The 72,089-nt window shown below is 42.5% G+C and overlaps 2 protein-coding genes across 3 annotated transcripts; one reads left to right on the plus strand and one right to left on the minus strand.

Moving 5' to 3' along the window:
• The first annotated feature begins 250 nt into the window (after window positions 1-250).
• On the plus strand, window positions 251-9,510 carry PIN4 (peptidylprolyl cis/trans isomerase, NIMA-interacting 4). Its single transcript, XM_027533563.1, has 4 exons — window positions 251-368; window positions 3,030-3,103; window positions 8,596-8,715; window positions 9,335-9,510. Exons 1-4 carry the CDS (start codon window positions 326-328, stop codon window positions 9,491-9,493), a joined length of 396 nt encoding a protein of 131 aa, XP_027389364.1. The 5' UTR covers window positions 251-325; the 3' UTR covers window positions 9,494-9,510.
• A 5,542-nt stretch (window positions 9,511-15,052) lies between these two features.
• ERCC6L (ERCC excision repair 6 like, spindle assembly checkpoint helicase) lies at window positions 15,053-44,631 on the minus strand. Of its 2 annotated transcripts, XM_027533558.1 has the most exons (3): window positions 44,517-44,604; window positions 31,735-31,834; window positions 15,053-19,158 (listed from the first exon to the last, which is right to left on the minus strand). In XM_027533558.1, exon 3 carries the CDS (start codon window positions 19,056-19,058, stop codon window positions 15,498-15,500), a length of 3,561 nt encoding a protein of 1,186 aa, XP_027389359.1. In that variant the 5' UTR covers window positions 19,059-19,158; window positions 31,735-31,834; window positions 44,517-44,604; the 3' UTR covers window positions 15,053-15,497. The 2 variants fall into 2 exon arrangements, with proteins under 2 accessions (XP_027389359.1, XP_027389358.1); XM_027533557.1 differs by lacking the exon at window positions 31,735-31,834 and having other exon boundaries at window positions 44,517-44,631.
• Window positions 44,632-72,089: the final 27,458 nt, after the last annotated feature.

The raw sequence follows: 72,089 nt of genomic DNA on the forward strand, positions 1-72,089 counted from the left end.
CACGCGTGGAGGAAGTGCGTAGGGCAGTTGGGGAAAGGGCGCAAAAGAAGGACGTGTGAAAGAAGCCACAAAAAGCACAGAGGCGTGGCTTCCTGCCCCCGCCCAGCCTTTGGCTCCGCCCCTCTACCCCGTCCGAGCTTCAGCCCCATTGGCCCAAGAGTCAAAGGACCGGGCCTGCCCCAAGATATGCCTGCTTCCGGAGCCACGGTAAGGATGGCCAATTGTGATGCAGCTTTCTGGCCTATGTTTAGGACACACCAGTGGGGCCTGAAGGGGCTTTGTGCGGCAACCTAAGCAGTTGAGAGTTCAACGGCAGACTTTGGAAATGCCCCCGAAAGGAAAAAGCGGTTCTGGAAAAGGGGGAAAAGGTAGAGCAGCCAGAGAAACCAAGAAGAAATGGGGTTGGGTGAGAAGCAAGGCGGAGGGAGCAGACCGCCGGGGTCCGGGGCGGAGGCAGCGGGTTGGACTGACCAGGAAGTGATAAGTTAGAAACAGTCAATACGGACTTCAGTTTTGATTTAAAAGCATGGGGATTAGATGGTGGATAGAAGAGGAGAAAGGATTACAAGAAAGTTTGATTTTGTTAGTTTCTTCCGAATGGGCAAAAGTTGGGAGTGAGGCTGTCATGAAGGATCCATTAGTTAGGTAAAGCTACAGGGTAATGAAATTTGGGAGAAAAGAGGTAGAGCAGTTGACTTTGAGTAGGAGAAGGGACATCTTAAGCTTGACGTCACAGAGATGAAGATAGATGTGGTAAAAAGTGGAAGGCAAGGGTAGTTTTTAAAACAGCAAGACAAGTACTGAGTAGGGGTCTTGAGGAGAGTGGTAAGCATTTGGAATAGTCATTGGGGTGGTGAGAGGGGATGAAACACTTAAAAAAGGATTGCCCTTAGGGCTGAGAGCTTAAAATTGAAGGCCTTGAATTTGTAGAGGACACAGTCTGCTCAGTCATGATTTACCTAGTACCATATAACTGGCTTCCCTGGTGGCTCAGAGGTTAAAGCATCTGCCTCCAATGCGGGAAACCCGGGTTCAGTCCCTGGGTTGGGAAGATCCCCTGGAGAAGGAAATGGCAACCCACTCCAGTACTCTTGCCTGGAGAATCCCATGGACAGAGGAGCCTGGTAGGCTACATTCCGCGGGGTCGCAGAGTCGGACACGACTGAGCGAATTCACTTCACTTCACTTCTTCATATAACTGGCACAATACAAGATTGAGAAGAGCTAAGTATAACCTGTAGCCAACGTTGAGGTTTTGTTGGACAATGATAGTAGAAGGAAAGCAACCCAAGGGAATTAAGAGTGCCACTGGGGACACAGTTAAGATGATCAAGCATGGGATCCAGACTGGGAAGGGAAGGAGAAGTTTGATAGCATAGGAGAACATAGGAGGATAAAGGAACTGAATGGGGGGAGGGAGGAGGTGGTTCTGTGACATTAAAGAACTTGTGTTGTGGGAATGAGGCATGAGACGGCTGGAAGAACAGAAAGATGTAGCTAGAGATTGAATTAGTTGTGAGTGGCACAGTTTCATCACGTGCCTCTGGGAACAGGTGGCCTGGAGTAAAAGGCATGGGTATTTGGGAGGGAGGTCTAGAAGTGTGAGGTTAGGCTGTTGGATGATTCCTCTGAATAGATGGTGAAGTCATGCAAGATTAGGGCAGTAGTGAGGGTGGAAAGGAAGCCTGAAGTTGCTGCCAGAGTCCTCAGTCAGAGGGAGTAAAGGGGCATTCAGAAGATGATATCATCCATTGGGGCAGAGGGTGGGATGACTGGAAGGCATCATTGTTCTAGAGAAAATAAGAGTTTAGTGTAATAAAACTCCTTTGGCAGTAACATTTTCTTAGGCATTTGGTGGTTGGCATTTTGGATTTTCAGTTTTGTGGAACATTTATTGAACAACTTTTGGGTGCTTGGCATTGGGGTTCCTAAGACAGGATGGAGTCTCCCGAATAAAATTTCAATGGGTCCCCGTTACTTCTAGGATAAATTCCAAGTTCCTTAATGGAGCCCAAAGGCCTTCATGCCCTAACCCTCAGCCACCTCCCCTGGGTTCATCTCACAGCACTCCCACTTCAGATTTGGCTTCGTCCGTAGTTTCCTCCACATACTACACTGTTCCCCTACCCTGGAATTCTCCTCACCTTTGTCCTGTCTTTGCCTGTTCAGCTCCTACTCATCCAGGAAACCTTCTCTAACTGGCTAAAATGTACCTCTGTGCTTCCACAGCCCCCTATTTATAGAGCATAGCTCATTCTCCTGAAATGATCTTTTACATAACGATCTTCCCCAGTAGTATATGAGCCCCCTGAAGGAAGGTATTATGCCATGGCTTGTTCATCTTTGTATCTCCAGTGCCTGGAACTTAGTTACTTAGGAAATGTTTATGAACTGAACACTTAAACCAACAGTAGTTCTTAGGAACATCAACCTCTAACAGTAAATATGCTGCCATTAACACAGAAATTGGCATAGTAGCAAAATGACACAGTAATAAAAAGTAAAATACTGCCCGTTGTGTTAATCTGAATATTGATAACTTCTTAGGAAGGTTATCAGTAGGCAATGTCATTGACTCCGGGAGTTTGGACATGAATGTATTCTTTAGCCAAATATGGGTGGTAGGAAATTTGATCTTTATTTAAAATATATTCTTGGACATTTTACCTACTATAATTGTGAGTATCCAAGTACATAGCTGCAGTGCTTATTAGAAATCTCACAAGAGCTCCAAGGTTTGCTCTTGGAAGGCAGGATTTCAAACTGGGTCTAGAGAATCCAGGCCAGGTTTTTGGTGCTCCCATTCAACTATTAGCACACTCACTTGTGTATCCATTTTCCTTGAAGGGTTTTTGTAGGGCACAAATTTGTTTTAAGAGGTGAGTTACAGGTTAATTTAGCTTGATGTAAAGTGTCTGCAGAGTTCCCTTTTAAAGCTTGGTGCTGTGATGGAAGTATCAACTCCTGTTGTGTTGAGTAATAAGGTGAAAGTGTAGTTTAAATGAGTACTTGTCATCTCTTCTCTAAAGGAAAAGCAGCCTCTGGGAGTGAGAGTTCTGAGAAGAAGGCTCAGGGTCCCAAAGGTGGTGGCAATGCAGTAAAGGTGAGCTACTCGTTCCTTTTTTTTTTTTTTTTTTCATTTAAAATATAAATAACATATACATCTGTTATTTTGGTACACATAAAAGGAAAAGAAAGCGTGCTTAACTCATCCTAAGGCTAGCCTAATACTGATAGAAGATCAAGATAACACAAAAGTGGAAAATAATAGATCACTCGCTTACGAAAAGTAATTCCTTTTAAATATTTCTTAAATGTTTTCTCAGACATCCAGAAATTCTTCATACTCTAGTATTTTTCCTTAAAATGTATTAAGTCTTTCCAAGTAAGTGAATGAGTTATTTCTCAGAATGAAATACTACTTGACAAAACCAAGAGCTGAGATGAGCAGGCAAAGGCATGGGTCTCATTAGACAGCTTCCCCACTGGTGAGCTACAAGCCAGAGCCCTGACCATGAAAATTAAGGTGGGAGACAATTGCAAATAATTAATTGAAGTTCCTGACATAGTGCCAGAGGTATGTCTGCCCTGGGATAATATAATCTGAAATAGAATTATACTGTTTAATGCTACATAAAAAGGCGATTTCCATGTTTCAGTCAGGATGTGGGATTCCATACTTTGATTCATTCATTCCTTAAGGATTTAGTGACATCTGCTCTGTGCCAAGCAGTGTACTAAATTCTGGGTATTAAAAAAAAAAAAAACAGGTAAGAGATGCTCCGTGTTATTACAGTCTAGTTGGGAGCAGTTAGGTAAAGAAAGAAATTTTATTGCTATATGAGAAGAGTTACAGTGGAGTTGTAGCATATAAATGCACCTATACGTATGCAGCCAAAAAAAGAGCAAATGTAAATAGAGAGGGCCATTCTGCCCACTTTTCTACTCAGTGAACCCATAGAAAGATAGAGAGACGGGAGACATGAATTTGCTTTTCATGTATAGTTGACCTTCATTCTCAGATGAACATCCCACCATGTGAAGTGGGATTCTGGTATCCAAAGATAATTTTCATAAAACATGGTGCCTAAATGCAAGCCAGCTACTTTGTCCAGGCATCCAACTGAAGAAGTGGCTTTAAAGAGGCATCTTGCCCTTTCTGGAAACAAAAATAAGTTCAGTGTGGCTATATTTGAGGTATATGGAAAGGTGGTTGTTGTTCAGTCGCTCAGTTCTGTCTGACTCTTTGTGACCCCATGGACTGCAGCATGCCAGGCTTCCCTGTCCATCACCATCTCTCAGAGTTCACTCAAATTCATATCCATTGAGTCAGTGATGGTATTCAACCTCAGTCACCCCCTCCTCCTCCTGCCCTCAATCTTTCCCAGCATCAGGGTCTTTTCCAATGAGTTGGCTCTTTGCATAAGGTGGCCAAAGTATTGGAGCTTCAGCTTCAGCATCAGTCCCTCCAATGGATATTCAGGGTTGATTTCCTTGAGGATTGACTGGTTTGATCTCCTTGCTGTCCAAGGGACTCTCAAGAGTCTTCAACACCAGTTTGAAAGCATCAATTAGCTAGGAAAGTCAGTTAAGGTTAAACTCTTTTGTTAAACTTTTCCTTTTGAAATAATTTTTGACTCACATTCAGTTGTAGGATAGATGTACTTTTTATACATGTACATGTGCCTTTTGTCAGGGGCTTTCCAGATGGTGCTAGTGGTAAAGAACCCGCCTGCTAGTGCAGGAGATGTAATAGACATGGATTCAATCCCTGGGTTAGGAAGATCCCCTGGAGGAGGGCATGGCAACCCACTCCAGTATTCTTCCTGGATAATCCCATGGACAGAGGAGGCTGGCGGGCCACAGTCCATAGGGTCGCAAAGAGTCGGACACAATTGAAATGACTTAGCACTATACCTTTTATCCTGTTTTCCCAATGGTAACATCTTACAAAACCCTAGTACATTAGCACAACCAGGAGGTTGACATTGCTACAATCAAGATCCAGACATTTCCATCATCCCTCCTGTTGCCCTTTTATAGCCATACCCACTTCCCCCCTGGATCCCCTACCCCTGCCCTCCATGATCTCAGAGCAGCAGCTCATCTCTTCTCAATTTCTATAATTTTATAATTTCTATGTAAGTGGGATGATACAGTGTGTAGCCTTTCGGGGTTGGCTTTTTTCACTCACCATAAACCTCTGGAGATTTCATTCCACTTGTTGTGTGTATCCACAGTCTGTTCTTTGTATTACTGAATAGTGTTCCATGGACACATGAGAGTAGTATGTTGAACTTTTCACCTGCTAGGGGATGGCTGGTTTGTCTCCAGTGTTTGTGAAGGCCCCAGTAGCAGAGGGACCCCAAACCCTTCAGCCTTTTAGGATCTAGGCTCCTTCCACACCTGCCATTCTGCTCTAGACCGCACTCTTGAACCCAGCCCTGCCCTGTGTCACTAGAGCTGCCCAGATTCTGAAACCTACCTTCCCATCACAGCTTCCTTCCTTCATCTTGTTTCCCACCTCCCTCAGTCCTGTTCTGTTCCTCTCCACGCACAGACCTCTAGGCCCTCTAGCCTGCCCTGTGCTTCACCTTCTCCCAGGCTTTGTGTCTGTTCTCTGAGCCCTGTATGTCTTATAGGCTGGAAACTAGATGGATCATGGAGCCCTGACTCCTTTCCTTTTGGTGATCCACTACGTCTATCTGCCAGACCACAACTCAGGATCAATCCAGTGATCTCCTTTCTTTACACTCAAACCCAGAACTGCTGGAGCCCACTGGAGAGTCACACAGCCTCGGGGGTTGGGGCCACTGATTCCTGGTCTGTACCCTGGTCTGGGCCATCAGAACTGCACAGAGATCCCTTGCCATTTGCCTCAAGCCATCCACCACCCTCCTCCAGTCAATCAGCAGACAGCTTTGTCCAGTGGTTCTCAACCCTCGTATACATCAACTTCACCTGGAGAGCTTCTGAGTCTCCATGCCTAGGGATCTACCCCAGACCAGCTGCCTCACAGTCTCTAGGGGTGGGGACTAGATCTTGGTATATTTTTTAGAAGCTCTTGGGGTGACTCTGACATGTGCCAAGGTTGAGAAACACTGATTCAGTCTCACAGGGTTGGTGTGAAGATTTCATGAGATCACATATGTAAAGCACTTAGCACAGTTAGTATTAAGTACTCAATAACTGAAATATTGTTATAATTGTCACAAGAAAATGGAAACCAGACCTATAGTCAGGAACTCATTGACCAGCAAAGTTATCTTCACCACACCTCCCTCCTCATTCTTCTTACCTCTCTTCTTTTAAGGCTAACTAATTTTTCCAGCAGTGCTCTGAATGCCTAGCCTCGCTCCTTCATTTATCTCTACCCTCTTTCTTTGCTGTCTTCAACTTTTCCCTCTTTACTGCATCTTTCCCTTCATTCTGAAAATATACCCAGGGACCTTTAAAATATATTAATGTATGTGACTCTTTCCCTCTGACCAGAGCCCTTTCTCCTTTTCTAACTCAGTTAGTTGGGGGAACCCTATCCACATTGCAGCTCCCTGGTGGTTCAGCAGTAAAGAATCTGACTGCCAAGCAGGAGACGGGGGTTCGATCCCTGGGTCAGGAAAATCCCCTGGAGAAGGAAATTGCAACCCACTCCAGTATTCTTGCCTGGGAAATCCTATGGACAGATGAGCCAGGCAGGTTACAGTCCATGGGGTTGCAAAGAGTCAGACACGACTGAGCAACTAACCACCACCACCACCCTCATTACTGTCCTGCTTCCCATTATTTCCTCCGTCAGCTGCTGCACCCTGGCTTTTTCACTTACTGCTCTTCTGAAACAGCTTTTGCTAAGGATCCGGATCCTCATCATTCTGCAGCATTTAACCCTGTTGCCCATTTCCTCCTTGAAACTTTCTCTTGCCTTGATTTATGTTAACACACCTTTCTCTCTACCTGTCTGGTTCTTTTTATTATGCTTGTTGAGCTTCTTTCTTTGCTTATTGTTTAAACACCAATATTCTCCACCAATGAGTCTTGAGTGTACTTTCCTCTTCTTCTCATTCTGTGTACTTCTTCTCGTTCTGTGTAGCCTCCTTGGGTGATCCATCACCTCCCATAGCATCAGCTGCTACCTCCTTGCTCATCACTCCCACATTCTCTCTGGAGCTTGGCTCTCTTTTTTCTAATCTTTTGTCTGTACCACCAGGCATGAAGGATCTTAGTTCCCTGACCAGGGATCGAACCCAGGCCCACTGCATTGACAGCATGGAGTCTTAACCACTGCCAGGAAAGACCCTTGGCTCTCTTCTAAGATGTCAGTCTCATACAGTTGCCAGTTGGTCAGTCACACTTGCAAACCCCACAGGTACTACAGACTCATTTTGTCTAACCCGTCAAACTATGTAAAACCAGAATCCTTGCTTATCATTTATAAAGTGATAGATGGGATCCCCTTTCTGTGATCACGAATGCTGTGTGCACTTTCCCAGTCATTGAACCAGGTTTGCTTTGTGAATGTAAAAGCAGAAAGAGGGAAACAGTGGAGAAGAAGTTTTAGCCAGGCTAAGATACGGACTGAGGAACCATCCTTATCCCCCAACATGTCTCTCTCTAGTGTCCAGATTGTCCCTGTCTCCCCTAGGCAGCGCTGGACACATTCTATAGAAGTTTGCCTCACTGAGCCCTGCTTTTTGACACATTCTTTTCTTTGCTGTGTGTCTTCTGTGTAGCTCTCCAGTCCAGGATTCTGTCATCCCCAGTTTTACTAACTGAACCCTGAGGACATGGTTTGTCTGTCTCTAAATTTATAAGGGAGACATCTTTAGGCCCTATCCTAGTGTATCACCTATAATAAGAAATGAATAATGGATTCTGTTTGAATGAGAAATGGGAAATCCTACAAAACATATCTTGACAAAAGCATTTCTAAGGACATAGTGATTTTTTTAAAAACATGACTTTATATAAACATAAGTTGCATTTGAACACTTTTTTAGGGTTGAGTATTCTTAAAATTCAACATATGATTCTTTTTCTAAGTGTTAAATTGTGGAGGGGCTTTATACAATTGGCCTCTTTTGGTAAAAAGTATTTCTTTGCGGGTTTTTTTCATATCATTCTACCTCTGATAAATTAATAGGTAACCTTTATTGAGTGCTAGCTGCATTATCTCAGTCTTCACAACACAGTTACTGTTATTTCAGTGCACAAATGGGAAAACATTTAGAGATTTAAAACATGCCTAAGACCATACAGGAGAGTGGGGATTTGACTCCAGTACCCAGCTCTCAACCATTATCAAGTTTCCTCCTCCTCATGTACCATTGAGATACATGGTAAAGGATGGGAACATTCCACAGCCAGGTGCCCATTTTCCATCTAAATCTGAGTTCCAAGATACTGTCTTATACAGGAAATGGGGTTTTGCCCCATTGGGCTATTGCCCACTTGGGCAGACTTCCAGGATTTTCCATTGCCATGAGTGAATGCATTTTTTTCCCCACTAGTATGGGGGTAATCCCAATGTGACTGCTGTATTGTGAGGAAGGAAATCGTTTGGGTCTCCAGGTATTACATGAACATGTTTTTTCCTTGTAGGTCAGACACATTCTGTGTGAAAAACATGGAAAAATCTTGGAAGCCATGGAAAAGTTAAAGTCTGGAATGAAATTCAATGAAGTGGCTGCACAATATAGTGAAGATAAAGCCAGGCAAGGGGTATGGTGCACTCATCATTTAAAATGTCTCTCATGGAGGACACACAGCAGTAGGGATTATTTCTGTTTTGCCATTAGTTTTAGGCATATCTTAAAGATCTTAAAAGCAGAAATGTCCAACTTGTGAACAGTTGAATACAGGTATTCACCTGTATTCACCTGTCTAAACCTTGGCATAACCAAATTTACACAGCTAACAGATAACTAGGGCTTCCCTGGTGGCTCAGATGGTAAAAAAAATCCACCTGCAATGAGACCTGGATTTGATTGCTGGGTTGGGAAGTTCCCCTGAGGAGGGCAGCCAGCAACCCACTCCAGTATTCTTACCTGGAGAATTCCATGGACAGAGGAGCCTGGAGGGCTACAGTCCATGGGGTCACAGAGTCAGACACAACTGAGTGACTAAGTACAGAGTAGACACCCAGCAACATTGTGAGTGCTTGTGTGTGCAGCCTGGGGTTGGACCTCTTCCCCATTTTGTGCCCATTGAGTCGTCTTCTCTCCAGCCCAGAAAAATAAACCTAGGAACCTTAGCATTCATGTTGGGAAGTTTTCAAGCTACAGTAGAACTGTTCCCTCTTCGGGGCCACTTGATATCACATATCTTTTGGATTTTCCAGGGTGACTTGGGTTGGATGACCAGAGGGTCCATGGTTGGACCATTTCAAGAAGCAGCATTCGCCTTGCCTATAAGTGTGCTGGATAAGCCTGTGTTTACAGACCCTCCAGTAAAGACAAAATTTGGGTATCATATTATAATGGTTGAAGGGAGAAAATAAAATTGTATGAAAGACTACATATGTTTTATACATTATTTCTTTAAAAGGTATTGAATAAGCATTGTATTTTATGAACTCTGTCATTGTGGATTTGTGGGTACAAAATCAGGTGGGTAAAGGTTGGTGTGCACAACAGTAGGTATTTAGTTGATGGGCTTCCCTGGTGGCTCAGACGGTGAAGCATCTGCCTGCAATGTGTGAGACCCAGGTTCGATCCCTGGGTTGGGAAGATCCTCTGGAGAAGGAAATGGCAACACACTCCAGTATTCTTGCCTGGAAAATCTCATGGATGGAGCCTGGTAGGCTACAGTCCATGGGGTCACAAAGAGTCGGACACGACTGAGCAACTTCACTTCACTTCTCTAAGATAAGTCAAGCAGACTCCTTTTAAACCTGTTAGTCCCTTCCCTCCAAGAACTGCTTTATCTGATTCTCACCATATCGCATAAATTAATTTAGAAAGCTTCTCTAGAAAAGTCAAATATCAGCTCATACAATTCAGACTGAATTGGATATTGAATAGATGGATTAGCATATGAAAATCATAAAATAAGTTCCTAGACACTTGTTTTATAAGGTAGCCAACATGATCTGCCAGGACAGTTGTTATTAGCTCCAGTGTCATAACATAGCACATGGCACATTCAACATTATGGCCATTCAATAATGGCCATTCAACATTAACTCCTTTCTTTTTAAATAAACATTTGTTGGAAGAAAAAACACTCAGTTCTTCTGTCAGTTTTTTGTACTAAACAGTAGCCATTCACCAACTGCTGATTAAAGGGAAAAATGTGGGAGTTCCTGGCGATTCAGTGGTTAGGACTCTGAGCTTTCACTGCCAGTGCCTGGGTTTGATCCCTGGTCAGAGAACTAAGATCTCACAAGCCACAGGCCAAAAAAGAAAAAAAAAAAAAACAAACAGGGATGTCCGACTAAACCATTCCCTCATCCTCAAATGTATGGGTTACGTTATGACAGTCCTCTCCAGGGTCAATGTTCTGTGTATCTACATTTTTTAAATGCCACTTTTAAGACATAACAAAAAAGTATATAAATATTATAAATACTACACTACTTCAAAAATCAAAGTTTGCGAGTGCAACTGTGTGATTATTAACAGTGATTTTTTGAACACACTGTGTTCTCTCTCGGCTGCATTTGACATACCCACATTATGCCACATAGCAGCAGTTCACCTTAGAGAGTTAAGTTTCCCATTTTAGACATTTCTGACCACCTGTGCTTCCATGCAGTATTCCCCACTGAACAGACTAAAGGCTGCCCACTCCCTAGAATACATAGATATGGCAGCATCATACAGAGGGATGATCAAAATAGTAGGTATCAGATGAAACTGCTTTAAAACCACATTTAAAACACTCTCTAAATAAGGGCTATAAATTCTGAAAATCTTGAAGAAAATTTTGAAGATTGTTCATTTTAAATGAATACATAAAACTACAAAGAACATCAATTATACTGAAATTGAGTAATCAAAAAATAGTTGTTTTATATAGCTCTATTAATACATTGAGATGTAGTGGTAGGACTAAAAACCACTGTGAGGGAATTCCCTGGTGGTCCAGTGATTAGGACTCTGCACTTCCACTGCCATGGGCCTGGGTTCAACCCCTGGTCAGGGAACTAAGATCCTCCAAGCCATGTAACATGGCCAAAATTAAAAAATAAAACCCACCATGATTTTGTGGTGGTGCATATCAATGGTATTTTGAAAGAGCTGCAATAACTATGGAATCTCTGATTTCTATTATCAAGAAAGTTGTGGTACTGCTAATATTTCTGTACTTTGTTGCCAACATTCATAATGAAAGGAAACATTAAATTCCAGATAGAGTACAGTAGAGGGGGAGGAGGAGGAGATGTAAGTCTTCCCATCCAGATTCAGACATGTGAATTCTTCAGTTTAAAAATCCCTGCCTTAGATACCGTTTTAACATTTTACCATGTACATGTATTCCGTGCCCCCCCCCCCCAACTGTCATTATAGGTACTCAAGAAGCACTGTTGTTTTTCAGCGAGAAATACATCTAGGACCTTTAAGTCTTACTCTTCAGATCAAATGGACACAGGCCCTGAAAGCCTCCTGGCAGGCAAATAAATCACGTGGGGACCTTTTTTTTCATATCAAGGGAGAGAATTTATCAGCTGAATTTTCATGAACATTTGTGTTTGATGGGAGACTGAAAAACTTTAAGATATAGGACACAGCCAATGATGCACTTGCATGACGACAGTCATTCAGTTCTTGTAGGGAAACTGAAACTGGAGTTAGATGCAGACTATGAATTGCTGAATCACAGTATTAACAATGGGATTTTTTTCAATGATACATATTCAATCATATCATCCTCTCTAAAATAACAGTCGGCCCTCTCTTTCCATGGTTCTGCATTAGCAGATTCAACAACTGCAAATCAAAAATATATTTAATTTCCAGAACGTTCCAAAAAGTAAAACTTGAATTTGCCATGCACTGGCAACTATTTACATAGCAGTTATACTGTATTTACAAACTTTGCAATTTACATTTATGTTGTATAAGTAATCTAGAGATGATTTAAAATATAATACATGTGAGAATGTATGTAGGATATATGTAAATACTACATCATTTTATATGGGCAACTTGAGCATCTGTGGACTCTAGTATCTGCAGAAAATACTGCAAGCAATCCCCCTTGGATTTGAGGGACACCTGTAATAATTTCTTTTGGTAAGAGAAAAGTTTTGTACTATCAATCAGATCAGATCAGATCAGTCGCTCAGTCATGTCCGACTCTTTGAGACCCCATGAATCGCAGCACGCCAGGCCTCCCTGTCCATCACCAACTCCCGGAGTTCACTCAAGACTCATGTCCATCGAGTCAGTGATGCCATCCAGCCATCTCATCCTCTGTCGTCCCCTTCTCCTCCTGCCCCCAATCCCTCCCAGCATCAGGGTCTTTTCCAGTGAGTCAACTCTTCACATGAGGTGGCCAAAGTACTGCATTTTCAGCTTTAGCATCATTCCTTCCAAAGAAATCCCAGGGCTGATCTCCTTCAGAATGGACTGGTTGGATCTCCTTGCAGTCCAAGGGACTCTCAAGAGTCTTCTCCAACACCACAGTTCAAAAGCATCAATTCTTCGGTGCTCAGCCTTCTTCACAGTCCAACTCTCACATCCATACATGACCACTGGAAAAACCATAGCCTTGACTAGATGAACCTTTGTTGGCAAAGTAGTCTCTGCTTTTGAATATGCTATCTAGGTTGGTCATAACTTTCCTTCCAAGGAGTAAGCGACTTTTAATTTCATGGCTGCAGTCACCATCTGTAGTGATTTTGGAGCCCAGAAAAATAAAGTCTGACACTGTTTCCACATCTATTTCCCATGAAATGGTGGGACCGGATGCCATGATCTTCGTTTTCTGAATGTTGAGCTTTAAGCCAACTTTTTCACTTGCCTCTTTCACTTTCATCAAGAGGCTTTTGAGTTCCTCTTCACTTTCTGCCATAAGGGTGGTGTCATCTGCATATCTGACGTTATTGATATTTCTCCCGGCAATCTTGATTCCAGTTTGTGTTTCTTCCAGCCCAGCATTTCTCATGATGTACTCTGCATAGAAGTTAAATAAGCAGGGTGACAATATACAGCCTTGACATACTCCTTTTCCTATTTGGAACCAGTCTGTTGTTTGTTCCATGTCCAGTTCTAACTGTTGCTTCCTGACCTGCATACAAATTTCTCAAGAGGCAGATCAGGTGGTCTGGTATTCCCATCTCTTGAAGAATTTTCCAGTTTATTGTGATCCACACAGTCAAAGGCTTTGGCATAGTCAATAAAGCAGAAGATAACCTATTATTTAAGCTTCAGCTCATTTTTTTCAAGATTCTATATATTTTATAATACATATAACAGTAACGTGTATTACATGTCATTTACAAGTAGCTTTCATGTGTGTGTGTGTGTGTTAGTTGCTTAGTCATGCCCGACTCTTTGCAATCCCGTAGACCACAGCCCACCAGGCCCCTCCATCCATGGGATTCTCCAGGCAAGAACACAGGAGTGGGTTGCCATTTCCTTCTCTCCAAAAGAAACGATAGAAAGAAAGTAAATTTGCTCAGTCGTGTCCAACTCTTTGCGACCCCATGGACGGTAGCCTACCAGGCTCCTCCATCCATGGAACTTTCATGTGTGTATGTGATAAAAATATATATATATCTTTGTCCCTAGTTACTGGCAACATGGCTCCCCTGGAATCTATGTAGTGATTTGGCCTTTTTTATGTTAATGATATGATTGGTGGCTGAGGACCCCTCAATAGCTTCAGGATGGGGACTGGTCACCAGAAAGACTTAATTAGTGGCTTGGAACTCTTGGCCTCACTCCCTGGCCTCTAGGGAGAAGAGAGGTGCTAGAAATAGATATTTACCAATGGCCAGTGATTTAAATGATTTAAACAATCATACCTACACAATGGAACCTCTGTAAAAAAATTCTAAATGACAGGGTTCAGAGAGCTTCAGGTTGGTGAACACATCAAGATGCTGGAAGTGTGACCATGCCCAGAGAAGACACAGAAGCTCACACACACCTCATTCTCCATACCTTGCCCCATGCATCTTTCATTTGGCTGTTCCTGAGTTATAGTTATAAAGACCAGTAATAATAGGTTTTCCTAAGTTCTATGAGCTGTTCAAACAAATTACTGAACCTGAAGAAGCAGCCATCCTCAGGAACCCTCAATTTGTAGCCAAGCTGAAGAGAAGTGTGGATAACATGGGACCCTAATACTAGTAACTGGCATCTGACGTGAGGGCAGTCTTATGGGAGTGAGTCCTTAAACCTGTGTGCAGTTTGACTCTAATCCAGGGAGTGTCAGAATTGAGTTGAATTGTAGAATACCCAGTTGGTGTCTGCAAAGAAATGGAGAACTGCTAGGTGTGGAAAAACCCCACATTTGGTGTCAGAAATGTTGTGAGTAAAAGCAGCTCAGTTATTATACTGGCTTGTCACTAGGTAACACATGGTTAACAATCCATTTCACCCCTTACTGTGTGATCTTGGGCAGGTCACAGTCTCACCAAGCCATTTCTTCAATTAAAAAATGGAAATACTACCCTTGACCTCAAAGGATTATGGTAAGGATTAAACAAGAAACCTATGTAGAGTACCTAATACACAGATGGTACTTGATAAATTCTCCAGTGATAGAGCACAAAATGCTATGCTGCACTTTTTGTTTTTAGGAGGGAACCAAACTCCTTTTCAGTCTACAACCTGAAGATATAACGTGTTAGCATGTGTCAGAACTCAGGTGGTGGTGGTGACAGATGGCCAAATGGTCTGCAAAGGGACTCCAGGGTAGGGCACCAGTGATAAAGCAGCCCAGCACCAGGTACCTTATCCCAGTCTGCCTGTAGTAAACCAACAGCCTACATGCTAGTGTATGTTAAGTGGGTCTTCGATCTGGAATACTAATAACAGAATTCTGCCTAAATGATTTTTACATGTATTTGTCAATATCAACCATCTCACTGAAAGAAACAATGAAAAATGCTTGAGAAAAGTAACTTTAATATTATTATTATCTGGATTGTGGTATACAAAATTGACATTCTCAGAGTAAAATTTAAAATGGCCAGAGTAATGTTACAAAAACTTCTCTAGAAATAACATAGTTCTATGGTTTACAGAGTATGCCTAAAAGAAAAATATAAGAATACCTGAGCAAAGAAATATTAACCTAGTGCTCAGAATACCAAAATATATCTATGAGGGAAAGCAGGAGCAGGAAAAGCAGGAAAGCAGCAGGAAAGCAGGAAAAGAGCAGGAAAGCAGTAACACAAAATTTGCAAAAAAAAGTTAGAACAAAAACTCACTTTTTGAGTTCTTTCACCTTAAGCCTGAAGGCTTCATGCTCCCAAAGAATCCAATTATGGGAACAAATTACCTCATACTCAAGTTTTGCTCTAAAATACTATAAAACAGGTTATATTCTCAAGTTTTATTAAGTTGTTTATACAAACTTAAAGTCATGAGCATGACTTCAGGATCTGAGCTTTTTATGTCAAGTGCTTTAACCAAGCAGTCTAAGGCCTCCTGTATTTTTCCACACTCTTTCAGTTCTTTTCCATGCAAGACAAGAGTGTCATAGTCATTCACAGCCTCCATTGCCTCATCCTGGGGAGAGTCAACCAACTGTCCATCAGACAAAGGCTCAGGGTCACCTGGAGAGGTCTCCTGAGCCAGAGCACCAGGCTTAGATGTACTTAACTGACTGGATTTATTTTCTGAAGACAGTGTTTCTCTGGAAGGATCTTCTTTTGTATGCTCTGGGGCTTCGTCACCACTTTCCTCTGCTCCTTCCTCCAGATGATCTTCAACAACCTTTGCTTCACTGCTATTGTCAAGTCTTTCCTCCATATCTTCCACGTGGTCTAAAACCACATTAATAAGAGACCTCCTAGAAGCCAGGGATCTTCTAGAGTTTACAGACTTATTTATACTGTCAGATATTTTAGGTGAAAAGAACCTTTCAGGTAGACTGATGTCATTTTTGGGAGTTGAGGCATCAAACTGTTTTACAGATAAAAATGGGAAGGGAGATGTGTTGAATGGGTTTGTGCTTGAAGTATCTTTAAAAGTATGTTCATCTTCATTATCTGAATCAATTCGTCTGGCTTTTCTTCTGATTTTCACATTAACAACTTCTTCTGGCTCATCATCTTCCTCAGAAAGATCCACACTGAGACATGCTTTGCTATGCACTGACTCTGCTCTGGAATTAGCTGCAGAGCCACACAAGCTATTTTCTTTCTCCACATGCTCCAAAAACTGACTGGAAAGATTTTGTCCATTGTCTGCAGAGTCTTCCAAGAAAAGATTGAAATCACATGCATACTGTCCTGAAGAGGCTAAAGGTTCCTCTTCCAATTTGGCCTCATTCGCTTGAGCATCCTGCAGTGCACTGTGGGCTGCTGTTAAGTCATCATCAGCTATTTTAATAACAGATACATTCGATTCTGGCCTTTGATATTCCTTTGTTTTGGGATTAGCAGGCGAGGGATTGCAATGATGTAAAACCTCATCATCCTCTAGTTGATCTAGATTTGGTCCAAGATCAACTCTGGCTGACTTGCTAGGTAAATAATTAAAACTTGCCAGAGGGCTCTCTTGCTCTGACTCCTGCATAAACCCCTCTTGTGATGCCTCTTTTTGTAGCGCCATCCCTGATAAAGAGTCAGGGAAAATCTCTTCTACATCTCCACACCCTTTGGGTAAAGTAGTGACAAAGTCATCATTAAGTGTAATTACACATGGGTGCCTACCATCTTGTGGGATGGTATCATTCAGCTTTATCCTGGAGAGATCTTTCTCATCCTCTTTGGGCAGATCATCAATGATCATGCTGGCCATTAGAGAACTGATTTCTTCCTGGGTGTGATAAACAGGTAGATGAGATGAAGGCTGAGGCTGTGGTTTATTTACTTTGGGACGTTTCTTCTTTGTTTGATATACAGGTTCTCTCAGCCAGATGCCCTCATTCCCCATTTTTTGTCTTTCCATTAAGAGCTCTGTATTTTGAGACTCGGATTCAACAAGGAATTGAGCTTTCTGAACCCTTTGTTGAATATAGTGAGAGTCTTCGATCACATCAAGCTCTTCTTTAACAGACAGGTCACGCGTGTACATCAAATCATGGTCTGAGATTCCAGCTATCCTCAAAGAGTGCAGGAAGGCAATATGTTCATCTAGGTTCTTATCAGATCTCCTCTGAGCAGCATGCAAAGACTGAAGCTGCAGCTGGGTTGCAGAGTTCTGAAAATCCTCAATTGTAAAGAGCTCTCTCAATTCTTGTTTACTAAAATATCGGAAAGGGTTCTTCTTATCACCAGTAGTTTGTCTTATTAATGAGTCCTTGAAAACCTGTCTTCTGTATATTTTTTCCTCTACAGTTCCACAAGTGATAAGCCTATAAACTACAACATTTTCTTTCTGTCCAATTCGGTAAACCCTATCCACAGCTTGAGCATCAGTTGCAGGATTCCAGCTAGGGTCAAAGATGACCACTCTGCTTGCTGCAGTTAGTGTTAAGCCAACACCACCTACTTGAGTGGTAAGCAGAAAAACAGAGTAATCTTTATTTTGCTGGAATAAACTAATTCTTTTTTCTCGTTCCACAAGATGAGTAATTGTTCCATCAATTCGCAATATCTTAAAGTGCCTATTCTTTAAGAGACGTTCAATGATGTTTAGAATTCGTCTTGACTGGGAAAACACCAGAGTTTGATGCCCTTCATCTCGCAGTTTCTTAAGCAGGTCCATTAGAAATAACATCTTTCCAGATTCTTCCATCAGTGTATCATCACTTATTTGATCAATATGGTCCACATCTGAGGAATCTTCCCCTTCAATTTCATCCTGAACAGAGAATTTGGCAGCTCCTAGATTCAGCAAACCACAAGCTCGTGCAGATAGCAGCCTAGGATGATCACAGAGCTTCTTTAAGACACCCAGCTCAGCCAAAGGTGAGCGTGTCTCCATTAACAACTCCTTGATATGATCTAGAGACACAAATTTCCTGTATATTTCTTCTTGTAAAGGTACAAGACGTATCCAAATAATTAAATCATTTTTCCTGGAAAGGGAAGGCATTTCACATATGGCACCAACATCTGGACTCTTTTCACTAAGCTGGACCTCTGGGTTGCTTGACTTTTTCTTCTGTACCTCTTCTTTAGTCCTCCTGAGAAAATAGGGCTTTATGATTGCCATTAAGTTTTCAGATATTTTAAATCCCAAAGCTTTTTCCCCTGGGGTAGCATCCTTCTCTCTTGCTCTAGTAATAGGATTTTCATACTCCATTTTAAAAGTTCTTAGTGTTCCTAGCAGGGACCCTTGACAAGCAAAATCAAATAGGGACCATAGTTCTTGTAAATTATTCTGGATTGGGGTTCCTGTGAGGAGGATGCGATTACTGGCAGGGATTGCACGAGCACATATTGCTGACTTGGTAGACGAGCTTTTTATTTTATGTGCTTCATCAAGGATGACATAGTCCCACAAAAACTCTTGGCCATTCAAGCTGGAAAGCTGCTGCCAATTATTGATTAACATTTGGTATGTGGTGATAATGACACCATTCCTTTGCTGAATCCGACAGAGGTTTCTGGTACGTTCATCCTTGCTAGGACCATGAAAAGTTTTGACTCTCATTCCTGGAGTCCACTTGACAAATTCTCTTAGCCATGTGCTGATGAGACTGGTTGGCATGATCAGCAGCACATGGTTCACAAGTGAAGCATCAAACATACCAGAAAGGAAAGCAATGATTTGAACAGTCTTTCCTAACCCCATATCATCTGCCAGAATGCCACCTCTCCTTCCATCCCTATACAGGCTGTACAGGAAAGCTATACCTTCCTTCTGGTACTCATATAGTTGGTTATGCAGTTCTTGATAAAGCAGCAGGCCAGAGTTGCACACATCTATGAATTCATCATCTCCATGTTCTGCCAACTCCTCCAAGGCTTCCTGTATTTTTTGGATTCTGCTCATCACCTTTTCGTTAGGAAAAATGTCCTTTGCCAAGTTGAAAAGTTTAAGTGCTTGTTCCAGATCTCCATTCTTAGTTGCTTCTTTGGCCTCCTTCACATATCTGTAAAAATAAGGTTAAAAAAAGCTATGCATACATAGAGAGAGACTGATAGATAGAAGATTAGAAAGAAAGGAAACAAATTGAACATTCAGTCTAAGAATGCTTTAGAGTCCATTTTGGAACCCAAACCATAGTTGAGCTTTCAATATCTTCAATTCAGGATGGGAAAGATTAGCACAGAAGATACCACTTAAGAAGACACAAATATCCACCAAACCCTGCTAGCAACAACTTCAGGTACTAATTGTAGGAAATAACCAACCTATATTGTGGGAGCATGGAAACAAGAACATACATAAGCACTTCTCAGGCCTTATTTTTCTGGATCTCTGTGATACATTTCACGGTTGATCACTCTGCCCTTGCAAATCCCTCCCTCCACTGGATTCATATAGATTCCTCCTGGTTTCCTCCCCCATCACTGGCCATTTCCTCTCTGGGTCTTTCTCAGGTTCCTATTCTTCCTCCCCAAAGGCTCAGTCCTAGCCCTCTTCTCACTCCTTTTCCTTTCTCCTTATTGTCTCCTAGAGCTGCCACTCCCACCTATGTGTTCCTAACTCCCAAAACACTTTCTCCAACCCAAGGCTTGCCCTCAAGCTCTAGTCTAAACCCATATTCCAACTGCCTTCTGTACATCTCCACTTGAAAGTTTCACAGGCACCTCCAATTCAATTAATTCCAAACTAAACTTATTATTTCCCCTCTTAAGGCGTGTTTCTCCGTTTGTATGGTAATAAATGACAGTAACATCCACTCAGCCATTCAAGCTAAAAATCTAAAGATCATCCTTGACTCCAATCCAAATGAGTGACCCTTGCCTTTTCTCTCTTTCTAACCACCTCGTCCCTTAGCCAACAGTCCCCCAAGCCCTCCTAACTTTATTTCCCAAAGATAACCTGTGTCTTGCTCTCTCATCTCTACCACTACTGTGGTCCAAGTCACCATCATCTCTGGATTGGATAACTGCAACTTCCTACTCACTGGTTTCCCTATGTCCACTCTTGGCCCCTCCAACATATTCTCTGCACAGGAGTCAGAGATACTGTCTTAAAACATAGAAGAAATTGTCCGTCCTTTGCTTAAAAGTCTTCAGTGGTTTACAGTTGACAGATTTGGAAAGGGTGCCACAACAATTCACTGAGGAAAGAGTAGTCTTTTTAAGTAAATATCCATGTGCAAAAGAATGAAATTGGTCCCCCACCTCACAACATACACAAAAATTAATTCAAAATGAATCAAAGACCTAAATATAAGTGCTGAAACCACAAAACTCTTAGAAGAAAGTTAGGTGTAATAGGTGTAACTCTGTCATGACCTTGGATTTGGCAATGGTTTCTTAGATATGGTGCCAAACACATGTGCAACCAAAGTAAAAAATAAATTGGGCTTCATAAAAGCTAAAAACATTTGTGCTACAAAGGATACCATGAAGAAAGTGAAAAGACAACCCAAGGAATGAGAGAAAATACTTGCAAATCTTGTACCTGATAAAGGATTTGTACCTAGAATATATAAAGAACTCTTACAACTCAATAACTAAAAGACAAAGAGGGACTTCCCTGGTGGTCCAGTGGTTAGGATTCAACACTTTCACTGCCATGGCCCTGGGTTCAATCCTTCATCAGGGAACTAAGATCCCGCCCAAAAAAAAAAAAAAAAGACAAGTAACCCAATTAAAATGGGCAAAGTATCTGACTATTTCTCCAAGGAAGATATACAAATAGCTTACAACCACATGAAAAGATGCTCAACATTATTAGTCATTAGGGAAAATGCAAACCAAAACCACAATAACACTTCATGCCCATTAGGATGACTAGAATCAAAAAGAGAAAATACCAAGTGTTGACAGCAAAACAAAAAAGTGGAAAAACTGCAACTCTATAACACTGTTGGTAGGAATGTAAAATGGAGTCAGTGCTTCAGAAATTAGTCCATCAGTTCCTTAAAAAGTTACACATAGAGTTACCATGTAATTTAGGAATTCTACTCCCAGGTATATACCCAAGAGAAATGAAAACATTTGGTCACAGAAAATCTTGTACATGAATGTTCACAGCAGTATTATATTATTCACTAAACCAAAAGGGGAAATAACACAAATGTCCATCAAATGATGATATACCAGATAAAAAGGTGGTATACCCATACAAAATATATGCAGCCATAAAAAGGAATGAAATAATGCTACAGCATGAATGAGTCTTAAAAACATTTTGCTACATGAAATAATAAGCCAGTCACTCACTGATACAGAGGACAAATTAGTGGTTACCATTGGGGAGAGGAATGGGGGTCGTGGCGGGCAACATAGGGGTAAGGGATTAAGAGGTACTAACTATCAGGTATAAAATAAGTTACAAGGGTATATTGTACAACACAGGAAATACAGCCAATATTTTCTAATAACTATATATGGAATATAAGCTTTAAAAATTGTGAATCACTGTATCATACACCTGTAACTTACATAATATTGTACATCAACTATACATAAAAAAGCCAGTCATAAAAGGGCATATATTTTATGATTCTGTTTATATGAAATGTCCAAGTTAGGCAAATTCACAGAGAAAGTATATTAGTGGTTGCCAGGGGCTGGTGGCTGGGGCATTCATGGACGAGAGGGTATGATGGCTGAAAGGTAAGGAATCTCTTTTAAGGGTGATGAAAATGTTCTAAAACTAACTGTGGTGATGGGGTGCACAACTCTGTGAACATACTAAAAATTATTAAACTGTACTCTTTTATAGTTTGAGAATGGAATGGTACCTCAACAAATCTGTTAACAACAACAACAACAAAATCTTCAGTGGCTTCCTATGGCCTAAGAATGAAGTTTAAGCTCTGTAGCCTGGCATTCCAGGCCCTGACTGATACAGCCAGGAACTGCTGATCTCTCTGCCTTAACTTCTGCCACTTCCTGCCTCAAACATTTTCTTTTAACCTCTTATGCCCATCATACTACTTTGTCCTCCAAAGCTTAGCCTCACACTACCTTCCTCTTCTGGGCTATACTCCTCTCCAAGCTGACCTCACTCATTCTTTAAGACACTGTTTCTCAATGTTCTGCACAATCTCCTGGCTGCTGCTGCTGCATCATTTCAGTCGTGTCCGACTCTGTGCGACCCCATAGATGGCAGCCCACCAGGCTCCCCCGTCCCTGGGATTCTCCAGGCAAGAACACTGGAGTGGGTTGCCATTTCCTTCTCCAATGCATGAAAGTGAAAAGTGAAAGTGAAGTTGCTCTGTTGTGTCCAACTCTTCACGACCCCATGGACTGCAGCCTACCAGGCTCCTCCACCCATGGGATTTTCCAGGCTAGAGTACTGGAGTGGGTTGCCATTGCCTTCTCCACAATCTCCTGGAAGGCTTGTTAAAACACAGATTGCTGGACCCCAACATCAGATTTTCTGATTCTGTAGTGAGGCCCAAGAATTTGTAGTTCTACAAAGTTCCCAGGTGATGCTAATGCTTCTGGTCCAGAACCCACATTTCAAGACACGTGTACCCCAATGTTCATCACAGCACTGTTTATAATAGCCAGGACATGGAAGCAACCTAGATGTCCATCAGCAGATGAATGGATAAGAAAGCTGTGGTACATATACACAATGGAGTATTACTCAGCCATTAAAAAGAATACATTTGAATCAGTTCTAATGAGGTGGATGAAACTGGAGCCTGTTATACAGAGTGAAGTAAGCCAGAAAAAAAAACACCAATACAGTATACTAACGCATATATATGGAATTTAGAAAGATGGTAATGATAACCCTGTATGCAAGACAGCAAAAGAGACAGATGTATAGAACAGTCTTTTGGACTCTGTGGGAGAGGGAGGTGGGGGATGATTTGGGAGAATGGCATTGAAACTTGTATAATATCATATAAGAAATGAATTGCCAGTCCAGGTTCGATGCAGGATACAGGAAGCTTGGGGCTGGTGCACTGGGATGACCCAGAGGGATGGTATGGGGAGGGAGGTGGGAGGGGGGTTCAGGATTGGGAACACGTGTACACCCGTGGCAGATTCATGGTGACGTATGGCAAAACCAATACAATATTGTAAAGTAATTAGCCTCTAATTAAAATAAATAAATTTAAGTTTAAAAAAAAGAAACCTGTTCCATTGCTTAACAGTTAACCATCTTAAATAGTCATATATTTAATAAACTAAAATAACCATGTTAAAAAAAAAATAAAATAAAATCAGGCCTCACCTGTGGTTCCTCTAGGATGCCTTTCATCCCTACCCTCCCCCATCAGTTGTTCTACCTCAATATTCCCCTATATGTTCATCTCTATCAGTACATTTAACACACTGTATTAAAATCACCATGAAACCATCTAGCTGTATTACAAATGTATGAAACAACCTCACTGAAGAGGGTGGAGGGAAAATGTGCTGACCTAAGTAACCTAGGAAATGAATCAAGTCTGTGAGAGTAAAACCAAAAGAAACATAAGCATGTACTCTAGAGGATACAGTTGTTTCCCATGGGGGTATGACGTAAAAGTTCTGATACTGAAATGCATGTATGCTAGAGTTGAAGCATTAAGTAAATGGATGGCAGATAGTGGGAGCCAGGTTTCTCACTGTTGGAATGGGAGTTTACAGACTGGTTAAGAGAAGGTTACAATGATCTAGGCGGTAATGGATCAGAATTAGAAACATCACTATAAACCCATGTTCAACATAAATACAGATCAGTTCAGTTCAGTCACTCAGGCGTGTCCAACTCTTTGTGACCCCACGGACTACAGCACGCCAGGCTTCCCTGTCCATCACCAACTCCCAAAGCTTGCTCAAACCCATGTCCAGGTCGGTGATGCCATCTAGATAGATAAACACAGATAGTTACACCTAAAAATATTTACAGACATGTGGATATACATGGGTTAGTATATACACATATTTCCTTGCTCTGTCAGCTAAGAGGGCCTAGAAGCAAGGAAACCCCAGCAGTAACAAGCACATCAAGCACCCAGATCTTTACTTCTAGTACCATTTGCGAATAAAAGGACCAGGCCTCCTTGGAAAAATGGCATTCTAGGGTTATGGCAAGAAATCTATAAGATGAGCCTGGAGCATGCTGTATTGTCAGAAAGTAAGGAAGTGGTCAAATACAAACAACATCCCACAATGAAAGGAGTGTGTCAGAGACACAAGTGCCAAATGAAAGAGCTCCCAATGGTCAAAGCCAGAACAATTTGAGCAATACAATGAAGTAGTATTGGATTATAACTCAAAGTAGAAAATAAATAGTCATGAGTCCACAGATATATTAGTCCAATATAAATGAGTGAATAAGTATAGGAAATGAAGCAAATCTCCTGTGCAGAAGAATTTCAAATAATTTATACAGATACTCGACCCTCAGGAAAATGAAGCATAATTCCTAATACTTAACTATGAAGTACACGTAGTAACATCCTTCCAAAGAGTACAGTATGGAAAAGTGCAGTGTGGAAAAAAGTACCTTTAAAGTGAAGAAACTGGGAATTTCCTGGTGGGCCAGTGGTTAGGACTCCGTGCTTCCACTGCAGGGGGCACGGGTTTGATCCCTGGTCGGAGAACTAAGATCCCACAAACCATGTGGTATGGCCAAAACCAAAACAAAATTAAAGTGAAGAACCTGGCAAACAGTACCTCACCCAGGTGATTATGGTCAACATCAACAGTGATAAGTCATGTGGATAATATGTACCCTTTTTTGGTTTCCCTGATAGCTTAGTTGGTAAAGAATCCACTTGCAATGCAGGACACCCCGGTTTGATTCCTGGGTCGGGAAGATCCGCTGGAGAAGGGATAGGCTACCCACTCCAGTACTCTTGGGCTTCCCTTGTAGCTCAGCTGGTAAAGAATCTGCCTACAATGTGGGAGACCTGGGTTCGATCCCTGGGTTGGGAAGATCCCCTGGAGAAGGAAAGGGCTACCCACTCCAGTATTCTGGCCTGGAGAATTCCATGACTGTATAGTCCAAGGGGTCGCAAAGAGTCAGACACGACTGAGTGACTTACACTTTCACTTTGACATGATTTAATGAAAAGGGTAATTTACCTCTGTAGTCTCCCTGCTCCCCCACCCCAAAACCAAAAGCTGCAGTCTAAACATAAGAAAGTACACTGACAAATCCCAACTAGGGGAACAGTATACAAACTGCCTGATCAGTACTCCTCAAAATGGTCAAGGTCATCAAAAATACTGGCAAGTCTAAGAAACTGTCAGAGGCAAGAACCTAAAGAGACAGATGACAAAACATAATGTGGTGTCCTAGACAGGATGCTGGAATACAAAAAGGATATCAGGCAAAACCGAAGGATTTAGGTTTTGCCTAAATCCAAAAACAAGTATGGATTTACTGAGTAATAATGTATCAGTACTGGTTTATTAACTGTAATTAATGTACCACACAAATGTAAGATGTTAAGAATACAGGAAACTAGGTGTCGGATATATGGGAACTCTCTGTATTATCTTTGTGATATACTTGTAAATCTAAAACTACTCTGGAATTAAAAGTTTTTTTAAAAAAAAGAAAAAAAAAGTCCATTTGTGGACTTGCCTGTTGGTGCGGTGGATAAGAATCCACCTACCAATGCAGGGTGCATGGGTTCGATCCCTCGTTCAGGAAGAGCCCATATGACATGGAGCAAATAAGCCTGAACACCACAACTACTGAAGCTGAAGCTCCAATACTTTGGTCACCTGATGCAAAGAGCTGATACATTAGAAAAGACCCTGACATGGGGAAAGATTGAGGGAGAAAGTGGAGAAGGGGACGACAGAGGATGAGATGGTTGGATGGCATCACTGACTCAATGGACATGAGTTTGAGCAAGCTGTGGGAGCTGGTGAAGGACAGGGAAGCCTGGGAGCAGAGAGGAGGTGGGGAGGGGCAGGATCGATTCATTCTCCCTAGGAGAACACAGGGAGCAATTTCCAGGCTGGGAACAACAGAGAGGGAACACATTTCCGCCCATCAACAGAATTTGGATTAAAGATTTACTGTGCATGGCCCTGCCTATCAGAACAAGACCCAGTTTCCCCCACAGTCAGTCTCTCTCATCAGGAAGATTCCATAAGCCTCTTATCCTTATCCCTCAGAGGGAAAATTGATACTGCTCAGTTGTGTCCCACTCTTTGCGACCCTGTGCACTGTAGCCTACCAGACTCCTCTGTCCATGGAATTCTCCAACAAGAATACTGGAATGGGTTGCCATTTCCTTCTCCAGGGGATCTTCCCAACCCAGGGATCGAACATGGGTCTCCCACATTGCAGGCAGACGCTTTACCCTCTGAGCCACCAGGGAAGTATCCCTCAGGGGGAAGACAGAATGAAAACCACAATCACAGAAAACTAATCAAACTGATCACATGGACCACGGCCTCGTCTAACTCAATGAAACTATGAGCCAGGCCGTGTAGGGCCACCCAAGACAGACAGGTCATGGTGGAGAGTTCTGACAAAACGTGGTCGACTGGAGAAGGGAATGGCAAAGCACTTCAGTATTCTTGCCTTCAAAACCCCATGAACAGCATGAAAAGGCAAAAAGATAGGACACTGAAAGATGAACTCCCCAGGCTGGTAGGTGCCCAATATGCTATGGAGAAGAATAGAGAAATAACTCCAGAAAGAATGAAGAGACAGAGCCAAAGTGGAAACAACACCCAGTTGTGGATGTGACTCATGATGGAAGTAAAGTCTGATGGTGTAAAGAACAATACTGCATAGGAACCTGGAATGTTAGGTCCATGAATCAAGGTAAATTGGAAGTGGTCAAACAAGAGATGGCAAGAGTGAACATCGACATTTTAGGAAACAGTGAACTAAAATGGAATGGAATGGCATTTAACTAAGATGACCATTATATCTACTACTGTAGGCAAGAATCCCTTAGGGAAATGGAATAGCCCTCATAGTCAACAAGAGTCCAAAATGCAGTACTTGGATGCACTCTCAAAAACAATGATCTCTGTTAGTTTCCAAGGCAAGCCATTCAACATCACAGTAATCCAAGTCTATACCCTGACCAGTAATGCTGAAGAAGCTGAAGTTGAATGGTTGTATGAAGAACTACAGGACCTTCTAGAACTAACACCCAAAAAGATGTCCTTTTATCATAGGGGACTAGAATGCAAAAGTAGGAAGTCAAGAGATACCTGGCTGCTGCTGCTGCTAAGTCGCTTCAGTCGTGTCCAACTCTGTGCGACCCCATAGACGGCAGCACACAAGGCTACCCCATTCCTGGGATTCTCCAGGCAAGAACACTGGAGTGGGTTGCCATTTCTTTCTCCAGTGCATGAAAGTGAAAAGTGAAAGTGAAGTCGTTCAGTCGTGTCCGACTCTTTGTGACCCCGTGGACTTCAGCTCACCAGGCTCCTCCGTCTATGGGATTTTCCAGACAAGAGTACTGGAGTGGGGTGCCATTGCCTTCTCCCAGAGATACCTGGAGTAACAGGCAAATTTGGCCTTGGAGTACAGAATGAAGCAGGGCAAAGGATAACAGAGTTTTGCCAAGAGAAAGCACTGGTCATAGCAAACACCCTCTTCCAAGAACACAGGAGAAGACTCTACACATGGACATCACCAGATGGCCAACACCGAAATCAGATTGATTATATTCTTTGTAGCCAAAGATGGAGAAGCTCTATACAGTCAACAAAAACAAGACCAGGAGCTAACTGTGGCTCCGATCATGAGCTCCTTATTGCAAAATTCAGACTTAAATTGAAGAAAGTGGGGAAAACCACTAGACCATTCAGGTATAACTTAAATCAAATCCCTTATGATTATACAGTATAAGTGATAAATAGATTCAAGGGATTAAATCTGATAGACAGAGTGCCTGAAGAACTATGGATGGAGGTTCATGACATTGTACAGGAGGCGGTGATCAAGACCATTCCCCCAAAAAAGAGATGTAAAAAGGCAAAATGGTTGTCTGAGGAGGCCTTACAAATAGCTAAGAAAAGAAGAGAAGCTAAAGGCAAAGGAGAAAAGGAAAGATATAACCATGTGAATGCAGACTTCCAAAGAATAGCAAGGAGAGATAAGAAAGCCTTCCTCCATGATCAATGCAAAGAAACAGGAAAACAACAGAATGGGAAAGACTAGAGATCTCTTCAAGAAAATTAGAGATACCAAGGGAACATTTCATGCACAGATGGGCACAATAAAGGACAGAAATAGTATGGACCTAACAGAAGCAGAAGATATTAAGAAGAGGTACCAAGAATACACAGAAGAACTATACAAAAAAGATAATGACCCAGATAACCATGATGGTGTGATCACTCACCTAGAGTCAGACATCCTGGAATGTGAAGTCAAGTGGGCCTTAGGAAGCATCACTACACACAAAGCTAGTGGAGGTGATGGAATTCCAGTTGAGCTATTTCAAATCCTGAAAGACGATGCTGTGAAAGTGCTTCACTCAACATGCCAGGAAATTTGGAAAACTCAGCAGTGGCCACAGGACTGGAAAAGGTCCAATCCCACAGAAAGGCAATGCCAAAGAATGTTCAAACTACTGCACCATTGCACTCATCTCACATGCTAGCAAAGTAATGCTCAAAATTCTCCAAGTCAGGCTTCAACAGTACATGAACCGTGAACTTTCAAATGTTCAAGCTGGATTTAGAAAAGGCAGAGGAACCAGAGATCAAATTGCCAACATCCACTGGATCACTGAAAAAGGAAGACAGTTCCAGAAAAACATCTACTTCTGCTTTACTGACTATGCCAAAGCCTTTGACTGTGTGGATCACAACAAACTGTGGAACATTCTTCAAGAGATGGGAATACCAGAATGCCTTACCTGCCTCCTGAGAAATCTGTATGCAGGTCAAGAAGCAATTACAACTGGACATGGAAACAGAGTGGTTCCAAATTGGGAAAGGAATATGTCAAGTCTATATACTGTCCCTGTTTATTTAACTTATATGCAGAGTCCATCATGCAAAATGCCAGGCTGGATGAAGCACAAGTTGGAATCAAGATTGCTGGGAGAAATCAATAACCTCAGATATGTATATGACACCACCCTTACAGCAGAAAGTGAAGAAGAACTAAAGAGCCTCTTGATGAAAGTGAAAGAGGAGAGTGAAAAAGTTGGCTTAAAACTCAACATTTAAAAAACTATGATCATGGCATCTGGTCACACTCTTCATGGCAAATAGTTGGGGAAACAATGGAAACAGTGAGAGACTTTTTCTGGGGGTCCAAAATCACTGCAGATGGTAACTGCAGCCACGAAACTAAAAATGCTTACTCTTGGAAGAAAAGCTATGACCAACCTAGACAGCATATTAAAAAGGAGAGACATTACTTTGTCAACAAAGGTCCGTCTAGTCAAAACTATGGTTTTTCCAGCAGTCATGTATGGATGTGAGAGTGGGACTATAAAGAAAGCTGAGCACCGAAGAATTGATGCTTTTGAACTGTGGTGTTGGAGAAGACTCTTGAGAGTCCCTTGGACTGCAAGGAGATCCAACCAGTCCATCCTAAAGGAGATCAGTCCTGGGTGTTCATTGGAAGGACTGATGTCGAAGCTGAAACTCCAATAGTTTGGCCACCTGATGCGAAGAACTGACTCATTTGAAAAGACCCTGATTATGGGAAAGATTGAGGGCAGCAGAAGGGGACAACAGAGGATGAGACGGTTGGATGGCATAACCAACTCGATGGACATGAGTTTGAGCAAGCTCCGGAAGTTGGTGATGGACAGGGAGGCCTGGGGTGCCGTAGTCCATGGGGTCGCAAAGAGTCAGGCATGACTGAGTGACTGAACAACCACAACTACCGGAGCCTGTGCACTCTAGGGACCGCGAGCTGCAACTACAGAGCCCGTGTGCCACAACTACTGAGCCAGCATGCCTAGAGCCTGCTGTGCTTCACATCAAGAGAAGCCAGAGCAATGAAAAGCCTGCACACATCAACAAAGAGTAGCCCCCACTGGCTGCAACCAGAGAAAGCCTGTATGTAACAAGGAAGACCCAGTGCAGCCAAAAATAAAAAAAAAAATATTTTTAAATGGTGACTGTCTACCTAGACTTCTTACCACCAGCCCAAGACTCATACTTCTGGGTTCTTGCTACCCATCCTCTGAAACATCCACATTTGTCAACCTTCTGCCTGAACCACAACTGGAGTTTACAGTATTTGTTAGACAGCACCATTTTCTGGCTGGGTCAAACCCCTGCTGTCAGCCAAATTACCTTCCCAGTCCCTGGAACACCCTAATTAGCAGATCTAATACTGTATCTCAGTTCTTCCCCTCCACCCTGTCTGCTCCAACAATAAAGTTAGACCTAGGACAGTATTCTTTCCCTATAGTGGAACTGGAGGGAAAATGAAACCTGCTTTTTATAGCACTGGTCTGGATATCTTGTTATTTACAAGACTACAGTGTTTTCTGTAATACAGTTTGGTTTAGCACTTAACCTCCAATCCTGGGCTTGGAAGGAAAACATGTCATTTTTACTACTACTGCAATCATGTGTCCATCTATAACACACTGTATCCCTAATGATCTGGAGAACTCAGCTAATAGTTTAAGGGCTCAAATATTTTTTCCAAAATTGCTCCCCTATTCTCCTTGGGCCTGGCTAGGGAGAAACCAGGACTGCTTGGGAGCCAAGAGGACAACCAATTCAGCAGAAAAAACACCTTCTCAAGCAGAACAAGGAGAAAAAGAGTGCTAGAGTGTGGGGGGAGAGTGTCAGTTTTTATTTTCATTTACCAATTTAATAATTTTCAAAAGATATTTACATATGAAGCTCTAATATGTTAAAGAACTATTCAGATGCAAAACCATCAACCCAAAAGAGATTTTAATTTCATAGCAAGGGATAATAAAACCCTTTACATTTTAATGATTATACCCCAGATTACATGCTTAGAATATGGTTCCCTTTAAGGAATGTTTTGAAGGACACATAGACTGTATGCAAACAACTGCTGGAGAAAGACACAACCATTAAACACAGCCTCTACCTGCAAAGCTACCCTTTCATTGGCAGAACTGCCCAGCTGCTAATTCCCTGGATCCTAAACCCACCTGAGTATTTTTGCCTTAAAGTAGCCACTTAAAACCATTTCTTCCCAAAAGCACTTTCTACTTCCTCAGATGCAAAAATCTGCCTCAACCACAGCCAACTAACAATCCCATCACATCTCAACAATCCCATCCCATCTTCCATCCTTCCAGTGTTTGCCTGATCCCTTGAGAAGCATTTTGTCTCCACAGAGGGAATGCCAGGCTTAGATACTGCAATGTTTTCCCACCCAGAGAAACCAATTAGCTATGGTTTCTATACCATAATTATACCCCCCCAAAGCTAAGCCCCACTAAATACAGCAGTGTTTGCAAATCAGCAGCTGAAAAGACACAAGCTTAAACTGCAGAGACAAGCACTAGGTTTTCCTTAATCTGGAGGGCCCTCTGCAACATGCCCTATGCTGTTCTTCTGGAATTGTGACAAGATAAGGAACTAAATGCAAAGACCCTGACCCAGTAAAACTTTATTGGCGTCACATGCAAAGCAACCAGAAGTTGCTCTTTTCTAACCTGACCACCAACCACAGGGTATAGAAGCCTGGTCTTGCGAATTTTGGTCCATGTGAGTAGAATTATGGCTCTCCTTCCCACAAGAACTGTTTCCTATAACCTATAATGGAAAAAAAATATAAAAAAGAACACACACACATATATATATGAATCACTTTGCTGTGATTTGCTATTTAATAACACAACATTGTAATCAACTATACTTCAATAAAAAAAAATTTTTTTAAAGAATTCAGGGACTTCCCTGGTGATTAAGTGGTTAAGAGTCCACCTGCCAATGCAAGGGACATGGGTTCAATCCCTGATCTGGATTCCACATGCCACGGAGCAACTGAGCCCATGGACCACAACTACTGAAGCCCATGCACCTAGAGCTCGAGCTCTGCAAGGAGAAGCTACTGCAGTGAGAAGCCCGCACACCATAACAACGAGTAGCTCTCTGGTCACCACACCTAGAGAAAGCCCTCGCACAGCAATGAAGACCCAGCATAGCCAAAAAAAACATCAAGAAATCAGTTCCCCTATCCTGATCCAGCCCCCTGATAAGGAGCTCCTTGACACATCTCTATATCTACAGTCCCCATGTCAAGATGCATGTGGATATATCATATACAATTGGTTAAGTCTTTTGATTCTCAGTCAGAATCAGTAAGTCATGTGTGGCTGACATAAAAATTGCAGATGACCTGAACGCCAGTACTGGAAACTGGCCCATTAAAGCCTGGATCATAGAATTAGCCTGGGAAGACGGCTGCCTTTTGGCCTTACTTCCAGGGTGATCATTTTAATCAAAGTGGAAAATAATTTATCATAATGTTAGGTAGGAAGTTAAGCAAGAGCAACAAGGGGTGACCTAGCTGAAAAGGATGCAAGCTGATCTCTAGGGCCCATTCCAGACACACCCAGAAGAGCTCAAAGATATGCTACAAAAATAAACAGACTTTTCCAACTACTGCACATGCGCCCTAGGCACACAGTGGATACAAACTAACCACAGGGGCTTCCTCAAGTAACCTTAGGCAGCTAGGAGCCCATTCACAAGTATTTACACATATATACATCTGATTATAACAGACTGAATTATGGTAAGACATGCACAACAAAGCCTATTGTTATGTAACTTGCAACTGTCAATAGGCCTTGAGCATATGCCCATTTCCATTCCCTTTCTTGACTGGTGGTGGGTATAAGCCCTATTTTGCACAGGGCACAACCAAAAGGAGGAGACCTAAAGTATAAAAACGGGGAACCCAAGAGAGATCGTTACACTGTTTACACAGGTGTAAAGTGCTGCACTCAATATGCCAGCAAATTTGGAAAATTCAGCAATGGCCACAGGACTGGAAAAGGTCAGTTTTCATTCCAATCCCAAAGAAAGGCAATGCCAAAGAATGCTCAAACTACTGCACAATTGCACTCATCTCACACGCTAGTAAAGTAATGCTCAAAATTCTCCAAGCCAGGCTTGAGCAATAGGTGAACCATGAACTTCCAGATGTTCAAGCTGATTTTAGAAAAGGCAGAGGAACCAGAGATCAAATTGCCAACATCCACTGGATCATCAAAAAAGCAAGAGAGTTCCAGAAAAACATCTATTTCTGCTTTACTGACTATGCCAAAGCCTTTGACTGTGTGGATCACAATAAACTGTGGAAAATTCTAAAAGAGATGGGAATACCAGACCACCTGAGCTGCTTCTTGAGAAATCTATATGCAGGTCAGGAAGCAACAGTTAGAACTGGACATGGAACAACAGACTGGTTCCTAATAGGAAAAGGAGAACGTCAAGGCTGTATATTGTCACCCTGCTTATTAACTTCTATGCAGAGTACATCATGAGAAATGCTGGGCTGGAAGAAGCATAAGCTGGAATCAAGATTGCCGGGAGAAATATCAATAACGTCAGATATGCAGATGACACCACCCTTATGGCAGAAAGTGAAGAGGAACTCAAAAGCCTCTTGATGAAAGTGAAAGAGGAGAGTGAAAAAGTTGGCTTAAAGCTCAACATTCAGAAAACGAAGATCATGGCATCTGGTCCCATCACTTCATGGGAAATAGATGGGGAAACAGTGGAAACAGTGTCAGACTATTTTGGGGGGCTCCAAAATCACTGCAGATGGTGACTGCAGCCATGAAATTAAAATACGCTTACTCCTTAGAAGAAAAGTTATGACCAACCTAGATAGCATATTCAAAAGCAGAGACATTACTTTGCCAACAAAGGTCCGTCTAGTCAAGGTTATGGTTTTTCCAGTGGTCATGTATGGATGTGAGAGTTGGACTGTGAAGAAAGCTGAGTGCCAAAGAATTGATGCTTTTGAACTGTGGTGTTGGAGAAGACTCTTGAGAGTTCCTTGGACTGCAAGGAGATCCAACCAGTCCATTCTGAAGGAGATCAGCCCTGGGATTTCTTTGGAAGGAAAGATGTTAAAGCTGAAACTCCAGTACTTTGGCCACCTCATGCGAAGAGCTGACTCATTGGAAAAGACTCTGATGCTGGGAGGGATTGGGGGCAGGAGGAGAAGGGGACGACAGAGGATGAGATGGCCGGATGGCATCACCGACTCAATGGTCGTGAGTTTGAGTCAACTCCGGGAGATGGTGATGGACAGGGAGGCCTGGTGTGCTGCGATTCATAGGGTCGCCAAGAGTCGGACACGACTGAGTGACTGAACTGAACTGAAGCATTTCTTGGTATGTAAATTTTACTTCAAAAGAAGAAAACCCTAAAATAAAAAAAAAAAAAGAAGAAAACCCTAAAATATTGAAATCTATTTAATGGTATAGGACTTCCCTGGTGGTCCAATGGTTAAGAATCCACATGCCAAGGCAGTGGACAGGGGTTCAATCCCCGGTTCAGAAAGATTCCACATGCTGCAGGGCAACTAAGTCCATGCACCACAATTATTGAGCCCTCGTGCCCTAGAGCCCATGCTTCACAACAGGAGAAGCCACCACAATAAGCCCACACACTGCAAACAGAGAGTAGCCCCTCCCTGCAACTCGAGAAAGACTGAGCCCAGCAACAAAGACCCAGAGCAGCCAAAAATAATACATAAATTTTTAAAAATAAAAATAATTAATGGTATTATGCTGAAGTAGGAGGACATATCCTGATGTCTACAACTTACTTTGAAATGCATCCAAAAAATAAGATGAATTGGTATAACAGATATGTGATAAAGCAAGTATAGTGAGATATTAATAATAGGATCTGGGTAGTGGGGCAAAAAAAAAGAAGGGGACCACTTTGCCCATAGACTGCTGCCTCTCAGTTCAAAGGCTCACAAAACGGAGACATAATACATGACAATGTGGCTTCTCACCTAAGCACCCTAATGCAGCTGTTTTCACCAAGGGCACCAAGAACCTCCATACTGCCAAATCAAATGGCCATTTCTTGGTCTTTCTTGACCTTTGTGCTGCATTTAAAACCACTGACCACTATCTCCTTCATTAAGTTTTCCCTTCTCCTCGGGTATAGTGGTATACAACACTTTCTCCCGGATTTCTTCCGGCTCTCTAATCATTCCTTCTCAGTCTGAGTCTTGAATTCCTTCCTCTCTGCCTATCCTCATATAGACGTTGGTATTCCCAAGGATCTTTGTGTTGTCATTGCCCTTCTGACTCTATGTACTTTCCTCCAGAAGATTTTATACACAGCAGTGGCTTCCTATTGGATCGAACAGTATCCCCCCAAATTTCATGTTGACCTGGAATGTATGAATGACCTTATTTGGGAAAATAGGGTATTGACAGATGTAATCAAGTTAATATGCAGTCATCCTGGATTAAGGTGGGTCCTAATCCAACATGACTATTATCCTTATAAGAGGTATACTGCACACAAAGAGAGAGACAAAGTGGAGAATGCCATGTGAAGACAGATGCAGAGAATGGAGTGATGCATCTACATGCCAAGGTATTCCAAGGATCATCAGCACCATCACAAGCTAAAAGCAGCACAGAACAGATTCTCTCTCACAGCCTCCAAAAAGACACTAACCCTGCTGACACCTTGATTTCAGACTTCTGGCCTCTGGAAGTCAGAGAAAGAATGAATTTCTGGAGAATTTTTTTTGTGGTGAAATCTAAGTAAGATGAAATTTGCTATTTTAACCATTCCAATTGTACTTCAATAGCATTAATTACATTCATCATGTTGTAAAACTATCACCACTATCTATTTCTAAAACTTTTGCATCATCCCAAGCAGAAACTCTGTCTCCATTCCCTCCTGCCCAGCCCCTAATAACCTCTATTCTACTTTCTGTCTCTGTGAATTTGCCTATTCTAGGTATCTTATACAAGTGGAATCACACAATATTGGTCCTTTTGTTCCTGGCTTATTTCAGCTAGCATAATGTTTTCAAGGTTCACCCATACTGTAACATGTATCACAATTTTACTCATTTTCAAGTCTGAATACTCCACTGCATGGAAACCTATTTTATCCATTTATCAGTGGACACTTGGGCTGTTTCCACCTTTCAGCTCTTATAAATACTGCTGCAATGAACACTGGTATGCAAGTATATGTTTGGGTCCCTGTTTTCAATTCTATTGGGTATACCCCTAAGAGTGGAACTGCTGGGTCACATCAAAATTCTATGTTTAACTTTTTGAGGAACTGCCATTTGTTCAAGAGGATGGGTGTAGAAAGGTGGGAAGTAGAGCAATCCGGAAGAGATACGATAATCTGGCTAAGAGAAGGAACAGAACAACTGACCCAGGCTCAGATATCCCGATTTTATAACATAAAGAATGTGAGACTCAGCATGTCGTGGTCAAATGAATTGTCTGAAGTTACCCAGCTAGCAAAGCAAGTGGCAGCCTGAATTTTAACTGAAGCCTGAAAAATCCAAAGCCACTGCTCTATCTTTCTACCTTGCCTCCATGTTATATTTTTCCCAGGCAGGGAAAAGTTCCAAAGATCTGCTTTCACTCCTCCAATTTTCACCATATTCTAGCAATCCTAAACTCCTACCCTGCCCTGAAGGGGCCATGCTTCCTCTTGCTTCTAAATCTTTACACATAAAACTGTCTAGTATGCCATGTACATCAGCTTCTTCCTCACTGCTTAATTCCCACTAATCTTTAAAAGTCAGTATTTTTTTCTTAAGAAGGCTTCTCTGACAACTTCCCCCTTCACACACACATACACACAATCTGGATTGGAGACATATCTTGTGTTTTTTTATTTATCATATGAAATTTTCCATGTCATCATAGGAAACTGGTGGCTCAGACAGTAAAGAATCCACCTGCAATGCCCGAGACCTGGGTTCAATCCCTGGGTTGGGAAGGTCCTCTGAAGAAGGGATAGGCTACCGCTCCAGTATCCTTGCCTGGAGAATTCCATGGACAGAGGAGCCTGGCAGGCTACAGTCCATGGGGTCGCAAAGAGTCAGACACAACTGAGCGACTCTCTCTCTCTCTCTCTCTCTCTCTCTCTCTCTCTCTCACACACACACACACACACACACACACACACGATTTTAAGGACATGTATGTCTTTCACCACTGCATTCTAAGCAACCAGCAGATTGAGCTGGTCCACAGGAGGCATTTGGTATATGTTCACCAAAGGTATGCAATGGTGAGATCAGGATACTCAGAAAGTTAAACAACTTTCAGATACAGTGGGCAGTCTTTTGTCTTTCCAGGAGTTTGCAACTCTCCAAAAACTTCACTAGCAGACTATAATCTGACTGACCATCTAAGACCTGGAGGTTTGAAAACCACTGCCTTCAAGACAGGATATAAAGCAGAATTCAGAGAAAGTCACTTCAACATTAACACAATTAAAATGCTTTTATAAGCAGCCTTATTTAAAAACAGCCTTGTTCAGGTAGCTGAAACCTCAGGCTACTAGAGATCTTAATGGAGGAACCTGAGCTTAGCTATAAGGTCCAGCAGAAGCTTAGATCCTGAGACATAATTGCTTCTGAATTAGCACAGATTTTTCTAGTAGACATGTATGGATGTGAGAGTTGGACTATAAAGAAAGCTGAGCATCAAAGAATTGATGCTTTTGAACCATGGTGTTGGAGAAGACTCTTGAGAGTCCCTTGGACTGCAAGGAGATCCAACCAGTCCATCCTAAAGGAAATCAGTCCTGAATATTCATTGGAAGGACTGATGCTGAAGCTAAAACTCCAATACTTTAGCCACCTTGATGTGAAGAACTGACTGACTGGAAAAGACCCTCATTGGAAAAGATTGAAGGTGGGAGGAGAAGGGGACGAAAGAGGATGCGATGATTGGATGGCATCACTGATGCGACAGACATGAGTGTGAGTAGGTTCCGGGAGTTGGTGATGGGCAGGGAAGCCTGGTGTGCTGTAGTCCATGGGATTGCAAGGGGTCAGACACGACTGAGCGCCAACTGAACTAGCACAGGTAGCACGGAGGCACCAATCCTCAGTAAGCTCTCTCTCAGAATATTCCCGTGATAATCACCCAATGTATACGGGTTCTCCACTGGTGAAATTGTAACCACTGTCATTGGAGGATATTTGACCAACCAAAGTAAGCTACGCAACATTCACTTCATCAAATTTGTATTAAGCATTTGCTGTGCTGTGCTTAGTTGCTCAGTCATGTCTGACTCTTTGCAACCCCATGGACTGTAGTCCACCAGGCTCCATGGGGTTCTCCAGGCAAGAATACTGGAGTGGGTTGCCATGTCCTCCTCCAGGGGATCTTCCCAACCAAGAGACTGAACCCAGGTCTTCTGCATTGCAGGCAGATTCTTATCACATGTCAAACATTGTGCTAAACACTGGAGATACAGGTAAGAACAAAACAGGTCTCTGCCTTCGTGCAGCTCATGGTACAGGAGACTGACATTTATCAAAGAATCACATAAGTAGCTACAAACTGTTGTAATGGCTGTGAAGGAAAAGTACAGAGGGCTATTAAAGCATGTAAGAAAGGGGCTCAGGGATGAAGTGCTGCTGCTGCTGCTGCTAAATCGCTTCAGTTGTGTCTGACTCTGTGCGACCCCATAGACGGCAGCCCACCAGGCTCCTCTGTCCCTGGGAATCTCCAGGCAAGAACACTGGAGTGGGTTGCCATTTCCTTCTCCAATGCAGGAAAGTGAAAAGTGAAAGTGAAGTCGCTCAGTCGTGTCCGACGCTTTGCGACCCCATGGACTGCAGCCCACCAGGCTCCTCTGTCTATGGGATTTTCCAGATAATACTCAAGTGGGTTGCCATTGCTTTCTCTGGGATGAAGAGCAGTGGGCCTCAAACCTTACAGAATTCTATTTTAACTCATCAGGTTTGGTCCTTGCCGAATACACCCAACGTATAGAGATCATAGAGCAAAGACCTATAGGGACAAAGCAAGTAACAGAGGTGTGAAGCTGCTATATTGAAAGCAACACTGAGGAATATGCCCCATGTAAAGGAGGCAAGCTGTAATTCATCTCTGGATGGTAATTCCAACACAGGAATAAGAGCCCAGGGTTCTCAGGGCTTGGCGGGGCAGCCCTGCCGCATGTTGGGACCGGGGTCCAATATGGAAAGCCCATCATCCTGGGACACGGGGTGCAGCTGGAAAGGTGGCCATCCCCTCGCGCATCACTTCCCCATCATTTCACCCCTGTGGAAACTGGTGTTAAACCTTTCATAGAGGACCTGCCTCCAGGTCTGGGTTTCATACACAGCAGAGCAGCTACCTCCCTGCAATCTATTGAAACTCAGCCCTCCAAGGGTTTGTAAAAATAAAACAAACCAATGAGAAACTAGTTTAAAAAGAATGTAGTAAACTAAGATTTAAAAATTAAAAATTTATTTTAAAAAAATAGGAAAAAAGTTAAAAAAAAAAAAAAAAAAAGAGTCCAGAGTTGCCAAGATCTTCTGATAGTTGAAAGACAGTTGGAAATTCTAATTTTTATGTGAATTCTGATTTTTAAATAGTAACTAATGCATACATGTTTAAAATGCTGGGTCAGACAAATAAAATTTATCTGTGAATGTGGCTCATGGACTGCCAGTTCATGACTCCTGGTTTATCTTAGAAAGAAAAAGTACCATCAACTTTGGCTGTATCCCTTCTCCAAATGCTTTCCCCCACCCCTACCCCCAAATGGTAAGCCTAGGGCTCTGAGGATAAGACCCTACACAAGCTTTTCACATTGTCCATATATGTACTCTGTTTCCCCCTATTACCTAAAACAGTGTAAGGCTTTCTGTAGTATTTATTATCTGTGTCACTGGCTTGGGAATCTAGACAAGAACTATCTGGACCAAACCAAATGGACCAAAAGAGATCCAAGGTTCTTAGTGCTCTTTCAGGTCCTCTGAACCCTGTCAGAAAGAGAATATAAGGAGGTAAGAAGAGCAAGGCCTGTTTCAAAGGCAGACAGGGATCTGCCACCTTCTTTGTAACTTAAGACCTGAAAATTTTGGTTGAACTGGACAAATACCTTCTAACAGAAAAAAACAGGAAGATAACATCTCTTACATGTTAACAACATGCCATCAGAAAGCAGCTGAATCTGCTCCTAATTACTCCAGAAAAAGCAGCTAATTAATAATTATGCCAAAACCAAAAAAAGTTTTGACATAGAGGATGTGCTTTGGCATTCAGATAGATTATACCAACTAATACTCTTCAGCAGGAAAAAGTTTCATTATTCGGGGGAGCATTTGGTGGTTAACATCCTGACTGGCCCTTTGGGATAAAGTCTAACTAAAAATGAAAAATTCTCCAGGAACAATATTAAGTTCTTTTATGGTAGAAAAGAACTTTGGTACCTCCAGCCCTCGATCTTTCAGCCCAAGGTTATCTGGTTAACTACGACACTGGAGTGCAAAACTCTGGGGCTTCAAGCAAGCAATTAACCCAAAATCTGAACAAACCCTCAAGTGTGCCTTCAGTTAACCTTCAGGCCACCTCAGTGTACAAACAGATAAGACTTTCCATTAAGACAAGAATATAAATCTAAAAACAAACCATGACCTAGGTAGTAGTTACAATGATAATTCATTACATTGAATATTTACATTTTCTTATATATGTCTTATATTTCAGAACAAGAATGTTAAAAACTATTATCTTGCCCACCCTAGTGGCCAAAGGATAAGATCACCAGAAGAGGGTGGATATGAAAGCCTGCTGAACAGATCAAAAAAAAAAAAAAAACAAACCCGAAACAAAACACTATAGCAACTATAATCCCCTACACCTAGTAAATACCTGAAGTATGGGTACTTTAGCTATTCTTGCCTGGGAAATACTATGGACAGAGGAGCCTGGCAGGTTACAGTCCATGGGGTCACAAGAGTCAGACACAACTTAGTGACTAAACGACAACAAAAAATGGGTGCTTTATGTTGTTACAGGAAAGAAGAGTCTAGACTCTTCAGTTCTATTCCATTTATCTCTATGTTTATACTTATATATGTATCCTGACTACCATAGCTTTGTAGTTAGTTTTGAAATCAGGTACAGTGAGTCCTCCAATTTTGTTATTTTTCAAGATCTGTCCTCTGCTTTTGGACAAGTTAAGTTTGGTATGTCTATTATCAAGTAGAGATACAGACTAAGTATCTGGATACAGGAGTCTAGCGTTCAGAATAGGTCAGGACTAAAGACAAAAATGTGAAAATTCACAACATAAAGACAGGATTTAGGGACTTCCCTGGTGGTCCAGTGGTTGGGAGTCCGCCTTTCAATACAGGGGACACAAGTTCAATCCCCAGTCTGGGAAGATCCCACACGCCACATAGAAACTAAGCCCATGAGCCACAACTACTGAGCCCACATGCCACAACTACTGAAATGCCCATGCTGCAGAGTCCGTGCTCCCTCAAGAGAAGAGAACAAGAGAAGCCACCACAACGAGAAGTCCATACAAGGCAATGAAGAGTAGCCCCCATCTGCCACAACTAGAGGAAGCCTGTATGTGGCAATGAAGACCCACTGCACCCAAAAATAAGTGTTTTTTTAAGATGAAATTTAAAACCAAGAACCTGAATAGGATCACCAAAGAAAGGAGTACAATTTTAAAAAATGGCATTCCAACATTAACAGAAAGAAGAATTCCAGCTAATTAATACAGAAAGAATGGTGAAATTAGAAAACCACCACTTGTAATACCTAATGAAATAACTGATTTAGGTATTGATAATAATGATATTATTGATGGTAATGATTATCAATGGATGAAAGGCTGATGGGGAAGTGGGTATTCATAGGATGCTAAAGTATCCCTGACATATTATTTATTCATCACAAGGGGGGAAATGAAGCCTTGCAAAGGAGTGATCTGCCTATGACTACCTGAACTCACTGATCAACCATAAAATTACTAAAAGTAGAAAAATCAGACAGTGTATACTTCCTGATATGTTGCAATATGAAGTACATGACCTTACCTATGAAGAATTCTTGACAAAAACACTGAACCTTAAATCTTTTTGTTTTGGCTCTAGAATAGTTTTTTTTTTTTTTAATTTTTATTGAGATATAATCAACAAACGGCATTGTATTAGTTTCAGGTGTACAACCTAATGACTTGATATTTATATGTACTGTGAAATGATCACAATAGGTCTAGTTACCATCTGTCACCACACATAATTATAGACTTTTTTGTGATGAGAACTTTTAAGAATTTTAAAGATTTACTCTCTTAGCAACTTTCAAACATGCACTATATATTATGTGTGTGTGTGTGTATATATATAGTTTCCCTAGTGGCTGGGTCGGGAAGATCCCCTGGAGAAGGGAATGGGAACCCACTCCAGTATTCTTGCCTGGAAAATCCCATGGACAGAGGAGCCTCGCGGACCCCAATCCATGAGGTCGAAAAGAGTCAGACACTCTTTGCGACCTCAAGTCAGGAGATTGAGGGGCCCCGGTGGCCAAATGGATCTAGCATTTTGTGGAGAACTGCTCTACTCTGTCAAGTACTACTGGTAGGCAAAGGAAGAGGAGGATTATGAACTGACCATTAGATTTAGCTATATGAAAGTCATTGGTGACCTTGACAAAAGCAATGGGAGTAGAATGAAACAGAAGAAATAGTAGAAATGAAATAGAAATTAAATAGCAGAAGAAAGTGGGTGACATAGAGAAAGAACAGATGGGTGACAGCAAGAGAACATAGAGGACAAGCAAGTGGGTCACAAAGAGAGAGAGTGACAGACAGTGAGTGACATGGGAGAGAGGGTGGGTCATAGATAAATAGAAGTCAGATAACTCTGTCAGTCATCATTTATCGCGTCTCAGTTCCAAATTTACCCCTCAATACCTGCTCTATGACAGAACTCCTTTAACCATCTCTCCTCTACAGCCAGCATGATGCTAAGCTTTCTCAGTAAAGGATGCCTGAGGCACACTGAAGGAGGACGGGGCTCTCCTGAAGTTGCCAGCTGCTGCTGCACAGTGGATGAGCAAAGTGACACACGGCCACTCACCCAGAACACACAGTCCTTCATCGACCTTGCAGTCTCTACCTGGCCTCGAAGTAACCTTCTTGCACCCCTCTCTCCATGGAAACAAGCCACTTCAGTGGCTGCCTGTGCCCTGAGCCCCACCCCTTCTGTGCTCCTACACCATGGGTTTTGGAGTTTGCAATTAGCAGATGCAAGCTATTATATATAGAATGGATAAACAAGGTATATAGCACAGGGAACCATATTCAATATCCTATGATAAACCATAATGGAAAAAAATATGAAAAAGTATACCTGAAACTATAGTAACATGATGTTGTAAATCAACATGACGTTGTAAATCAACAATACTTGAATTAAAAAGTTTTTAAATCCTAAAAATAAACGTGTATAAATCAATCACTTTCCTGTAAAGCAGAAATTAACATATTGTAAATCAACTATACTTTAATAAAAAATAAATTAAAAAAAATAACGGCTAAGATGTTAAATTTTATGTTCTATTTTATAACAATTTTTTAAAACATTTAAATGTTCATTTCCCCATCCTTAGCCATCTGGTGAAGGAACATTCCTTTCTTAACACGAAAGTCTCCTGTGAGCCCTTCCCTCAGCCCACTGACCCTTGTAGTTGGCCATTCCCCACACATTTATCAAGCAATATACCAATTGTGGTTTACCTATCTCTTTCCACCACTAGAGTATAAGCAATTTGGGGGCAGGACCAGTGTTTTACTCCTCTGTATCCCCTAGGCCTGGAGCTTGGTAGACTGGAAAGACCCAAGAAAAGCTTTTTTTTGTGGGGGGGGATGTTAAAATTAATGTGTATGTTTGTATATTAACGCACAACATGCACAAAAATCGTTGAAAAAATAAAAAGGGAAAATATTTTACTACATATAATGTGAATTTTATATCTTTAATATGTTACATTTCAAAAAAATTTTTTAACTATTTCCAAACAGAAAGGTGAGTGCTCAACCCTGACTGAAAACGATACATTAAATTATAAAAGTAAAATATTTAAATTTAGTAAGAACAATACCATAATGTATCACTTTTTATGTATTGAAATAAAATGGATTTCAAAATAGTAATTTTGAAAGCTGAAGACCCGAGAAAGCCTGGATCGATTGAAGTTCTGGCTCTTCAATCGAGTACATACGGGAGAGTTATTTGACCCGGCATCGGGGGCTCCCCAGGATTTAGAAATCTGCAGATATTCCCACTCCCTCTTCGGAGGACAATGGCGCGCGTCTCGCGCGCGCCCTTGTCAGCACTTTGGGCCCCTGGGGGAGTCCAAGGGACCTTCATCCCCACTCCCGGCCAGGGCCGGTGAACCAGACCCGCCCATCGTCCCAGACATACCTCAGGTAACTGGCAGCCTGCTCCGGGCTTAAGGCCCCAGCTTCCGCAAATCCTCGGGACACCTCCATGACGCCTCAGAGAGTTTCCTCTCGGCCGGGGATTGAATTTCCCTCGTTTCCGCCCTGCACATGCGCCAGGCGAATGGAGGCGGGGCCGGGTCAACCGTCGACGTCCCGGCGGCCAATCCGCTATATCATGCTCTGGCGCCACCGCCTGAGCCCCGCCCACGAAGGTCGCGCGCCTGCGTATACGCAGGCTCGGGCCGGGGAGGTGGGTTAGAGGCGGTCGCCAGCGCAGTGGCGCGGGCTGGATTGCGTCTTTTTGTTTTGCATTTCAATCCAATCCAAATCATGCTGCGGCAGATTCATGTGTGTGTGTGTGTGTGTGGGTGTGGGTGTGGGTGTGGGTGTGATATCCTTGTGAGTGGGGTAGACTGTCTCAAAGGATCTTAATCTTTTTAATGGCCCCTAGAAAGCTCCTCCACAGCGTCCCCAAATATCCTCCTTTCCCTGTTGGGCGATGTCCGACGCTGAGCGTGCTTTAAATTCAAACACCCTAGGAGGTATAGCGGAGAAGGCAATGGCACCCGACTCCAGTACTCTTGCCTGGAAAATCCCATGGACGGAGGAGCCTTGTAGGCTGCAGTCCATGGGGTCGCTAAGAGTTGGACACGACTGAGCGACTTCACTTTCACTTTTCACTTCCATGCACTGGAGAAGGAAATGGCAACCCACTCCAGTGTTCTTGCCTGGAGAATCCCAGGGACGGGGCAGCTTGGTGGGCTGCCGTCTATGGGGTCGCACAGAGTCGGACACGACAGAAGCGACTTAGCAGCAGCAGCAGGAGGCATAGACCTCGTTGTAGGGTAAGGGGGTTAGAGAAGGCGAGGTTCAGAAAAAGAAGGAGACTGGCACTTCTTACAGGAACAATCACCTTTAATGAGGAGAGAAGGGGCAGGAGTCAGATTAGCCAGCTGCTGCACTTATCCAGGAAAAGAGTAAGTATATATGGGCATGTATATGTGGAAAGTTACTGTCTTAAGGGGGCCTGTTCTCCAAGGTTGTTCGGAGTAGTTATCTCTTAAATGGCTGGGGCAAGGAATTTTGGAGATTGACCAGAGGCTGGACAGGCGAGGAGCTGGGAGTAATCAACCTTAATGTCCATTTTTTTCTTCAGGTGAGAGAGTCCTTTGTTTTGCATAGAATGGTGGGGAGGACCTGGAGGGGAGTTTTAACTCCAGGCTATTTTGAGCCATGTAACTTCCTTCACTCCTAATTTAAATTTACGGCGAAGAGGTGGCTAGACTTTTTCTAGCCAAAAGTCTCATTTAAGAAATAAGCAGTGAGACTTCTCTGGTGGTCCAGTGGCTAAGACTCTGTGCTTCCAATGCAGGAGATTCAGTTTCAAACCCTGGTCAGGGAATAAGATCCCACAAGCTGCAATTAAGACCTCATGCAGCCAAATAAATAAATTTAAAAAGAAAAGAAGTAGTGATGTGGTGTATTGTTGCTGTTAAATCACTAAGTCGTGTCCAACCCTTTGTGACCCCATGGCCTGCAGCACCCCAGCCTTCCCTGTCCTTCACCGTCCCCTGGAGTTTACTCAAACTCATGTTCACTTAGCCAGTGATGCCATCCAACTATCTCATCCTCTGTCGCACCCTTTTCCTCCTGCTGTCTATCTTTCCCAACATCAGGGTCTTTCCCAATGAGTTGGCTTACCACATCAGGTGGCCAAAGTATTGTAGCTTCAGCTTCAGCATCAGTCCTTCCAATGAAGAATATTCAGGGATTGTTTCCTTTAGGATTGATTAGTTTGAGCTCCTTGCTGTCCAAGGGACTCTCAAGAGTCTTCTCCTGCCCCACAGTTCGAAAGCATCAATTCTTTACCACTCAGTTTTCTTTATGGTCCAACTCTCACATCCATACATGACTACTGGAAAAAGCATAGCCTTGACTAGACGGACCTTTGTTGGCAAAGTAATGTCTCTGCTTTTAAATATGCTGTCTAGATTGGTCATAGCTTTGCTTCCAAGGAGCAAGCATCGTTAAATTTCATGGCTGCAGTCACCATCTGCAGTGATTTTGGAGCCCAAGAAAATAAAACCTGTCACTGTTTCCATGTTTTCCCCATCTATTAACCATGAAGTGATGGGACCAGATGCCATGATCTTTGTTTTTTGAATGTTGAGTTTTAAGCCAACTTATTCACTTGCCTCTTTCACTTTCATCAAGAGGCTCTTTGGTTCTTTGCTTTCTACCATAAGGGTCATGTCATCTGCATATCTGAGGTTATTGATATTTCTCCCAGCAATTTTGATTCCAGCTTGCGCTTCATCCAGCCCAGCATTTTGCATGATGTACTCTGCATATAAGTTAAATAAGCAGGGTGACAATATCCAGCCTTGACGTACTCCTTTTCCGATTTGGAACAAGTCTTCTGTTCCATGTCCAGTTCTAACTGTTGCTTCTTGACCTGAATACAGATTTCTTAGGAGGCAGGTCAGATGATCTGGTATTCCCATCTCTTTAAGGATGTTCCACAGTTGGTTGTGATCCACACTCAAAGGCTTTAGTGTAGTCAATAAAGCAAAAATAGATGTCTTTCTGGAACTGTCTTGCTTTTTCAATGATCCATCGGATGTTGGCAATTTGATCTCAGGTTCCTCTGCCTTTTCTAAATCCACCTTAAACATCTGGAATATCTACTGTACATGTAACATGTACTGTGCATATAAGTTAAATAAGCAGGGTGACAATATACGGCCTTGACATACTCCTTTCCCAATTTTGAACCAGTCCATTGTTCCATGTCCGGTTCTAACTGTTGCTTCTTCACCTGCATACAAGTTTCTGAGGAGACAAGTAATGTGGTCTTAGTATTACCATCTCTTAAAGAATCTTCCAGTTTGTTGTGATCCACACAGTCAAAGGCTTTAGCATAATCAATGAAGCAGATGTTTTTCTGAAATTCTCTGGCTGTTTCTATGATCCAATGGATGTTGGGAATTTGATCTCTGGTTCCTCTGACTTTCCTAAATCCAGCTTGAACATCTGGAAATTCATGGTTCATGTACTGTTGAAGCCTAGCTTGAAGAATTTTGAGCATTAACTTGCTAGCATGTGAAATGAGCACAATTGTATAATAGTTTGAACATTCTTTGACATTGTCTTTCTTTGGGATTGGAATGAAAACGGAACTTTTCCAGTCCTGTGGCCACAGCTGAGTTTTAAAAAATTGCTGGTATATTGAGTGCAGCACTTTAACAGCATCATCTTTTAGGATTTGAAATAGCTCAGCTGGCATTCCATCACCTCCACTAGCTTTGTTCATAGTGATGCTTCCTAAGGCCCACTTGACTTTGTACTCCAGTATGTCTGCCTCTAGATGAGTGACCATACCACTGTGATTATCCAGGTCATTAAGACCTTTTCTATATGGTTCTTCTGTGTATTCTTGCCATCTCTTAATCTCTTCTGCTTCTGTTAGATCCTTGCCATTTGTTACTTATGGTGCCCATCTTTTCATGAAATGTTCCTTTGGTATTTCCAAGTTTCTTGAAGAGAATCTAGTGTTTCCCATTCTATTGTTCTCCTCTGTTTCTTGGCATTGTTCACTTAAGAAGGCTTTCTTAAAAAAAAAAAAAAAAGAAGGCTTTCTTATCTCTCCTCTCTATTCTCTGGAACTCTGCATTCAGTTGGATATGTCTTTCCCTTTCTTCTTTGCCTTTTGCTTCTCTTCCATTCTCAGCTATTTTTAAGGCCTCCTCAGACAACCACTTTGCCTTCTTGCATTTCTTTTTGTTTCAGATGGTTTTGGTCACCACCTCCCATACAAGGTTATGAACCTCCGTCCATAGTTCTTCAGGCACTCTTGTCTACCAGATCTCATCTCTTGAATCTAATCGTCACCTCCACTGTATAATCATAAGGGATTCGATTTAGGTCATACTTGAATGGCTTAGTGGTTTCCCCTACTTTCTTCAATTTAAGTTTGAATTTTGCAATAAGGAGCTCATGATCTGAGCCACAGTCAGCTCCAGGTCTTGTTGTTGCAGAATGTATAGAGCTTCTCCATATGTGGCTGCAAAGAGTATAATCAATCTGATTTCAGTATTGACCATTTGGTGATGTCAACATGCAGAGTCATCTCTTGTGTTGTTGGAAGAGTGTTTGCTATGACCAGTGTGTTCTCTCAGCAAAACTTTGTTAGCCTTTCACTGATTCGTTTTGTACTCCAAGGCCAAACTTGCTTGTTAGTCCAGGTATCAGTGGTGTATGTTCACTACCATGTCTTTGGAAGCTCCAACTTAAATGCAGCATATTTTCAAAAGCAGACCTTAGGGCTTCAGGTAACGCGGTTATTGAGTTTTAAGTGGCTTCCTTGTGTGATACTAAATAGATTTGTGAGCCAACAAAAATTGTTCTTGTTCATATAGTGGTAAGAACATGACATTACGATTCCTCAAGGCACTAATTAACAGTTAGCATTTGAAAACTCACCTGTTGCCCCTGTCACATGCCTACCACATGTCCAGAGGATTTAAAACTTTTTATAAATTTCGTAGGTCATTCAGAGTTAAAAAGGGAACTGAGAGAAGATGGTCTGTTCTCCTGGTTTATATGACTTTAAATCATATATTTATATGCTTTAGGCCCTCTGTTATGAGGACTTTTCCCCATTTTTCAGATGTGAAAATTGAGGTTCAGAGAAAAAAATGACTTGGCCCAAGGTTCCAAAGTTAGGAAATGGCAGAGCCAGAATTCCATACCAGGTAAATATGGACACAAATCTGTGCTCATTCACTGTGTCACACTGCCTATTGCTGGAAAAAAGAGGGGAGTGGTGGAAAATGAGGTTGCAAGGGTAGTTAGAAGCCAGTTTGTGAAGGAGTTTGTTTAGGCTGCTGAAGTGTTTGAATCACTTCTTTTCCTGGAGCCATGTTTGTATTGGGATTGGGAGTCAGGGCGGGGCGGGTAAAGTGTATAGGTGCCCCTGGTTACCCAGAAGATGTGTGGTGAGAAGAAGGGCTGGTGGAGAGAATTCCATAGAAAAGAAAAGAGATGGGAGCACAAAAATCTTTATCTCAAGTCTGAGGAAAGCCATCTCTAGTTGTGGGAACTCAAGATGAAGCAAAGCAGAACCCTGATTGCTGCCTTAGGCAGCTGCCCCTATGTTGGCTTTAGAGAAACACTCAAAGGAATGCCCTCAGGAGCTGTACTGCTCCCTCTCTGTTTCCCAGTGACGGTGATATCTTCCCCTGATCCTTAGATGAAAGGACCAACCCTCCTGCTTGCCTGCCTTTAGGTTATTGGATTTTTTTCAGTGCCATTTTCACACAACCATGAGACTCCTCTTTAAACCCACTAAGTCCACCCAGTCCGACAGTAGCCACTTCCTTGGGGCTGTTTTCAGTGCCTTCTGGGGTCCCAGTTCCCATTCCAGAGTGCTGATAACCCAGGAAGCTGCCACCCAGGACTCCTAGTCCTCCTATCACAGGCCAAAAATAAGAGAGAGGTTGGGGAGGATTTAGAGTGGATAAATGGAGAGAATGAAAGAGGATCAAAATAAGAGTTACTACTATATTCCATTTATATGTCAGGTCCTGTTCAAAGCACTCATATTAACTCTCATGGCTGTTCCTCATTTCACATCTACCCCTAGAGCAAGGGATTGAATTCTCTCAGCTTCTCTCAAGGGATTGGAGTTTTTTAAACCTTCCCTAATTATTGTTCATTTTAAAAGTGTGATGATGGTATTGTATGTTTTAAAGCCCTTATCTGCTAGAAATACGTAATAGAGTATTCTCAGATAAAATGATATGACATCTGGGATTTACATTAAAATATTCAGTAGAGAAAAAAATGAGAGATAGATGAACATAGATTGGCAAAATGTTGATAATTGTTGAAGCTTGTTACAGAGGTTCATTATCCTCTTCTCTCTACTTGTCTGTGTGTTTGAAATTTTCCATAATAAAAAAAGACCCTTTGCTTTCTAGTCTGCAAATTACACTGAGTCACCCATACTCACAGACCGGAAATAAGATAATGAGACCATGTGGGAGAGTTCAGAATAGGTAAATGGAGAAATGGATGAGGCAGAATAAGAACAATAGCTATTACTAATGGAGCACTTGAGTGTCAGGCCCTGTTCTACGTGCTTAATACACCTATATTAAGTTTAATATAGGTGTATTTAATCCTATGTTAATCCTCACAACAACCTTGTTAGGTAGTGTATACTATTGTTAAAGTCACTTTATATTGATAGATAAGGAACCTGAGGCACAAGGAAGATTTAATAAGTTACACAAGTTTGTATAGCTTGTGAGTGGTAAAGTTGAATTCTAAACCCAAGCAGCCTGGCTTTTGACTTTTTACTCTTAAATATAATGCTAGTTAGGTGTTAAACATGATGCAAGCAGCTGATATGTGAAAAGAAGGAATCATTCATTTCTTATTCATTTATTTAATAAATATGTGTTAAGTCTTTACAAGATTGCCAGTCAAGGATCTGTTTGCTGGGGTACAGTGGTGAGCAAAACAGACAGGTTCTTATCAGGAATTTAAAGTTTGATGTGGGCCTGGGGGTAGGGGTAGGTAGACTTGAAACAGGCTTTCACAAGCCTGTGGAAAATTGCAAACTATGATGAGGTTTGTAGGCAGGAAAATTCCAGGGACTTCTGAGAGCATCTGATGAGGTACCTGACCCAGTCTGGAAGGCCTGGGAAAGGTTTCTCTGAGAAAGTAGTATTTGAGCTGAGAGCTAAGGATAAAGAGGAGTTAATTAAACAAAAGGAGGAAAGGGAAGAGCATTTCAGGCAGAGGGAAGAGCATGACTAAAAACGCAGTGACAGGAGAAAGCTTGATGCATGGGAAGAAGTGAAAAAGCTAAGGTGATTGGAGCAAAGCCAGGAACGCCAGAGTTGGAGCGGTTTCTGGAGTCCAGTGCAATGTCACAGGTGAGGGAACTGCCACTGGGAAAGAAGGAAGTGATTGTCCAAGGTTACAGCCTGAATCATTGGCAGAAACGGGATTCAAACCTAAGTTCCTTCACTCCCAGCCAAGTGGTCTTTCCAGCACAAGCCTTGGCTTCCCTGTGTATGAGGAGGAGGAAAGCCAACTGGGTGCCAGCAAAACGCTGCACTTGGGGACTGAGAATAGGAGAGGGTATTTTTAGAGATAGATATAAATAAACAAGTGAAGTTTTCTTGGGCAAGGAGGTCAAGAGTGGGCTTGGGGCAGAAAAAAAGAAGAAAGTGATTTGGAAACAGGAAGAATTTAATTTGTGATTCCCAGATGCCTAATTAGGCTTTTTGCCCCTATTTCTATCTAGGGTTCTCAAATGAGTGGAGGGTTTGTTTGTTTGCTTTTTTTTTTTTTTTTGGTGGGTGGAGAAGAGGACTGAGGTTAAGGTCTTAATTCCCTGTTTGAGGATGAGAGGGATCTTGTCCCAGTTTGGAACCAGGAGGAAGGGTGCCCTCCAGCTCTGCGCCAGGAGGTGCGTCATCTCCAGCTCTGCCAGCAGGGGGAGCCAGAAACCAAATTTCCTAAGAATGGTAGCTGGCCTGGCCCCAGGGTTGGATAAATTCTTATTGGAAACTGGTCAAGTCAGCCTAAGATGCTGTGGAAATGACAGGAACTGAGAGGAAAGAGGGAGCCAAGAGTTAGGATTATCCACAGGGTCTTTGCATTAAATTGCAAAGTGTGATAAGTGCTTTCTAAACTACCTCCTACGGTTTGAGCTGAAGCAGGCACCAAAGTGGAGGGAATCCTTTGACAGGAAGAAGGGCTGCAAAAAAACATGGCATCATCCATTCTCGGGCTACCTCATTCACTCCCCAAAAGTCAGAATTCTCCAGCCTCATCCTCCCTTCCTGAGTTTCAGACCTAGATGTCCAGATGGCTACAAGACATGTCTTCCTGGAAGATTGAACTCAACATGACACTGACTTCATTTCTCACCCTCCCCTACTACACCTGTTCCCTCAGTACTCCCATCCCCAAGAACAGCTCTACCAACCCCTCAATTGTTGAAGTCAGAAACTGAGAGGCATCTTTCCAATCTACCTATAAGTCCTGTTGACTCCATCTCCAAAATATATCTCAAATCTAAACATTTCTTTCCATTTCCACTGCCACCAATCTGGTCTCTAGTGTGGCTCACTGCAGTTGCCTCATGACTTTATTCCAGCTTTTATATTTGTGCCTGTTCCCCACCCTCTCTGCACCCAGAAATCAGAGTGATCTTGCAAAAACACCAATCTGATCATGTCCTGGGCCAGTCTAAACCCTTCAAAGCTTCCTCCTTGCACTCAAAAATCAAATCTTTCCTCCTCACCATGGCTTACAGTGCCTCCCTCAGTCTGGTACCTGACCGCTTCTCCCACCTTATGTCCCACCTTCCACTTTCATGGCCCCTACACACACACACACACACACACGCACACACATACACACCACAGTCCTCTCAAACTGAACCACCTCCACTTACTCAACTCTTGCCTCTAGGCCCCCTCACATGCTGATTCCTCTGTCCAGACTTTCCATTTTGTCTAACTATCCCCCTATCTACTCCATGACTCTCAGGTCTCCCTCCTTCCAGGGACCTTCCATGATCCTTCCCAGCAGTGGTTCTCTGTGAGGCAATATGACACACCCTGCCTTTATCTTTGGGTTTAGTCTATGGAATGTGACTGCCTGATTACCTCCCTGGCTTTCCCATGTTCACGTGAGCTCTGTGAAGGACAGATCTTTCTTTTGCACAGTTATAGTTTCACAGAGTTTAGCAAGTACCTACACATAGTAGCTGATAAGTAAATATTTGTTGATGGTGAAGGACAGGGAAGCCTGGTGTGCTGCAGTCCATGGGGTCACAAAGAATTGGACACAACTGAGTGACTGAACAACAACAAAATATTTGTTGGAGGGGTGGATGGATGAATTGTCAGTTCACTAATCCTAAAAGAGAGCAATGGGTACCATGTGGGAGAGCTCGAATGAGGCTGTGAGTGGGATTGATACATTCAAAGCAATAATGGGGACCAGGAACCAGAGAAGAGGGGAGGTCCAAGCATGCCCATCCCAACCACTCCTCTTGCCAGCATTGCTCCGTCTCCCTCCTGAACCTGCCTCAAGAGGGACCTGGAAATAGTGCAGAGGAATCTGAGTTACACCCAGGGACCGGATATTCCTTTTCTATTCCTTTCCCAAATCGTGTGCAGGGATAAAGCCATACATGCTTGGCTGTGACATGGATGGGCCAAGTGTTGGCAGATTCTCTGAGCCCTGCACTCGTTTCCCAGGTTAGGGGCATTTCTGGGAGCTCCCTGTGAGTTCCTTTTCAGCATCTTCACCCTCCTGAAGCAGCAGAGAAACCCTCCCTACATGGATGAGTGCCTCTCCCAAAAGCTAGAATCAAGGCTCCTCTCTGGTACCAGTCCAACAAGGGATTGGGGGGGGGGGGGTACCTAATCTTAACATCTTAACCACTGTGGTCCTTTTTCCTACCTCTTTGGCACTAAAAGAGACAGACAGTAAAAACTACAAGCTCTCGAGTGGGGGATGAAGGTTATGTTTTTCCCCAGTCCTTCGAAGGCCTTGGCCCCCTGCCCAGATCTGAGTCAGGAACTGTATGTCCCAGAGAACTGGCTTTCCAGCCATCTGCTCTGAGCTTAAAGAGCCTAGGGGCCCTCGTGGGATGCTCTGTTCAAATTAGCCAAGAAGGGCAGGGCGAGGACAACAGAGTAGGGGGGACCTTGGCCAGTCTAGGCCTCTGAAGGTGTGGAGAGGAGGAGCAGATACATGACACCGGGGCATGTTGAGGGCATGGCAAATCCCCAAGCAGAGAGCTCCTTTCACAGTACAGCTGCACTGCTCCTAAAGCCAAGCTTTCCCAGCTTCCCTTTCAAGGGAACTGATGGCTTTGTGTGCACCTACTTTATGCCAGGCATTTCCCCCACAACAAGCAAGAAATGACTGTTCTCCTTCATCAGCCACAGGAATCAAAACTCAGGGAGGTTAATTGCATCATGCAAGGTCATGCAGCAAGTGCACAGCACATTCAAAGAGACCAGAACCAGGCTATCAACTCTCAGCCCCTTGCTGAACGGTTGCCAGGCTATTAGAAAGTGAGTCTCCCTTTCAGTAAGTAGGTAGGCAGACTGAGGACAATGGGTGGGAGGAGATATAGAAATTCACATTCCTTCTGTGCCTGGGATATATCTTGCTCCATTCAGGAGAAAAATTTGTCTTTGTCTCTTTGACACACGGGCATCCCTGATAGCTCACTTGGTAAAGAATCTGCCTGCAATGCAGGAGACCCCTGTTTGATTCCTAGGTTGGGAAGATCCGCTGGAGATGGGATAGGCTACCCACTCCAGTATTCTTGAACTTCCCTTCTGGCTCAGCTGGTAAAGAATCTGCCTGCAATGTGGGAGACCTGGGTTCGAGCCATGGTTTGGGAAGATTCCCCTGGAGAAGGGAAAGGCTACCCACTCCAGTATTCTGGCCTGGAGAATTCCATGGACTGTATACTCTATGGGGTCACAAAGAGCTGGACACAACTGAGCGACTTTCACTTTCACTTTGACACACACCATCTCAAGGTGGTAGGAATGGGTCAAGCAATAAGATCAAGTTTCACATGAAGAAAATTTTAGGGTAGACACAAGAAAACACTCACCTAAGGTCTCACATCAGAGGATAAGAGAACAGTTCAGATGAATAGACCTGTTCAAGAAGCCAGACAGATCCACAGAAGGCTGGCAAGGCACCCCTCACTCCTAAAATCCTCATAGCCCTGGATACTCACAGGATTGAAGAATCAGTCCTCAGGCATAGTTGCCAGGAGGCAGATTTGGGGATCCATAAGGTTAGGGCACCTCTGGGGCTGATCTTTAGTATACCAGGAGTTCTCAACCCTAGATTCATGATAGAATCACTGGGGATCTTTTAAATGGTGATTTTATTTGCAATACATGTATCTGACAAAGGACTAGTATCCAGAATATATAAAGAGTTCCTCCAAATCAATAGTAAAATGATTGACTCTAAAATATGTCCCTGGTCCAAATGTCCCTGGATGTGTGAATGGCTAAACAAACTTTGATCTATTTCAAAGATACATCAAGAGAATACCACACAACAGTAAAAAGGAAGTTGATTAGTACAACAGTTTGGATGGTATTAGCATTGCAAAGCCATTATGCTAAGTGAAAGAAGCCAATCTCAAAATATTACATACTGCTTGATTCCATTTATATACATTTTTAAGAACAATCAAAATGAATCTATAATAGAAATCAGACTGGTGATTGCCTCTGGCAGGGGTGGGGGCATTGACTGGGACAGTGGAAATGGTCTATATTTTTACTGGGGCAGTGGTTACACAAGTGCCTACAATTATCACAATTCATTGAACTATATGCCTAAGACCTATGCAGTTTACTGTGTGTTAATCACACCTCAATTTAAAAAATCATGCCCAGGCCCCACCCTTGATTAATTAAATAAAAAGTCTCTAGAGGTGGGGCCTGGGCAAGGGCATTTTTTAAATCTTCCCTGCACTAATGTGCGGCAGTCTGAGAACCACTGATTAAGATTAGCACCACCTTTCCCTAGCAACAAACTCTCTCAGCCTCCTGGGTCATGGAGGCTTTTCAAAGATGCCCATTGGAAAAAAATCCCTCCCACTATTACAAGCAGAGGTGGGAACAGAAGGTGAGTGAGGGTAGGCACTTACCAATATATTTCAGATGGTGTTTAATATCAAAACGTAAAGACACTGCTGCTGCTGCTGCTGCTAAGTCGCTTCAGTCGTGTCCAACTCTGTACGACCCCATAGACGGCAGCCCACCAGGCTCCCCCGTCCCTGGGATTCTCCAGGCAAGAACACTGGAGTGGGTTGCCATTTCCTTCTCCAATGCATGAAAGTGAAAAGTGAAAGTGAAGTCACTCAGTCGTGTCCGACTCTTAGCGACCCCATGGACTGCAGCCCACCAGGCTCCTCCGATCATGGGATTTTCCAGGCAAGAGTACTGGAGTGGGGTGCCATCGCCTTCTCCAAAAGACACTGAACATTACACTTTAAAATGGTTAAAATAGTGAATTAATGTTATGTGAATTTTACCTCAAAAAATAAAATTAAAAAAAAATAAAAACATCAAGAGCTTCCTTTGTTTTAATGGCTGTATATATGCCATTGTAAGAGTGCATTTTTATTTATTTAGCCAGTTCCATTGATGGATATTTTTCCAATCTTTTGCTATCACAAATATTGTGGCAATAAATATCCTGGTACATACATTTTTGTGAATATATGTGAGTATATCTGTAGGATAATTTCCTAAAAGAGGAGTTGTTGGGTCAAAGTGTATATATCTTTCTCATTTTGATAGAACTTGCTAAATTGCCCTCCATGAAGGTGAAAGAGGAGAGTGTAAAAGCTGGCTTAAAACTCAACATTCAAAAAACTAAGATAATGGCATCCAGTCCCATCACTTCATGGCAAATAGATGGGGAAACCATGGAAACAGTGACAGACTTTATTTTCTTGGGTTCCAAAATCACTGCAGATGGTGACTGCAGCCATGACATTAAAAGATGCTTGCTCCTTGGAAGAAAAGTTATGACAAACCTAGATAGTGTATTAAAAAGCAGAGACATTACTTAGCCAACAAAGGTCCATATAGTCAAAACTGTGGTTTTTCCAGTAGTCATGTATGGATGTGAGAGTTGGACGATAAAGAAGGTTGAGCACCGAAGATGCTTTTGAATGGTGGTGTTGGAGAAGACTCTTGAGAGTCCCTTGCACTGCAAGGAGATCCTAAAGGAAATCAGTCCTGAATAATCATTGGAAGGGCTGATGCTGAAGCTCCACTTCTAAAGAGCTGACTCATTAGAAAAGACCCTGATGCTGGGAAAGACTGAAGACGGGCGGAGAAGGGTGCGACAGAGGATGAGATGGTTGGATGGCATCACCAACTCGATGGATATGAGTTTGAGCAAGCTTTGGGAGCAGGTGATGGATAGGGAAGTCTGGCGTGCTGCAGTCCATGGGGTGGCAAAGAGTTGGACATGACTGAGTGACTGAATAACAACAGCAAAGGGATGGGTAAACTTACATTCCCATCAACAGTATATGAGGGTGCTGCTTCCCCACATCTTTGCTAACAGTGCTTTCTAACCTTTCGATCTTCACCCTTCTTATTATTAAAAAGGTATACCTCATGGTTTTATCTTGCCTTTCTGAGAGTAAGTCTGCACTGAGACAGATCAAGGGCATTCTTTTGGAGGGCAAGGGTATTGTTTTGGAGGCAGGGAGGGAGGCAGTTATTCCCCTCTCACTTCTGTTCTAGCCTAGGGTCAGCTTTGAACAAGTCAGCAAAAATTCCAAGAACTCTTAGCTAAATATTAAGGACTCCCAAATGTCTTCCTTAGGTCCAAACCTCTCAGGTGAACCTCGGGCTCCTATATCAAGGTCTCCCTGACATCTCACAATGAAAACACCAAAAAGAGAAGTATCAGTTCCCAACCCTCAAATCTGATCTGCTCCAGTCTTCTCCATCTCTGTAAATGACACCACTCGCCACTCAGTTGCTCAAGTCCCAAACCCAGAAACTAGAAACATTCTTTTCTCTGTCTCTCATCTAATCCATCACCAAGCCCAGTGGGCTCTGTCTTCAAAATACATCCTGAATCTCTCCACCTCTCCCCACCCAACTGCAAGTACCCAAGCCTAAGCCACCTGGCATTTACCAATGGCTTCCTAACCACCCCTGTACTCCTATTCCTGTCTCTCAGTTCATTTTCTTATTAGGAAAATCTAATCTGCTCTTCAAATAGCAGCCAATAATCTTTTTAAAAAATATAAACCAGATCACATCACGCCTTTGCTTAAGACCTTTCCGTGAGTTCACAATGCACTGAAAAAAATGAACCAAACTCCTCACTGTGGCTGCAAGTCCCTAGTGACCTGGCTGGTCCAAATCTCAGCCTGTTTGTTCAGTTTGCCTTAACCACATTGGCTTTATTTCTCTTCTTTGAACCACCAAGCCCATTTCCACAATCTCTGCATTTGCTATTTCCTCTGCCAGGAACACTTTCGCCTAAAATCTTAGTATTGGCTGGCTCCACCTTATCATTCAGATCTCAGCCACCTCTCCCTCAAGACCTTCCTGTTTATATTCTTTACAGCCCTTACTATTATTTAAAATTATTTCCTTTTTATTTACTTCCATATGATCTGTTCCTCCTCTAGAACGTTAGCTGCATATTTAGATCTTCAACACCTGCAATAGTTCTGGTGCATAGTAGGTGCTTAAAAAATGTTTGGAATGAATGAATAGTTCAATAGTACTTTCTTGTTTTCAAAGCTTTGTCCTGGTCAGGATCTCAGATTTAGAGAGAGAGAAGAGGCTATTGCAGAAGGAAGGCCTTCTTGCTTTTCATCTCAAAACTGATTTTTAAAGGACTTTTAAGGTCTGCATCTATCCAAACAATTAGCAAAAGAGGTATCTGGTATCTATTCACTAATTAAGGCTTTCCTTTGAAACACTCGGGAGCTTCCTTTGAATTATCGCGTGTCATTGCAGGCAATAAAACGGCCTTTCTTTGTCAATATTCTATGCTTCCAAGTTGTCACTAATTCCAGCTGGCCTCGTCCCAGCCCAACTGAATGACTGAAAGGCAGAGTAAATACAATTTAATCAGCGGCTCGGCCCCCGCGGGATGAGCTGGGGGTGTCTCTGTGGGCCGCATCACTAAAAGGTGTTCCAGGGCCGTGATTTTTGCACTAAATAAAGGCTGGCCAGCAGGGCCCCGGCTCCTGAGGCGGCGGGGGAATATGGCAGGCGCTGGTTCCGGGCGGGGGCGAGGGGACCGGGGGGAGTCGCAGAAAGGCGGGGAGAAATAAATGGGAAAGGAGACCATTCCATGGAGAATAGTCATTGTTCTCATAGCTAACCCGCGATTTACACTTTTACAGATTGCTTCAACCATTATCTGGTTTCTGCCCCACAACAGCCCGCATGCGGGTCAGTATAGCATCCGGCGGGAGCTACCGGGAAACCGAGGCTCTGGGAGGCGGGGCTGGGAGGGCTTCTGTGCCAGGGAGCCCTACCCGCCGCCCGGAACCCGGCAGCGCCGGGGCCGTTGCTATGGCATTTCTGGAGTGCCACAAGTGCCCAGGAAGCATACAAATCGACCTGCGTGAGACACAGCCCTGTGCAAAACAACTTCCAATTTACTCGCCATAATTACCATCCTCAGATAATCGCCTGTACCCGGGCGGGCGAGGAGGGCTTGGCTGGGGGAAGGAAAGGGTCAATGGAGGGAGGGAGGTCGAGCAGAGGCGATCGAGGCTGGGGTTTCAAGGAGGAGTGGGGCAAACAGGGCGTCTATCTGCATTCGGTACTGTGGAGGACTCAGTCCTGTACCCTTTGAAGAAAAACACACAGCCTAACAGGTTCAAGTTGTTTTTTGTGGGGAGGCGGACATGGGATTGGGTGGGGAAGAAAACCTATAGTCTGAGAGTCAACGTCTCACATAGCTCTCAGGAGCTGCTCCTAAGGAGAAGTCAGGATACACAGGAACTTTTCTTTGCCTGAGAAACAGGTAATGTCAAGCATACATCTTGGAAAAAGTTACTGCTAGTCATGAGGATCAGATATCTCAGTTAATTGTTTTAGTGCTCTTTCTACTTCTGAGAAGATGCAGGAGTTCTGGGTCACTGAAATTCTTCCTTAGATATGCATCTTAACTATCTAAGGCCAGTCAATATCCAAAGCAAAGGAATGTTTTCTGTTTTTCTCCATCTGAATTCCCTTCAGGGTGCACCTTGTCAGGTGGCCTTGGGGGTGGGATGGGGAGGCTGCAGGGCTTGATGGCGGCAACATTTTATGTTTACTGGAATGGCAGGCCAACATTCTTTGTCCATACCTCTTTGGTTCTGGAAGCATACCTCTTTGGTTCAGCATTCTGGATGGATCATATCAAGGCATTTCGTTCAATATGTACAGGGAACCTTTGGTGGAAGGTGCTTTGCCTGGCATTGGGGATGCAAAAGCCAGTCTGTGGTGGAGTATGTCACAGACTCCTGGGAGACACACAAAAGACACACAAAGTACAATTATAAGGGCCATCATTCATTCAACAGGTTTATTAAGCACCAAGCATTGTGCTGAAGATAGAGCAGTGAACAAAACACACAAAAATCTGTGCCTTCGGGAAGTTTACGTTGATGTGATGGGAGACCAACAACTTTTTCCTTAAATAACAAAGGTATACTGTTGGTTGGTGTATTTGTCTGGGTTCCCCAGAAAAACAGAACCAATAAAATAGGATATATGTATATATACATAAAAAGATTTATTAAAAGGAATTGGATCGTGCAGTTTTGAAGGCTGAGAAGTCCAAGATGTGCAGTGGGTGAGTTGGAGCCCCAGGAGAGCCAATGGTATCTATAGTTCTTGTCCAAGGTTAAAGGCCTGGGCCAGGAAAACCAATAGTATAAGTTCCACTACTAGACCAAAGGCAAGAAAGAACTGATATCCCTCAGGCGTAGCAAAAGGATTTTTTTCTTCAATCTTTTATCATATTCATGCTTTCAATGGATTGAGTGAGACCCACTCACATTGGAGAGGGCAATCTGCTTTTCTCAGTCAAATCTCATCCAGAAACACTCTCACAGATACACCCAGAGAGATACTGCTTAGCCAAATATCTGGGCACCCTGTGACCCAGTCAAGTTGATACATAAAATGAACCATAACAGTTAGTTATAAGTGCTAACAAGGGAGAAAAATTAAACAGGTAAATAGAAATAGGAAGTGTTGGTGGGGCAGGGGTGGAAAATTTAAACAGGGTAATAGTAAAAGTCTCACTGAGATAATTATCATTTGAATGACGATTTGAAAGAAAGGAGGTAGTAAGCTGTGCAGATTTTTAAGAATGTTCCAAACAGAAGAAACTAAATACAAAGGCCCTGAGGGACTTCCCTGGTGGTTGAGTGGTTAAAGCTTTACCTTATAAAGCAGGGGGTGTGGGTTTGATCCCTGGTTGGGGAACCAAGATCACATTTGCCTTGTGGCCATAAAACAGAAACAATATTATAACAAATTCAACAAAGACTTTAAAAACAGTTCACATCAAAAAAGAATAAAAGACTCTGAGACAAGAGCATGTCTAGTGTATCCAGAGGAGCAGCAGTGAGTCCAGAATAGCTGGAGCAGAGTGAGCGAGGGAGAGAGGGCTTGGAGAGAGGCAGAGACAGAGCACGCAGGCCATGAGGGGCAACATGAGGACAGACACTGTAAGGGAAAGAAGAGCCAGGGCAGGATTTTGAGTTGGGGACATGACATGATTTGACTTGTGTTTTAATAGGTTCCCTCTGTCTTCTGTGTGATAAATAGACTGTGTGTGTGTTGAGGCAAAGGGTGATAAGAGGTAGGGGTGAAGCAGTTAGGAGCACTGTGGGGAGCAAAAGAGCAGTCAGGGTACTATTGAAGTAATCCAGGTGAAAGGTGATGGAAGCTTAGTCCAGGGTGGTGTCTGAGGAGATGGTGAAGTGGTAAATTCTGGATATAACTTAGCCAATGGGATTTGCTGGGACATCGTGGTGGAATAAAAAGAAAGAAATTGAAGGTGATCAAGGACGGGCGGTGCCATCTAATCCAGAGAGAGTTCAAGTCCATAGCGCCTTGGGAGTTAAATTGAGCTAGATTTCGTCCCTTCTTAGCTGTGGAAATTTGGGCAGGTTGATTTCTGTCTCTGAATCCGGGTTCCTTTACCTGTAGAATCTCACAGGGTTCCTGTGAAGATTGAATGAAGTGAGGTGTGCAAATCCCCCAGGGCTACAGCTGGCACAGGATAGGTGCCCCCTGATCACTTGTCCCCTTGCCCTTCCCTTTCTGGGGAAGCTGAAGAAGCTTCACAGCAGAACCAACATAGGAGGGGACTGTAAGGATGAATGGGGCTTTGTTAAAAGGAAAAGAGGGGCAAAGAGATTCATCTTCACAACAGGCAGGGTGAAATGGAGCCAATAGCCAGGCAGGCCTTAGTGGACATCCTGGGGTGTAGAAAGCTGCAGGAGAACAGGGAGCATCTGGGCTTAGAAAGATGTGAGGGAAAGTCCTGTGCGAGGAAAGGAACCCCAACAGAACTGTGTGAGGGGCTGGGAGGCCAACCTTCCTCCTCCCTGGCTGTGCCTCTGGCCAGCCTCAACCCAGAGGATCTTTGAAACCTTCTGAGTTATGGGATGAAGCTGGTTGTAACTATGGCACACAGATTCCAACCTGGTGAGGGGTTGTGAGCTCTGTGCTGTGTGGAGTCACACAACGAACTTGGTCACTGGTCAGGACAGGGCCCCTCACCCCCACCCTTCAGACCGAGGTGCATATACTGATTGTGAACATAAGGCCCCCAAGAAGGGGGCTTTCCAAAAGAGCCATCTTTACCTTCTGGCCTGAATTGGCCTGGCCTGGGTCTGCCACCAGGGCCCTCTTACTCCTTTACTGTTGTATGGAAGTATGAATTACCCTCACTTGGGACTACTTAGACCGAGGAACTCCCCTCCAGAACCATGAACACCAAATGTCTACTTCTTGGGAGGCTCTGACAACAGACTGCCTGGGTTTCTATCCAGTCCCATCCCTGCTCATTGTGTGAATTTGGGTCACGTTCTTGACCTCTCTGAGCCTTATTTTCCATCTCTACAAAGATAGATATAAATTACGCCTCCTTCGCAGACTTGAAAAGAGGCTTAAATGGAAATACCTGAGACTATGATCCAGAGGCTCAGTACTGAAAAGATGTAGATTCTTCCTCGACACCCCTCTACCAACTCCACATCAATATTACTGCTATTTGTAGGTGATTCAGAGTAAAACTTATCACAAAATGTAAAAAGGGGGAGAAAGTCCAGCTAAGTTCTGATCTTTCCTGTGTTGAACCCAAAGCATTTTTATTGAGCAATCAGGCCCTGAAGAATTTGGATTTGGAAACTGTAATGGATCAGATACATTCTTGTTGGCCAGGATCAGCTAACACTCAATAGAGTGTGGGACCTGCCACAGAATGTTCTAGTTCATTTTATCCTCACAACAAATGATGTTGGTACAATTATTATCCCCCTTTATGGATGAGAAAACTGAGAATTGGGGCAGGGGCTGAATTTACTTGCCCAACATTGCACAGCTAGTGAATTTTGGTGGAGGTTTTGAAAAGAGACTGTCTCGCTGTAAAGACCATATGTTTAACAACAAGGTCCTACTGTGTAGCACGGGGAACTCAACTCAGTATCCTATGATAAACCATAATAGAAAAGAATATTAAAAAAAAAAAAATATATATATATATATATATATATATATATCTTAATCACTTTGCTGTACACCAGAAAGTAACACAACACTGTAAATCAACTACACTTCAACACAAATTTTTAAAAACAATAAAACTAAATAAAAAAAAGAGACCAAGCTATTTCTTTAAACAAAGGCCATATGCTAGACCACTCTGCTATACTGTCTCTTCAAACAGTTGGATCAAACCCTTGTCATACAGGTGAGAGCTTTTTATGCCAGGGAGGGCTGGAATGGCTCTCAGTAGCCCTCTCCATGGCTGGAGACCCAGTCCCCCAGCCCATGCTCACTACGAAATACATGAGTGCCGAAATTGGCATTTGGGCTGCCCAGTGTCCCTCTTTGGGGAGGCATCTATAATTAAGAGAGAGGTTTGAACTAAATACTTTCCAAAGGTGCTTTCAGTTCAAGAAGTCAAAGTCTCAAATGTACCTCAGGCTTGCCAGCTATCTCCTTCCAGAGGAGCAAGCTGACTCTTGGCTGCTCCCTGCAGACCCTCCTCCCTTGGCCCTCCCTCAAACGGGTCAGGTACATTCACCCTTGCCTTGCTCTCTGAGTGCACATGGGAGACCTCATCCCTCTATGGCTAGAGTCTCCTTCTTCTTCCTGATGCCTGATCCACACCTCTTCCCTTAGCTCTAGAACCATCTCTCTAGCTGCCTTTTGAGCCTTTCCTCCAAGGACCTGGCACTTGCCCTGCAGTGTGAACTCTACAGGTGTCTTCATCCCTAGAAACTTTCTCCTCCCATGATCCTCCTCTTTTTGTTTTTTAATGTTTTTCCATTTTTATTGAAAATATTTTTCAAACAATAAGTATATCTCTTATTACTTTAACAGATATTTTCATTTTTCCTAAGCCTGACATGGGCATATATAATTTTTACATAGTAGTAATTCATGTCCATATAACTCTGTATTTTTTTGTTTAGTTGATTGTGTTTTGTTGTTGTTGTTTGGCTGCACCGTGTGTTTGCAGAATCTCAGTTTCCTGACCAGATATTGAACCTGGGCCCTGTCAGTGAATGCCCAGAATCCTAACCACTAGGCAACCAAGGAACTCCTTGTATTTTTTTTAAAGTGAAAATGAAAGTCACTCAGTCGTGTCCAACTCTTTGCACCCCCATGGACTATATACTCCATTGAATTCTCCAGGCAGAATACTGGAGTGGGTAGCCTTTCCCTTCTCCAGGGGATCTTCCCAAGCCAGGGATCAAACCCAGGTCTTCCGCATTACAGGCGGATTCTTTACCAGTTGAGCCACAAGGGAAGCAAAATCAAACATTAAATAGGAATGGGCATCCTTTGTCGGTCATACACTTAAAAGTGTCCCATACAAGTTTGATTTTCTTGGTAGCTGCTGTGAAAACTCAAAACAAGTCTTCTTTCTTAAGAGGCTGCCTTAGGAAGATGTCTGTGTGTCTCACAGGTTTATAGTTCTGCAGACTGGAAATTCATGTAGGACACCTGGATTTTTTTTTTTTTTTTTTTGCTGTACTGGGTCTCCATTGCCGCACACAGGCTTTCTCTGGTTGTGGAGAGAGAGGGCTACTCTTTTGTTGCAGTCCATGGGCTTCTCATTGCATTGATTTCTCCTGTTGCGCAGCACGGGCTTTAGGCACATGGGCTTCAGTAGTTGCGGCTCTCAGGCCCTAGAGCTTGCAGGCATCAGTAGCTGTGGTACGCGGGCTCAGTAGCTGCCACTGTGCTCCTCTTCTTGAGGAATGGCTCCTCCATTTATTCATTTGCTTGAGCCAGAAACCCGGGAGGCATTCTCCAAGTTTCCCTTGCCCTCACTCTCACAGGCACCAGGGCCTGTCATTATCACCTCTCATGTAGCTCATGAATCCACTGCCTTCTCTGCATCCCAGTCGCCACCTTCCTAGTCCAAGCCACCACCATCTGAAAGAGGAGATAGAAAGCAAAGCCTTCCCCTGCCCACCCTGCCTCTATTCTCTTCCTTCCAATTCATCCTCCACCCTGCAGCCAGAATGAGCTTTTGAAAACAAAATTTGAGTGTTTCTCCTCTGCCCAAAACTCTTCTATGACTTTCTCTTAAGATTAAGTCCAAATTCGTATACACATCTGTTGAGGCACTGTGCTATTAGGCAAACCATTTTCCAGGAAGGGTTCTGGAGTCTATATATATGTTTTTAATTGAAGTATAGTTGATTTACAATATTGTGTTAGTTCCAGGTGTACAGCACAATGATATATATATATATATAGTTTCAGATTCTTTTCCCTTATAGGTTATTAGAAAATATTGACTATAGTTCTCTGTGCTATACAGTAGGTCCTTGTTGTTTATATGTAGTACTGTGTAATGTTAATCCCAGACTCCTAATTTATCCCTTTTGGAGTTGATATTAAACCTCAATCTTGATGTCAGACCAGCCACTTAATAGCAAATGTGACTTTCACTACACTTCTTAACTTCTCTAACCTGCAGTTTTCTCATTTGTAAGGTAGGACAATAGTAACACCTTCCTGGTAGGCTTATTGTGAGAGTGACAGAAGATAATGCCTGGAATGCACTGAGCTTCATGCCCTGCCAAGATGTGCTTTATTCATTCAATGCAAATGAGATCTTATGATTATATAGTTAGCAGTGTCAGTCATATGAACTATTATTGATTGAATCAACTAATGATGAATAATTACAATTAGTAACATCATGGATCTTCTTATATTATATTAGACATTATTATTATATTACTTTGGATTTTATGATTATTTATCCAGCCTCACCTCTCATAAGCCCCTACCCCACATCTTTTTCCTTCTTTTCATTGCCACAAACTTTTGTGCCCCCAAGCCTTTTCACTCTCTCCTTGGAAAGTTCTTTTTAAAAAAAAAAAAAAAAAGATTTATTGTTTTTGGTGTTTAAATAAAAATTAAAATTAAAAAAATAACATCAATACAGTATACTAACACATATATATGGAATTTAGAAAGACGGTAATGATAACCCTGTATGCGAGAGAACAACTGAGACACAGATGTATAGAACAGTCTTTTGGACTCTGTGGGAGAGGGAGAGGGTGGGATGATTTGGGACAATGGCATTGAAACATGTATAATATATAAGAATGAATCACCAGTCCAGGTTCAATGCATGATACAGGGTGCTCAGGGCTGGTGCACTGGGATGACCCAGAGGGATGGTATGGGGAGGGAGGTGGGAGGGGGGTTCAGGATGGGGAACACGTGTACACCCGTGGCGGATTCATGTTGATGTATGGCAAAACTAATACAATATTGTAAAGTAATTAGCCTCCAATTAAAATAAATAAATTTAAATTAAAAAATTTTTAAAAATAAAAATTATTTATTTAACTATAGTTGATTAAGTTTTAGATATACAGCACAGTGATTCAGTTATACATATATATATAATATATATTATTTTTCAGAATCTTTTGCCTTATACATTATTACATAATATTGAGATTAGTTCCCTGTACTACACAGTAGATCCTTGTTGATTATCTAACCTTGGAAAGTTCTTTTCTCCTCATCCTCTGATTCCTCCAGCCCCTTTCTATATTGCTAAGTCCCTTCCAGTATCAACTCAGGCATCAGTTCCCCTGGGAAGCTTTCCCAGACCCTCCCCAGACCACTGTAGATGGCTCTTCTATGGGTTCCCAGAGCACTCCGTGCTTCCCTTCTCAAAGCCTCTGTCACATCATGTTTGTAAACATTTACTTGTCAGACTCCCAGAATTAGGCCCTCAGTTTGGGGAGGAGCTCTGTCTCACTCACCACTATAGCCCAAGCTCTTAGCACTATTGTGCACATAGTAGTTGTCCAATGTTTGCTGAATGAACAAAAGACTGTCCTGGCAGCAGTCCTCCCCAGCACCCCTCCCCACTCTCCCTTCAAGGGGCCCAAGGCTGTAAGCCAAACTTCTTCAAAGCCAAAAGCTGTTAACTGAGCACAGAATCAGACTGAACCCAACTCGGGGTGTTGACTATCTGGTCATGGCAAGAACTTTCTGTCCCTGCTCTGGAAGTATTTCTGTCCTTGGGTTCATAAACTTCTTACTCCTCCAGGTTTAGTGAAGGTGTGGGTGTTTGTGGTAGGGAGTGATTTAGGGCAAGTTGACTCACCTCCCTGAACTTTATTTTTGTCATCTGTAAAACGACAAATAAGGCCCACTTAGTGGGATCATCATGGAGATTCACTGAGGTAACACACCAGAGGTGCTTTGTAAACTGCAAAGGACTGCATGAGCACTCGATGACAATCAAACACAGAAAATGTGTCACTCTTTGGCTCAACTCTTTTCAAGACCCCATGTAGACAAGGGCGCTCCTGCCCATACAGCATTATCTACAGGAATTAGGTTACAATTGATTGACATTATCACTTTCTTTGTATCTGTCAGATTCCCAGCCTGTGGCAACATGCTGGTCACCATAGAGATCCAAGAAGCACCCTTGTCACATTGATACCACATTTTCAAACCAACTCTTAAAGTGGATTATTTTGCAGATGGCTGATCTCTTCTATTCAGTGTCAATTGTATTAGTTCCAATTTGAGAAGGTGACATTTTCTGACCTTGTCGCCTTAAGCACAAGCAAAAGCTGTGGCTTTTTAATTTAGAAAATGAAAAACTACAAGGTGTTCTTATGGAACAATAAGGAAAGATGGAGGCAAGGGTTTGTAGGGGAACTGCACAATATACCTCTCATTCATTAATTCAGCACTCACAATATGCCAGTTACTGGGCTAGATCCTGGGGATACAGCGGTGAGCAAGATTAGCCTTAAGGACCTCTCAGTCTCCTGGGAGGGACAGACAATTAAATACACAATTATAATACAGTGTGCTAAATAAATCCCATGATGAGAAGAACAGGGAAATGGAGGGCCATGGGCCCCTAATCTTTCCAGAGGTTTCCCGGAGGATGCAATATTTCAGCTGAGACTGGAAGGATGGATGAGAGTCCACCAGAAAAAGACAGATAAGGGAGGGCATGCAGGAGAATGGAATGGAAAAAAAATGTTCCTGGAAGAAAAGCATCCAAATAATATTAAGAGAGACAACAAAAGGGTAAATTTGAGGGCCTAAATGAAAATCATGGACTATAGGAATAGAAGCACTGTGGGGGTGGGAGGGAGAGGAAAGGATGCATTCTACTTGGAACATGCTGAGGGAATGTCCAAGAGGAGACTCCGGGTGGCAGGTGATTATGTGGGTCTGACTCCAAGAGTGAAGTTGTGGGGAATTAGAAACCTGGGAGTCGGGAGCTAGTGTGTTGTCCCCTATTGAAAAAACAGCTTAGGATCATATTGTGCAGTGTGGGGGTGGGGAGACTTGCAAGAATAGTCCAGGCATTTGGACTTGATTCTACAGACAGTGCATTTAAACAAGAGGTTTTGAAGAGGGAGTGACACAACTCAGGTGGGAGCATAGAAAGTTGCCTATGGCAGAGGTGGCCAAAGTGATGGAGAAGGAGGGCATATGTGAGAGGTCCTGAGGAGGCACACTCAACAGGACCAGAGCAGCCAGCTGGATCTCAGCATGACCCACTGGGCTGTGCTGAAGTGGGCTCATACAAGCTCACCAGAGCCAACTGATAAATTTTCAGGAATTTCCTGAGCCACTTGTTAAAAATAGCCTTTATTTTAAAAATATAAAAGAGAGGGAGGGGTGACATAAAAATATAAAAGAGAGGAAAGTAGGGGTGTGGGATTAAGAGATACAAACAACTATGTATAAAATAAATTAGCAGCAAGAATATATTGTACAGTGCAGGAAAAGATAGCCATTATTTTGTAAAAACTTTAAATGGAGTATAATCTATAAAAACATTGAATCTCTTTTGTACACTTGAAACTAATACAATATTGTAAATCAACCAAAATTTTAAAATACATAAATACTAACAAATTTCTAAATGTTAATATATAAACTTACAATTAAGTGAATTACATTTAATACAAAGGTAGTAAATAAATATTAAAACTCATTATTAATTATTTTACTACATTTTACTATTACCTATAACCTTGAAGTTATTTGCACCTGTTGTATCCGAGTGGTGGAAATGTGATATAATGGCATGCTACTTCATACTTCTTCCCAGCTGCCTGATCATGGGGGTAGCTTGAAATTAGCCATGGAAATTGATAAACATTATAAGTCAGAACTTGGCTAACTGTTTTGCTGATGATCTAGCATTAAGGAACTGATGGAAAAATGTCAAAATGCTGATAAAACTTAGAAATGTGTTGTGTTTTGTAGCTATTAAATTGTAAATTGTACAAAAATTATGGAAACACTCAACATTTGAAAACTGTTATCTGATTCAGCAAATAAGTTGTTCCCATCATTGACAAATGAGTGAAGCCCTAACATAGGTTTGATTGTTTCACTTTTGTCTTATTTGTCAATACAAACAAAAATATCAACCAACACTCTTTTCAGAACTACATTTCTTTGTCAATTGCAACCAAGATGATAGGTTGATATGGATATAAGAGTTTGGCAAAAATCAATGAAAACATTTTGTGAGCATCAACTGACTATATGGAATTCACAGTAAAGAGTCTTGCCTACTTTTATTTTCAAGTTGTGATATACACCCTTTTTATCAGTAAAATTTACAATTAACCTATGTTTATACACACACATATTTTTTTTCCAGAGAGCTGGATGTTAAAGATTTACTAGCACATCACTAATTATACATGTTCACCATTTCTAGAAAAGCTGAGAAAAATACAAGAGCATATCCCTATAAAAGCCTCTGGAATAAACTGAAAATCTGTTGGCCATTGAGAAGTTTCTTCTTTCTGTTGTTGTTGCTGTTAAAAGCTATTTGTTGTCTCCAGGGAACATTTGTTTTTATTGTTATTATGATAATTATTCATTTATTATCCAGACAATACCACATCCTCAGAAGGCAAAGTGATAGAGAAAAAATATGACTCACAAACTCCTGCCTGAACAACTCAAATCTTTTCACTTTTCATTTTCTCTTTGGACTTTAGAATTAATCTTTGGGTTTGGAGAATTTTCCAGGCTCAATAACCTGGGGCAGATGAGTGGATTCCCCTGATTTAGTATGGATAAGTCCTCCCTGAAAAGAGAGTGAGAACTGGACCGTAAAGAAAGCTAAGCGCCGAAGAATTGATACTTTTGGACTGTTGTGTTGGAGAAGACTCTTGAGAGTCCCTTGGACTGCAAGATCAAACTAGTCAATCCTAAAGGAAAACCCTGGATATTCATTGGAAGGACAAATGCTGAGCTGAAGCTCCAATACTTTGGCCACCTGATGCAAAGAACTGACTCATTGGAAAAGACCCTGATGCTAGGAAAGATTGAAGGCAGGAGGAGAAGGGGATGACAGAGGATGAGATGGTTGGATGGCATCACCGATTCAATGGACATGAGTTTGAGCAAGCTCCAGGAGCTGGTGCTGGACAGGGAGACCTGGCATGTTGCAGTTCATGGGTCTCAAAGAGTCAGACACAACTGAGCGACTTAACTGAACTGGTCTCTTAGGCTGTCTTCATTTTTTTTTTTCATTCTTTTTTTTTTTTTTTTTTTTAATATTCTGTTCTGTGGCAGTGATTTCAACCATTCTGTCCTCCAGGTCATTTATCCATTCTTCTGGTCAGTTATTCTGCTATTGATTCCTTCTAGTGTATTGTTCATCTCTATTTGTTTGTTCTTTAGTTCTCCCAGGTCTTTGGTAAACATTTCTTGCATCTTCTCCATTGTTTTCCCACAATCCTGAATCATCTTCACTATCATTATTCTGAATTCTTTTTCCTGGAAAACTGCCTATCTCCACTTCATTTAGTTGTTTTTTTAGGTTTTATCTTGTCCCTTCATCTGGGACACAACTTTCTGCTTTTTCATCGTGATTAACTTTCTGTAATATAGTTTTTATTTTAGCCACTGTAGGACTGTGCTTCTTCTTGCTTCTTCTGTCTGCCTTCTGATGGAGGAGGCTAAGAGGTTTGTGTAAGCTTCCTGATTGGAGGGACTGGCATGGGAACAACTGTGTCTTGCTCTGGTGGGCAGGGCCTTGCTCAGTAAAGCTTTAATCCGATTATCTACTAAAAGGTGGGGTTGTGCTCCCTCCCTGGTAGTTGCTTGGCCTGAGACAATGCAGCTCTGAGGTCTACAGGCTCTATGGGGGACAGCAAGGGGGACTTTTTGGACCTCTTGCCGCCAGTGTCCCTGTCCCTGTGGTG

The sequence above is a fragment of the Bos indicus x Bos taurus genome, chromosome X (assembly GCF_003369695.1).
Source record: "Bos indicus x Bos taurus breed Angus x Brahman F1 hybrid chromosome X, Bos_hybrid_MaternalHap_v2.0, whole genome shotgun sequence".
NCBI classification, from domain to species: Eukaryota; Metazoa; Chordata; class Mammalia; order Artiodactyla; family Bovidae; genus Bos; species Bos indicus x Bos taurus.

Coding starts and splice junctions, on each gene's coding strand:
- PIN4 (XM_027533563.1), top strand. CDS start 326: ATGCCCCCGAAAGGAAAAAGCGGTTCTGGAAAAGGGGGAAAAG. Junction 369..3,029: donor TTCTGGAAAAGGGGGAAAAG/GTAGAGCAGCCA, acceptor TCTTCTCTAAAG/GAAAAGCAGCCTCTGGGAGT. Junction 3,104..8,595: donor GTGGTGGCAATGCAGTAAAG/GTGAGCTACTCG, acceptor TTTTCCTTGTAG/GTCAGACACATTCTGTGTGA.
- ERCC6L (XM_027533557.1), bottom strand. CDS start 44,584: ATGGAGGTGTCCCGAGGATTTGCGGAAGCTGGGGCCTTAAGCCCGGAG. Junction 19,159..44,516: donor CAGGCTGCCAGTTACCTGAG/GTATGTCTGGGA, acceptor TTATTTTTACAG/ATATGTGAAGGAGGCCAAAG.